Source organism: Kogia breviceps, chromosome 15 (assembly GCF_026419965.1).
Source record: "Kogia breviceps isolate mKogBre1 chromosome 15, mKogBre1 haplotype 1, whole genome shotgun sequence".
Lineage (NCBI taxonomy): Eukaryota > Metazoa > Chordata > Mammalia > Artiodactyla > Physeteridae > Kogia > Kogia breviceps.
In genome coordinates this window covers 25,896,953-25,957,900 of record NC_081324.1, presented here as the reverse complement: position 1 = coordinate 25,957,900, position 60,948 = coordinate 25,896,953, and the positions used below count along the sequence as shown (strand labels likewise).

The window sequence follows — 60,948 nt, the reverse complement described above, 5'->3', positions numbered from 1 at the left end:
AGACAGCCCCTGAAATGTAATGGCTCGAAAATAAAGTCCTTTACGTACTTTGGTTATTAAATCTCCTCCATGAAGCCCAAGGCAAACCAACCAGCTGAGCTGGGAATGTTTATAGTAACCTCGACCTAAACCATGAGTTCTATTTATCCTCATGAACTTCACACACCATGGACAGGTCAGTTAGAAAGTCCTATATAATGTTTATTAAGTAAATAAAATAGCCAACTAAGACTTTAATGGCCTAGAGGGCCAAGCGAGAATGGAGGAAAGTAGAGCAGCCGTTCCTCTTGGCTGGCTCGGTACACGCAGCGGGGTTACCCCCTCCTGCCACTCGGCCATCAGTGATGTCTACTGCTTGGCTTTCGCTCTAACCTGTCTCCAGAGCATCAAAGCCATTATTTAAGTGCCTAACGGGCCTCCCCTATGGGCAGCAAGCCTAAAATGAAACACTTTCTCCTCCCTACCCACAGCTATACCCTCTAGCATTCAATTCCTGTAATATTTACAGCTAATTTTGAGTTGTCTGGTGACGGCCTGAGTGCCCATCTGTGTTGCAGCACAGACGAGTCCTGTCTGGTGGGGAGAAGAGACGTTCGAAGACCTAAGTATAATCTAACAACTGCTCCATGGCACGAAGGAGGGAACACTTCACTGACCACGTCACAGAGGAGGGAGACACAGGGTCTGCACACTGCCTTGGGTATTCTCCTTAGCTCCTCACCTAGTAAGGGCCCTCCAGGCAAAATCCTTCTCTTAAATGTTTATTTCCTAGCAGGCACTTCGCACACAGCAGCTAGCAAACCCTTGATAATGCCTGGGCCAAGGAATCAGTGACCCAGGTACCGGGGAACAGGCCACTGGTGAACGTGCCCAGCAGCGCCCCTCTTGCCTGCACGCTGGGCTTTTCTGTGTGGCTCCGGCTTGAAGGAATTTAAATGTAGTAGAATGTCTCTCTCTTTTAAATTCTCAGGAAGACTTTCCCCACTGAACTGACTGTAGAGATGAATTCTACCAACCTTTTCCAGACTGTTAAATGCAGATACTCCTGCTACATCTGTGTCATCATCGCAAACAGGCAACACTTAACACTAGTCCGATTCTACTTAAAGTCCTTGATACACGGGTTGTGCATTTAACCCTCACAACAAGCCTACGAGGTGGGCACTGTGGGTATCTCCACTTTACAGAGGAGGGAAAGGAGGCAGGAGTGGCTAGGGGAGTCGCCCAAGGTCACCGAAGGGAACTGCTGGCCAGGCTCCCTGCTCTGTGCCCCCACTCACTGCGCTCCTCCTGATCTGGGGTGGTGCCCTAGCACATCTGTCTTTTGCACTCTAGGATCGTAAGGACTAAGTTGGGGCATCTGCAAAAACAAGAAAAAGCGTTCAGCAAATGGCCAGAAGGAGAGGGAGCGGCCATTTATTTAGCTTTGCTCCCTCCCATCCAAGACCAAGCTGATCTCTAAACAAGCATCAAAACCCAGAGCTCATTAACACTGCTGTGCGCTTCAGTAAGGTGAGCACCATGATAATGGACAATTACAAGCTAATGATCCAGTGCCCAAGAGCCCAGTAAAACAACTGCAAAGGCCCAGGATCACCACAGTATGCAAATGCGCTAGGAAAATCATTACCTATTTAGTCCCCTTCATTTTGGTGGGTTTAACATGATAAGAAGAATCCACGCTGCAAGACGAGATTTCATTTTACAGCAGTAGTAACCAAGTACATAAAAGCCTGAATCTGTCCCAATAGCTTCTGAAAGATTTTTCCCATAGTGTCAGAGGCAAAAATAATGAAATCTTGCAAACGTACAGTTAATAGGACCCAGGTGGACACTAACCTCAAAAATGCATGGTCTATAAGACATTAAAGGCTTGATTTTAGTTTCTGCACTGTTCCTGTTAATAACAATGTCTAATTAAAACATCTGTAAAATACTGATAGTTTTAATTTTACATAAAATTTCCAAAACAACTGTTACACAGTATAATAGGTATCTGCAATGAATAGGTTATTAATGGAAATATTATTTTAAATTAAAATCAGGTTCTAAATTTAAATTACTCATCTCTGGCTAACGAAGAGAAAAAGAAGTCACCCGTGCTGGGAATACTACAGTAGCTAATCTAGTTTTCAACATCTGTTAAAGCAAATTCCAAATTCACTCCTTCACTTGGGCTAAAGGACACTTTATTTTGCTTCTTCTGTCCTATACCCCACTTGGCACTTCTGATGGATTTCACAGTTGAACTCACTATTAAAACTACAGCCTAATGCACCCTTCAATGCAGTACTTTATAACTTAAAAGACACCATTCAACTTTTTTGTGTGTGTGTGGTATGCAGGCCTCTCACCGTTGTGGCCTCTCCCGTTGCGGAGCACAGGCTCCGGACGCGCAGGCTCAGCGGCCATGGCTCACGGGCCCAGCCGCTCCGCAGCATGTGGGATCTTCCGGGACCGGGGCACGAACCCGTGTCCCCTGCATCTGCAGGCGGACTCTCAACCATCGCGCCACCAGGGAAGCCCCACCATTCAACTTTATTCAGAGTCTGAACCCCTCCAATTTACCAGCGAGGAGACAGCAGAGAACAGGCTCCCTGCAGTAGACTCTTCCCCAGCGCTGCTAACCTGATGAATATTTTAAAAGGAATGGCACAAAATCTCAGCTTTCCCTTTCTTTGGATCTCATCTTCTTTTACGGGGGAAAAAAAAAAAAAAAAAAAAAAAGGGATTAGCCAGGCTTGGTGTCTGGCCGCAATTCAATACCTTTCTTTCTAATTACTGCCCAATAAAAGAGGGTTCAATGGTGACCAGGGCTGAGTGGTCTCTGTCTGTCCATGCTTGCATTAATTTGTTGAGGGATTCTTTCCAGACGATGAAAAGCTGCGTTTCAAGTTGCTTCTGATTCACATAATCGTTCACAGTAGATGCTGCAGAATGTGGTCCACGGCATGAGGGAAGCTGTCACAAGTTAAGTAAGGAGCTGGATTAATTTTTTCTTCATCTGCTGCTCGATATTTCCCTGAAATGAAAGTAAAGCCACTGAACAAAGGCTACTGGTAGGACACCAGACTAACCACACCCCATGAGCACCGGGGACACCCGAGGCCACCCTTATAATGAGGAGAGAATCAAGGTCTCCACAGCTCCCAAAGCACCTTTTATCCAGGCTTCAGGAATGCCATGAGGCAATTCAAAGCAAGGTCATATTCAGCATTTCCCAGGCCCTCTGGTCTTTCATGATGGACAGTCACAGGTACCAGGTCACCTGAGAGCTAAGGGTGCCTTCGAATCTCCTCAGCTGGTGAAATCGTTTTCTTCCCCCAGCAGCCCTACAGATAGGGATGGTGATTAAATCAATGCTTTTAAATGAAAGCCCAGACCCCACAGGGCAGAGGCCTTGTCAGCTCCAGAGGGTGACTGGAAACAGCATGAGCTGCTGCCAAACAGGAGCCCTGTGAGCGGGCAAATGAGGGCGCCCGGGGGGGTGGGAGGGAAGCAGAGATGGGCGCTCACAGGCTGGCCAGTAGGACAGGCTGCCCGGCAGGGCACCGACGGGTGGGCCTGCTGCCGAACTTTCCCTGGACTCTGCGATTCAAGACCCACAACTGCACAGCGCAGCACGGCCAGACTCTTACAAATGTAAATCAGACCATGCACGGCCCCTGTTTAAACATCCTTAATGTATTCCAGTGCCCTTCAGAAAGAACCCCGTATCTCTGTTGTTGCCTACCAGGCCCAGTACCCCTCAGCTTAGCATGTGCTGCTCTCACCAGCTGCAGTCCCGTGCTGGACACATCTGCCACTCCCTTTGCCTGGAACATTCTTCTCAACTGACCACCTCTTTCAGGCTTCGGGTCAGTCCCACCTTCCCATCCAAATGAGATCCCCTCCCCGTTATTCTCTCTCTCTCTCTCTGTACCCTGTTCTTTGTCTCTGCAATATTTATAACAACTGTAATTATATATTTATTTGTTTAATGTGTGTCTCACATCTAAGACTATGAGTTCTCTAAGAGCAGGGACTGTGTCTGTTATGTTCCCCAATGTATTCCCAGCACCTGACATAGTAACTAGCACATGGTGAGCATTCCACAGCGTTTTAGGAAGGAAGAAAGGAAAGAAGGAAGCAAGGAAGGGAGGAACAGTGTTTTAGACGGGGCCTTGGGGGAACGAGGCCGACTGCCCTGTAGTGTCAGTGCTGCCTCTGCACTTGCCCTTTCTCCTCGCTCCCTCATCCCCTTTTCTGTGATCTCTGCTATTTATTCTTCTGCATTTTTCAGTATTCTCTGTCTAAATCTGGGTTCCCCAACAATAGACCCACAACTTTCTACAATCCCTTCTGTTTTCTATAACTACTCTTTAAGAGGCTTTGTTCAGCAAACACCAAGCCTGAAAACCCCCCTTTCCCCAACTTGACAATGTGGTGGTGAAGATGCTTCCTGTCCTGTCTTGCTGACTGTGAATTCCTATAGGAAAGGAGTCAGCATCGAACGTACAAAGCTAACTTACCTTAGCGTCCTCAAGGCACCTGTCCACAGTATGGTCCACACAGCAAACTCTACTGATAGTTTTTTCTCAAGCTTAAATCCCATTGAGTGTAAACTCCTTTGCAAGGTTTCTGCTTGTTCTCACAGGTAAGTTAATGACTAACTTTTGCTATACCACCCACTTCTTGGAACCAGTGGTCTAAAGGCAAATGTGTGAAAGTCAGGTTTCTTAGCCGTAAGCTTCCAGAATGCTTTTGCTTAGACTGGCTCTGCAAGTGGGGTTTCTACAAAGTACAAATTGACACAGTGGCTCATGAATGTGTGATAGTTCTAGCAACCTGCATTGTGTCTGGCATATGGCAGATGCTCAAAAACGTTGGCTGAGTGAATGAAGCAGGCCACCATCACTCAGGCCTGACTCAGTGTGGCAGTCTATACTTTCCTGGACGAATAAATGGTGAATGGAGGGAGAATGCAGGAAGCCATGCTGACAACAGTGGACAAAGGGTGATCCCATCTTTTCTAGGTGATTGTTTTACATGCTAAACAGAAACAGATTCTAGTTATGGCTAGTCAAAGGTCTTTACTAACAAATCGTGGAGCAAATGTATATTGAGCATCTATCATGTGTTACTGAGAAACACAACTGCTCAAGACTATCACCGAATAATTTAAAATCTCTCTGGTAATTTTCAAACACTGGAAAACCCAGCAATTGTTCACTGCACTGAGTTCAAATTTATGAGTGGAGCCGGCTGCTCTGTATGCTTTCAGAACAGCGGGCTTACTTGGGACTTTTTTCTGACCGAAGATGAACAGTACAAATGGGCCTGTTTTCATGAGCTGGACTTAGCTACGTTTATAAGTTAGACATTTTAGATTTGATTGTGTGGAACTGCTGGCTTCTCTAAGACTAACTGGATGCCTCTGTGACAGGCTGACCACAACTGCCAGTCAGAAAAGAAGGCAGAGCCAATGGAGACCAGCTAGAGGAGCTGGGCCTACAAGACTGGCGTAGGACCAGTTTTCATACTTGGTTTAAATCCTTAGTTATGTGACCTAAAGAAAGGAAATGTTCATGGGAACAATACCTGAGAGGAAAATAGTTATCTGAGGGTTTCCTCAATGACCAGATCATAAAATGATGAGGAATGACAAGAGTCTGAAAATTCAGATACAGGGGAGGATGAGGAGTGTGGCTATTTTTCCTGACTCCCTGATATATATCCTCTTTTTTGCTTCCATCAAAGGGCATGTTTCTGGGAAGACGGTGATCATTTTGAATTAGAAATGTGAAAAAACAATACTATTAATTCTAGAGTGACTGGAGTCATTATCTGCAAGGCTCCAATGGTTCACTCCAGACGCCCAGCATGAGAAGACTGTTCCCATTCTTTGTTCACACAGGGCCTGGAAAATACTTCTTATTCAACTGTAGCAACATCTATGTTTTCTTGTTTCTGTTTTTAAATTCAAAATAGCTTTTATGCAACCACATTTTCTTGAACATCACAGTCATGAGTAAATACACTCTTTCTAAAAAATTTCCCAGTGGCAGCTCATCTGTGACTTAGTGTTTAAATCTTCCCTTTTCTGAACAGCCTGTATGAAGCCAGGCATATGAACTCACAGAGCTATCTATGGAACCACCTATCTGCTATTTAACTGATAAGAGCCCGATGACAATTCTCGGACCAGACTCCTCCTGGCTGTCATCCTCAAACACGTGCTATTAGTTTTAAGCTCAGCAGGTGCCAGCTGGGGGCAGGTGCGGGGGAGACCTTTTCATTTTACCTGGAAAGGCTCATCAAGTTCCTGTGCAACTGTACACAAGCCCACACAGCTCTCATGACTATTCTTTCCTTACCTTGAAAGGACTTTATTAATCACACTCCACATAGGAAAACTGCACAGTGAATACTCATGTACTGTGAGAGCTAGAAGGGACCAGTCCAGCCCCATCATCGTAAATGGCCCAAAGAGGTGAAGGGCCTTGCCCAGAGTCTCACAGTCAGTGTAGAGCTGAGACCAAGACCCAGGACACCTAACTGGTCCACTGTTGCCATGATACCGTATTAGCTGAGTCTCCCCCATTAGGTTCTTTCCCTTTCCTTAAATTTATTTGAGGGACCACACCCGGTTTACCTAACTTTGGTACAGGAAATTATTACTAAAACAGTAAGTGAAAAGACAAAAGTTTTTTGTGTTTTTTTAAAAAAATGTAAACATTAACACAAAGTATCAGATCACTTAGCTAGCCAGTTGCTAAAAAGATCAACTTCATCTTATAGCTGGTGCAAAAAGAAAACATATTTTTACAGAGCCCCACTATCGATGGTCTTTTGGTCAACTTTGGTGATTTGTATATCCAGAAAATCATACAAATGCTAATGGTCAATTGTGTATGATATCTCTGTGTAACTGTTAAAATACCTCTGAACTCTGATCTGACCTTCCTAGCTTTGCACAGCATGGGTCCTTTCACATTGTCTTTTTTCCCTGCAATCCTAAGCCCATTTTATTTCTGCTTTGTGGCAGAAAGAGAATTAAAGTGCCCAGTGGGCTTTGCCACTTCTTCAGAGACTGTTCTTTAAGCAGTTGTGTATTCTACCATTCTGTTTTAGAGAAAGAGAATGTTATACTGAAGATACATACCTGTTTTGACTAAGATGCCCAGCATGCCGACATTCTGAGCCCCACCAACATCATCCCTGCAGTCCTAGGAAAGCATAACGAAGCATTGAGTCCAGTGTCATCAGTGAGCTTGCCAACAAAACTGACCAACTGACTTGATTTATTAGGACAGGATGGCCAACTGTAATCCCATGTTTTTTTTCTTAAAATGAAAGAGAAGGAGGTGTAAAAAAGGATAAACCCACGTCTGAGGGAGCATACCACTGGAAAAGGAAAGCGTAATAGAGGTAGAGGTAAAAAAACAGAGTAGTAATCCTAGTAACCAAACATAAAAAGCACAGTTACAGTGCTTCATGTTTTGCCACATGTACATCTATTTCCTTTTAAGACAGATCATGGAAAAAAAGTATTCTATCATTTGGCAGCTTTTAAGGTAAATAATCCAACGGCAGGACAGTGAATGAACTAGGTTCAGAAGACAGCTCTTGTGCTGTCTATGTAACATATTATCCTTACTTTCCATCCAATTGTCCCTCACAGGGGGAATCAAATCAGATCAGTGTACTTAAACAGATTCTGAGACTGTCTGATATTCACTTCACACTTAGGAATAACAGATCGGTTCCAAAGGGAAGCTTTGGTTTTCCAATTCTTACTCAAGATAAGGGTGAATATACTTGGTTAATTGTGATGACAAATGCAAGGTAATAAAAATCCAAGAACTGAAGAAACATCATCAATAAAATCAATCCTACCATCTCATGTGTATAAGCAGGATTCATTCAGATCACACCCAAAGAAAAGTTTTTTCCTTAAAAATCATTCATATTATTCAACAATAGCCCTTGGAAATGAGTCTTAAAATGTCAAAATCTTCATTCAAGGTCTAACTTAAAACCTTTTCTGTGCATCTAAACTTGCCTTGTTGAAGCAGGGGAGATGGGGGAGAGGGACGGAAGGAAGGGAGGTGGGAAAAAGTGAACAAGGAAAGGGAGGGCCCACTGGGTAGGGCCCCCCACCCCCATTGTCCAGGTTCAGCCCTGCCACTCCTAGGCCTGAGGCAATCGATATCTTTAGCTATTTGTGGCACACTGACTGGGAAGTTCTTCCATAAAGCATATACTAGCAAAAAAATCAATAATGGGAGAATTCTTTGGGTATAGGTGTTCTTTGAAAAAGTCTAAATCTATGTAGAAATTTTCTTCAAAAAGATGTATAAAGCATTTAATTGCCTTGCAGTTGATGGTCTTTTGAATTGTATATATCTCATCACACTGTGAAGAATATCAGAAATAATAAATATTTCAGTTCTTTAGAATACCTGTAAACAACGACTGGAAAGCCTGTTTTATGGGTAGCCTCTTATTACCATCTGGTATCATCAATAAGAGCCTGCTTGTGTTTCAAAGCAGTGCTTTGAAGTTGGCTCCTCCCAGCATGACAGGTAAGCCCAGGGCATTTCCTGGGCTCTTCTACTTACATCTCCAATCATGAGGGCCTCCTCAGGTTCACAGCCAGTGCTCCGCAATGCCTCCAAAAAGAACATTTTCTCTGGTTTCCCCACGACTGTGGCTTTGGTATCTGTGGCATACTCTAAGGCAGCCACAAATGGTCCGGGCCCCAGGGCTAAGCCATCTTGCCTCTTGTAATACCTGGCTCTGTGGATTGCTATCAGAGGCGCCCCATCCAGGAGCAACCTAGAGAGACAGAGAAAATGGAAATTGGCTAAAAGCAAGGTTTTTACGACTGGAAAAGAATGTCAGAGTTACAAAGTGGTTTTATTCACACTCACAGAAACAAATAGTTTCTTATTAACTTTTAATGACCTGCTGTCTTCTAATGAATTCGCTAGAAACTGCTGAGAATTACACTCAGATACACTAAAGAAAGGTGATAGATTATTAAATTTGGGATTGTTTCAACCTTTTACCTTTAGTGGTTTCAGACATTTTACCCAAATCACCACGGAAAGAGAATTAAGGGAAGTAAAGCTAAATAAGACACTTGAGGGAAGAAGCTTAACTTAATGAGACAAGTTGTTTCAACCTCCCTAATGGTAAGCAGGAGGCTCCTGAGCCTTTTACAATATGACCCAACTGATGCTGCAGTGACATGTTCAGCTAACTCCTAAAATACCTAGCTTCCTCTTTCCTCTGCTCCAAAATATGACTCTTTCGAATTCAGAAATTTCATAGACCATTTTACAAACACTTTCTGCTTGTATCTTTCCCTCTTCGTTTTACCTTTTGACTGCTTCGGACGTTACTTTGCAAATCAGGCTGTCTTCCCTGAAGGACACAGCAGTAAGGCTTAAGTGTGAGCCTATACTGTCAAGTCCCTTCCTTCTTCCTGATGTAGGACAAATACTCTCATACCAACCGAAAGGGCATAAAGAGTTTTCTCGTTAGAGAACTAAACTCTACATATAGTCAAGGATCCTCATTACTGACTCAGACAAAACGTAACAAATCTAAAAAAACCCCCACCAACCCCTATCCAAAAAAATCTGCCAACCATCCCAACAGTGCAGCCTACAAGTCACACAGCAGCGAGTCCCACACATATTATCATCTAATCGAATGCAGGACATGATATTCTTCTTAAACTGCTTTTAACCAATGTAATAAATGATCTCACTTAGCTTAATTTAAGTCATCTACTTAGTTAAATATTTAGTATGTCCATCGAGGAAGAATTCATCACATCTTACCCTTCACAATTATGAGTAATTAAGCGCTCAACTATGAAACTGCTAAATTATTCTTGTCAGTGGGCATGGAAATGCCTTCCTGTGGGAGATGCAGGATTCAGACATTTATGATTAAATATTTTATTAAGTAAAAACCAATACTGGACTATTACAGGGCCTTACTGTTAGTTACTACGAATTGCTCACAGCACAGGACGGATCCTTCAAATTTATTCATTAATAGTAATACAAATTTATTTCTTAAAGCAGATCTTAAAATCCAACTGTTAGGAAACCTGATAAGGCCACTATGTTGGCCTTAAAGAACCACAGCTGATAGCAATGAGATAATAACAGGTGATTTATCTATCTCCCCTCTTGTCACCCTGCCCCCAATCCCATTTATTTGCTACTCTACCACGAACTGGAATTCTTTATGCAACAGACCTCAAAATTGCTTTCCACTTACAGAGCTAAACTAAAAACTCATTCGGTTTAGCTTTGTTAATATTTTATTATATTAACTGGGGATGAGACTTATCAGCTTGATTGATGTGTGTACTTAATTCCCGTGCCTTCTCTGGAAGGGCTGAAACTGTGGGTTCCTCTACATTTCTCTAAATGGGAAGTGGTTCTTCAGGAGCTTGGAAAAGACAGGCATCTCTCAGGGAAGTGGATCTTGCTTCGGTCATTCTTCTACATACAGCATAAGCTTTACTGACTCTTTGAAGAGCCAAGGCATGTTCAGGATAGACTGAAAGGTAAATATTTTCAAGGACACAGATTAAAAGATTTTTGTATAGTTAAACATTTTCAAAATGTAAGAAAATAGACACCCCAATATTTGGGACTGTTTTCACACTTCCTAGACAGGGCAAAAAAAAGTTGGTTGTTTTGTTACCAGAAGTAATGTATCGGGAAGAAATCTGAGAATCTTCCATCTCTATTTAACTATAAGCCCATTGAGGTGCAAGAAACAAGGAAAAAAAGGCATAAAGAAGGCCTGATGCAAAAATCCATGGCTATAACTTCCATGTAGGCAAAGGAAAAAAACTATAAAAAGTCCTAGCCAGGGAGGCTGGACCACATTATAAAAATGTTAGGCAGAGCAGTGAGAGAAAAGCTAAGGGGATGACTTAAATTCAGAGCCACAGTACGTTACTGAAAGGGACCAGAAAGAACACCAAGTCCAACACGCCCCATTTTACAGATGAGAAGATCACCTTGCGATCACCTGGCCAAGACCAAGGAGAGCGGGAACCCAGAACTCCAGAAAACCAATCCAGCACCCTTCCAAATAAACTCACTTTTTTAGAAAAATGATCAACTTTTCACCATTTCTGCTGAAAATGGAGAATGTGGCAATGAAATTACACGGCAGCTTAAGTAAGAAACCTAATATGCCTGACATCGAACGATTGAGTCCCTTTCTTCCCACCCCCCAAAACGACCCTCCCCCAATCTTTCCCAACTCAGTAAATTGGCCCCATTGCTCAAGTCAGAAACTAGCAGTCATCCTGGATTTCTCACTTTCCCTCACCCTTCCACATCCCTATTATTAGCAAATCCAGTCACTTCCAAGTCCAAAACAAAAACAAAAATTTTTCAAAATGGTCTTACTCCCTCTGGCGAACCTCTGCAATAGTCTTAACTCATCTTTCTGCTTTCTACTCTTCCCCTGGTATTCCAACCCATCGTACATGCAATAGGGGGAGTTTTAAAAGTACAGATGGGATCGTGTCCCTCCCCTGCTTAAAACCTTTCAATAACCTATCAATGCAAAGAGTATAAAACCCAAAGTCCTTACCGAAGCTTGTACGGCCTGCCCTTACCTGGCCACTGTCTGCATCTCCCATCTCAAGTCACCTTCCCCGTCACTGAGTATGTACCAAAAATGTACACAGTCTTTCCTGCTTCAGCCCCCACACCTGGTGTTCCCTCCTCCTGAAACAGAGCCCCATACTTTACACACAGCTGTCTTCTGCTCGCTTGTCAGGTCTCAGCTTGAATGTCAGCATATCAAAGAAGCCATTCCCGATCTCCCTGCAAAGTGGACTTCCTCCTCACATTTCATCTCTATCTCATCCCCTTTTTCCTTTGTATCACTTCCTATAGTTTATAATCCTTACTCAACTGTGTTTGGTTTGTCTTCCTCACTAGCTTACAATCTCCACTATGCCCATTAGTTTTACTCATCACTGTATTTACTTCCAAAAAAGAAAAATCCAAAACAAAAACAAACCCTGGTACCTTTCACTAAATATTTATCAAATAAGTTAATTAATGGATGAAGCACTGTATGCCTTAGTGTCCTGATCTATAAAATGGGGAATAACGCTTACCTTCTTGGGGAATAGAGACGATATATGCAAACTTTTTCATACTGGCTATCTTCAACTGTAACAACATTTTAATAAGCTCCTCCAGAAGCTGGAGGGCAGCTGCTCTTAATGTAGAAAATTTTTTTTCTCTGTGAACTATTCTTAAGTTAAGCAATTTCCATGCAGTTTTTTCCCCAAATTCCTTTGATCCAGCAACTGTACTTCTGAGGAAACATGTTATGGAAATATAAATATTGCTTAACAAACACATTCAGAAGTTTTTTTTAAAAACTAACTCATGAAACCTGGAAATAACTAATAATCAGAAATACATGGCTACACAATTTATTGCACTTTTTAAAGTGGAATATGCTCTGGGAATCAAATATGTTTTAAAAGAATATTTAAGAATATAGAAAAACACGCACAATATATTGTCGGCTTTTTAAAAGGCAATTACCGCATAGTATGTACACACTCTCATTTTTGTCTAAATATATATGTGCATGGAAACAAATAAACTAGCTATATGCTAAAATGTTAAGTGCAGTTCTCTTAGGTGGAGAATCACAGCTAATTTTGTTTATTCATGTTTCTTTTTTAAGCATTTGAAAATTTCCACAATGAGGACATATTTTAACATCTTTATTGGAGTATAATTGCTTTACAATGTTGTGTTAGTTTTTGCTGTATAACAAAATGAATCAGCTATACGTATACATATATCCCCATATCTCCTCCCTCTTGTGCCTCCCTCCCACCCTCCCTATCCCACTCCTCTACGTGGTCACAAAGCACCCAGCTGATCTTGTGCTATGCAGCTGCTTCCCATTAGCTATCTATTTTACATTTGGTCGTGTCAATGCTACTCTTTCACTTCATTCCAGCTTACCCTATCCCACGGTCCCGTCCTCAAGTCCATTCTCTACCTTTGCATCTTTATTCCGGGAGGACTTATTAATTTTGAGGTTAGATATTTTTTAGTCTTGTTAATACCAAGTTCATTTAGATTAAGTGATCTGCTTGCCCAGGTAGGCTTTCTCCTAATAGAATTTAATTAAAATTGGTCCCTTACTAAAATGCTCAAGCTTTTTTTTTCCTAACAGGTCAGAAGATGAAAAAAGACCTTGCTACAAGCTAGTACTACAACTGTGAAAATAATGAACTGGAGTTATACGTATTCATATTGATGAATCATACATTATTTCTAGGGAGAAAAGCAAACTAATGTGCACATAAAGTATAAAACATGCAAGATAATACTACATATTGTCCAGAAATACCTACGTATGTGTTACAAGTATAAAGAAATGCAAGACAATGATAAACAGAAATTCACAATCCTGATTACTTTTGGGTCTTGGCTGACAAAACTGAGGAGGGATACACAGGGGATATCAAACGTGTTGATAACTTGTATTTCTTAAACCAACTGACAGGCATATGGGTATTCATTATATTACACTTTGTACCCTTTAGTATTAGGTAAAAGGTAAAAAGCCATCCATGGCTCTCAGGATTTGAATGTTTCATAGAATCCAAGCCCAAATCACGTCTATCCCCTATAAGTGGTTCATATCCTTCCCCCAAATCAATTCTTTAAAATTTAGTGTTTTCAATTTCATTCAGACATTGAAGACGTTTTTGTAGACAGAGCATACTATGCATTTCAGGGGGGGCTACCCACTCAAAATACAGTAAATAAGAGGAATGTAATGTGGAAGGTTGATGTATCTGCCTGAGGGCAATATGCCCCTAAAGCTGGTATTCAAGGCAGCTATGCAATGGGGTTTAAAATCCAATGTTTACTCTCATTAAGAACCTGAATAGTAATTTAACTAATTGGCAGTGCATTTGAGATGTCACAATCCAAACAGCTGTAGTCATTGGTTGGAAGGCATAGTCTCTGTGGAGACATCAATATACAATACAAAGAAGGCAAGATCTAAAATCCTTTTGTTAACTTTCCACCCAGCTGTTAAGTGCGTTTGAAATCAGAGTTGACTTATAAGTGCACTGTAATGCTTTAAAATGTAGTGTTTAAAAAAATCAATATGGTTAGGGAAGTGTACTAATTAGACAGCATCCAAACAATTACAAAGTCAGTATTATATTAACATACATTTTTATTACCCTGAGTCTAGTATTTATCTAAGACAGAGACCTCCCAACTTCCTATTAAATAGGTCTTTCCCAAATTACCAGCTAAAATCAATCAATACCTTCTCCTTGAATTCTGTGGTTCAGAAATGAATACAATGTAGCAGGGGGTAAATTCGGAAGTAAGAAATAATAGCAGGTTCTCTATTTCAAATGAAAACTGGTTTTGGTTATAGTTATAAACCTTAAGGAGCAGGTGAGATAATCCCTTTGTCCCCCTGTCCCCCAAGAAGCTAGAGTAGAAAACTGAAGTAGGTGAAGCAAAGACATTTTAATACTCAAGCAATCTGGCACAATAGTGGATCTTTGGGAAATAATGTCTACTGAGCAATTATAAAAAGTGAATTTGTTTTTATTTAAACAAAGGCTTGACTATCACAGTAACTTAAGAGAGTCACAAATAAAAGCACATTCAGTAGCCATAGTTTTCATAACCGAGGATCTAAAATTAATGTGCAAATGGAAAAAAGGTGACTGTTCCCAAAGGGCTATTTCTGGCCACACAGATTGTACACAGGGTAGCCATCTTCAAGATCAAAGAATGTGCCCAGATGTGTGAACCTTGTAGTGAGTTTTAACATTTTGATTTTAGAACATATACATCAAGAAGTGAATTCTACATCAAGTGTAAGTTAGAATGATTCTTGAATATCTTCGTACTGGTAAGAAAATGATGTTAAATTCCAAAAATTTACCAAGCTATTAAAGAAATTTTTTTTAAAGTTAGTTCAATGTACATCTATGCAATATGTAGGACTACTTAACTTGTCATAAATCTAAAGGCAAATTACACTGTTTAATGTTCAACAAGAAGCAAAAGGCAAGATGAAAAATGAAAAATCTATAAAAAATGAAAAATCCAAGGGGAAAAAAAATCACAATCTCACTCTAGAGTAGACTTGCGAATAAATTCTGATCCAATTTAGTTTAGGAAGTATGAGAACCAGTATGCAGTCTGCCTTTTGGAAGTAGCAGTAAAAAGTTCATACAGGTAAAATGCACACACAAGTGAAGATTTATAACATTTTACATGTTAGTTGTGGTTCCCCAATTTCTACCAACAGCTATTGGAACCCCTCCACTTTATATAGCCCACAGCTCGAAGAGCCCCACCCTAAACTCATCACCTCCTGAACCCACACAGGGAGTGTTCTCTATCACAGGCACGTAGGTTAGATATCTAGATGTTGACTCACTGTTCTTCTTCACCCCCTTGACCCAACTGTCCATCAAGTCATGTTGACAATACCAGAACCTCGTTTTCTTCATTCCTCCTGCCACAATCACAGATCAGACTACCATTATTACTCGTCGAATACTTTCTTTGAAAGTGTGGTCAAACGTGCCAACTTTTTTCGATAGCCTGGATTCTCGCTGAGGAAGAATCACATTTACTGTTTTGGGTGAATTAGCCTGGATCTTATTTTCCTTCAGAGATCATAGTCAGTGAAGAATCACAGGAAGGATAATAAAAGATAAAACTCCTAGCTTTAGATTTACAATTTGATTATGAATTTCTGCTCCAGAATATTGATCCTACAAAGTAGGAAAACCCCAGTGATCATCATGTTTTAACATATTGATTATTTTTTAAAAACTAAGGATGACAGTAATAAATATTTAATGTTGATCTTGAAGTGATTGTTAAGATATCTGTCCACCTACAATCTAGGTGGCCAGAAAGTAAATTATGTATAACCTTACATGACAAAGACTTAAGAAGAGAAGAAGGGAGTACATGATCACATGAAAAATAAACAGCCAAAGACTTACCGGAATGCTTGATTCAGAATTTGATAATGAAAATGCTCTGGTGCCAATCCTATGACCACAGCATTAGGATCACTTGTTTGTATTCCTGGGAATGGAAAGAAAAAATTATTGAAAAATGCAACTAACAGTAATGTCACATTTTATGATAAAGTAGTTTTAGTCAATCAAGTAAAAATGTTTGCCATAGCAATAATCTGAAGTTTAAGAGATTATCCTGCCCAGTGTACTTTGGAAGTATCAGCTATAACTTTAAAAAAAAAAAAGTCTCCTAGTATTTCTGTATATTCCTTTGCATGGTCTTACAGCTGAGCAACTAGAAGATATGAGCTGAAACTTGTAACCTGATGTTCTCAAACAAGCAACAATTTCTAACTTCAAAAAGCTTTACTAATTAAAATCAACAAGAAGAGCCACAGTTCTCTATGAGCTATCAGATCAATAGCAACTGATGAGGGACTGAAAACCACAGGCAAGGAAATTAGACTCTCTAGGTGACACAGCTGAGGCGAACACCGTCAGGATAAATATGGAATGCACTGTAGGGTCTACAGTTTTCTACATAATACCTAATCCACTTCTAGTTTCACAAATGTTATTCTATAATTAAAGCATGTTTTAAGGCCTTGGTACCTGATGACAAGACTTTAGATACAAGAACCAAACAAGTACTTTCACCATCACAGTTATTAAAACTGATTGAAGTGTCAGTACATTATCCATATGCCGATTCCTATTTGCCTCTCTTATTGCCTGCCTTTAAGCATTCTCATTATCGATTCTACCAAAATATGAGGGGAAGAAGTAGAAAGAGCAGATACCCAAGATTTCCAATTTCCTCCTTACCAGCAGCCATGAGTATTGAGTAACTGGTTAAAGTTTGTTAAAGGAAGAAAATAAAATCAATGGCTACAGTTAAGAGTTGGAGCTTTATGTGTTCTTTTTATTATCTCCATCTACCACTGGCTAAGATATTCAATATTAGCCAAGATATTTCCATTTCCTTCAAAAACCTATCTACTTTGGGTATTTTCATGTATACAAAGATGTTTTAAGTTTAGTCTTACATCAAATAACAGAGATTTCTTCCAGACCAGAGATTGTGCTTATACATGTCAACTCCAGCTCACTACTGCACTAGAAACTTTCTTCAAATAAAGTAAAAAATCTGAATAAAAAATTGTTTTGCAGTACTTCAGCTAACTCGGAAATATAAACACACGGATTATAGAATGTATTTGTCATTGTTTTTGGCAGCCCAGTTTCTGAATACCATTTTCATAATTAGGGAATCCACTAGCTCATAAGGCTTAGTGAGGAGCAGGGCTCACCCTCTCCTGAGAGGATGGAAACACCAGATACTTATTTTCCAGCCTCTGCAGCTATGGGTACTGGCCTGAGACAGAGGTTCTGCCAATCAAAAGCACCCCCAACCTGGGCTTTAAACTGGGAGCAAGGAACATAAAGCAGCAGGGAGAACCTCACTGGAAATTCTGAGGCAGCAGCGCTAGCTGGAATCTCCAGTGCTACCGGGGCGAACAGGCCAGCTGCAGAGGCCAGAGTTCAGCAGGGACACTGAGGCCGCCGGGTCAGTTCTGCGTTAGATGTCGCACGGTGCTCCTCAGCACACAGCCCCTGAGGCTAACCCCCAGCTCCCCTGGGCAGTTAGTTCTGTGGGCTACAGTCTTTTTTCTTTTTGTCATGGACATTTAAAAAATATTAAAAAATAGAAAGACTAGCTCATAATGAGCCCTGATGTACCCATCACCCAGCTCCAGCAGTCATCGTTTTCCCAATCTTATTTACCATTCTCTACATTTTTAAAAGTCTTTTAAGTATATTCCAGTATCATCTCACCCTTTCATATTTCAGTACGTATCGTTAACTGATAAAGACCTAAAAAAAACCCACCTTAACGTTATTACACCAACGAAGTTAATAATAATTCTTTCATCACTCAATACCTAGTCCACATTTGAATCTCCCCAAATGTCTCAAAATGTCTTTTTACATCTGATATGTAATTGGCACCCAACAAGGTCCATATATTGTGTCTGATTGTCATGCTTTACATCTCATTCTACAGCAACATTCCTCTCCACTTACTGGAGGAACTAGATCATTAATCTTGGAAAAGGTCCCACATTCTGGATTTGACTGATTGCTTGTGATATTATTTAATTTATTCCTTTACTCTTATTATTTCCTATAAACCAGCAATTGAATCTAGAGGCTTCATAAGTTCACATTCAATTACTAGGCAAGAGTACTTATAGGCAATGCTATGAATTTCCAATTATATCACATCACGAAGCACAAGAGTTCTGCTTGTTCTACTTCCAGTGATGTTAAGACTGATCAATAGGTTCAAGTGGTGTCAGCCTGATTCCTCCATTTTGAAGTTCCCCATCAACTCTTCACCTAATGTGTTTAAAATCTATTGATATTGTTGCCTATTTCACTAGGGTTTTTTAACATCTTTATTGGAGTATAATAATTGCTTTACAATGGTGCGTGAGTTTCTGCTTTATAACAAAGTGAATCAGCTATACGTATGCAAATATCCCCATATCCTCTCCCCCTTGCGTCTCCCTCCCATCCTCCCTATCCCACCCCTCTAGGTGGACACAAATCACCGAGCTGATCTCCCTGTGCTATGTGGCTGCTTCCCACTAGCTATCTATTTTACGTTTGGTGGTGTATATATGTCCATGCCACTCTCTCACTTTGTCACTAGGGTTTGCCAAATGGTGATTTTCTAATTCTGCCATTCCTTTTGCATTCACTAGCTATAATTCTTCTATAAAGAATTTACCCTCATCAAATGTTTAGTTACTATATAGTTAAAATAGGAACGACAGGATAAACGCTTGTTTCATTTATCCATTTTCAGAATGAGTTACTGCCCTAACAACTTCCCACAGTGACCAGTGAGTTTTGTGGGGATGAATATCATTTTGAACTTTTTATACGTATGATGCGTTGCAATCTACTACAATCAGTATTCTTTTTGATGCTCAAACTATCCCTTCAAATTGACTTCAGTGTCCTTTAGGCATGAACTTATTAGTTTTCAATAGTTTCCTTGCTAACGATTAGTTATCCCAGATTCATCTTATACAACGCCTGCCCAGATCTGGAATCACCCATTTCTCCAAGAAACTAAAGTGGGAAACCATAGTAGACACCAGTCTGACCACTGGGCTTCACTGCTTCTATGCCTTTTTAGTAGAAGATCTAGATAATATGTACTTTTTGAGAGAACAAGGGAGTTGATAATATTTTTACTTCAAAATTAATACATACCTCATTTGATTTTTATATTTCTATCTCTTTTCACTTACACTTAAAATCTGGAGTACTAATAATACTAGCATAACTACTACTTTACCCTATAGTACATCTATAATTACAAAATAATATCAACACTACTAATAACACTAATACTACTGAATGCAGTTTTAGATTTCTTTGCAGTTCTTTTATCCTTAGAATTGATCCCCCCATGAATGAACTGTCAAAATACTGAATTTTAAAGTCATCTGAAGTAATTCTTTTCTCTGAGTGGTTATGTCACCAACTTTATATAGAGTTCATTTGTTTCAATCTCTTTTTGGTTTTCAGGGATTGGTTTGTTGCTAACTTTTCAATTGTCTTTTAAATATGTAAAATATTTACATGGTTCCAAAGTCAAAACTAGATAATAACGTACTTTTAGAGAAATCACCTCTCCTCTTCCCACCCTCCCCCTTTAGATAACCATTTCTACTAGTTTTTCATTTATCTTCCTCCTTCAGCTTCCTTTCACAAATATAAGACAAATACCTTTATATCCATTTTCCTCTCATTTTCTTACACAGAAAAAAGCGTGTAAGGTTTTCTATACCATAGTTTTTTCACTTAATATATCCTATGAAGATCACTCTTATCAGGATATAGAATTCGCCATTACTTATCTTTCAGCTACAAAGCATTCCATTTTGTGGACATTTCATAGTTTTTTTTTTTTTTTTTTTTGTGGTACGCGGGCCTCTCACTGTCGTGGCCTCTCCCATTGCGGAGCACAGGCTCCAGACGCGCAGGCTCAGCGGCCATGGCTCACGGGCCCAGCCGCTCCGCGGCATGTGGGATCTTCCCGGACCGGGGCACGAACCCGTATCCCCTGCATCGGCAGGCGGACTCTCAACCACTGCGCCACCAGGGAAGCCCAGACATTTCATAGTTTTAATCAGTCTCTTCCAATGAACATTTGGGTTGTTTCCAATCTTTTGTTATTACAAGTAAGGTCATAATGAACAACCTACCTTTTTCATATGTCCTTGCACATTTTTGTCACTGCATCTTGGAGACAGATTCCTACAAGAGGCAGTACTGCTTCACATGCAATTTTGAGAGCTACTGCCAAATTCCTCTCTGCAGGAGTTGTGCCATTTTATATCCTGTCAGCAGTCAGATCTTTTAATAAATTTACTTTGTTTAGTTCACCCAAAGTTGGTTTCTGTTTTTTGCAAATTCTGATTGATATACAGTTATATTTCCTGATAGTATAAGTTTTGAGGTTCTGCCTAACTATATATCCATGCTGAAGTTCTCTAATCATTATTTGTAAAGCTATCACATGGTTTTATAATGATGTATTTATACCCATTTTTTCTATATTGTGTATTTCACTCTGAGCATCATCTACAAAAAGCAGTGTGGCAAAGCTTCATAACACAAGGATATTATTCCAGTTTGTTAATTTTTCCAAAGAGAAAAGTTTTATTTTCTCTTGATTGAAAATATTTCATGGTCATTGCAAAAACTTCACACCATACAGAATGACATCTATTTTTAAACAAGTTGACCTTGGTTTATCTCATATAATCAAATTAATACAGTGGCTCCTGGAATGACGATTCTAATACTCAAAGAAATCTTAACCTGTGTTTTTTCAAACTGTGCGCCATGATCCATTAGTAGATTGTGAAACTAATCTAGAGGACTCTAAGCAGCATCAAAATCACAGTTAAGTAAACCAAATGGAAAATAGAGTACATCTCACAAGTAAGTACTGTTTAACATATACAAATACACATACATACATCCTGGATTTCTATGTAATAAGTTTCACTTATTTTGGAGTGCAGTCAAAACAGGTTTGAGAAACACCGATTTAGATTCAAACTACTGTTGACAGAGGAAATCTGACTAAATACTTCTAAACATTCAGTTTTAAGAATGATTTATAAGCAGATACGAAGAACCAATTTCTAAATCTTTCCAAATTTCTACCTTTAAAATCAGGTAGGGCCCGATCATCAACCAGCAGCATGGGTCGGACTTGTTTCTGCTCTACCAAGTTTCTGGCTGCAGTCAGAGAAGTGAATATTTCATCTTCAGAGATATCAAACTCCAATTTTTTCAATCTTTCCAAGAGGTCTTTCTTGCTCTCCTTGGTTGTATTGGTCACAAACCTAACCATTACAGAAGTAGCACGTAACCTGGAAAAGTAAAATTCAGGTGTCAATAGGCAACTTTTACATTCCACCTCCATAAAACCTAATTTGGTAGCACTTGCCAAAGGTCAGAAAATTAAGGGTAAGTCACTGAGTAAGTGTTTTTATGGCCAGTAGGTTTTATAATCTATTCAAAATTGCTTACAGATTATCCACACCCTGTGGACTGCTTCATCTCCAAAGGCTGTAAAGTCTACCTTTTCAAGGGCCTTCTATACTTTAACTGAATTTTACTACAGGGTTTTATTAAAGAAGTAAAAAACAAACAAAAAAACCCACCAAAATACTCAACACTTAGTAACCACCATACTCACAGAATATGAGAGGTGAAAGTTACCTTAGAGATTACCTACTAGTGTAACCTTCTGAAGATGAGAAAACTCAGGCCTAGAGGATTAATGACTGGGCTCAGCTGAACACAGCTGGGCAGCAGTAGGTCTGTGACAAGAACTCCAGCCTATGTCCTAGACAGGGTCTGACCCCCTATACTAAAAGAACAGAGGACACCTCAATAGTTCTTCCTTCCTCTTAGCCAATTAGACACTGGCTAAGCCCTAATGTGCTACTAAGTTTACAAACAGAAACTATTTGGAGAAAGAAACATTCCATTTTTACAGACTGGAATGTGTTTTCCCTTTGAACTACTTTTGATTCCATAATCTGCTTTTGGAACCTAAACTGGCAATCAGATATCAGAGAAAGAATTTATGATAGTCCAGCTTTCTTTCAAAACAAAAATTATTTTCTTGGTCCTACAGTGCTTTAACCTAAAAATAATTTACCTACAATTAAAATTTTTATATTAATACCCTGTTGCTTTTTATCTTATACCTGCCCCCAATAGACACAAGGCATAAAGCACTATCCACAATTTAAAATAAGCAAGCAAATAAAACAGAAAAGAGATTTTTAAGAATTCACTCAAAGAGCATTCATAAATTTATATACTTAAATAGTTCATTATAATCATGATTATCTCTATAATATCTGTATGGTAGCTTTTCTGAAAAACACATTAAATTTGGTAGTTTATCTCTCAAAAGAAATTGAATACTTCAATGTAACTATTATCTTAAAAATGAACAAGTCTAAGTACTGAAATGATCATATCTTATTTTTTTTTTTTTTTTGCGGTACGCGGGCCTCTCACTGTTGTGGCCTCTCCCGTTGTGGTGCACAGGCTCTGGACACGCAGGCTCAGCGGCCGTGGCTCACGGGCCCAGCCGCTCTGCGGCACGTGGGATCTTCCCGGACCGGGTCACGAACCCGTGTCCCCTGCATCGCCAGGCGGACTCTCAGCTACTGCGCCACCAGGGAAGCCCCCGATCATATCATTTTTAACAAGAATTTAAAAAACCTTTTCTTTTTGCTAGTCCCTCAACTTCCCTTAGTCTGTCTGTTTCTACAGAAACCAAAACTGGCAGTGACAGTATAGCAATCTCTCTGGGATGGAAACCCACCAGTGTCAGTGAGAGAACAATCTGTAGGCTCCTGCCCCTCCAGAATGGCAGGCTCATAGTTTACAGATGTACTTAGAGATGTCATTCATTGTTCACCAGAAATAAGATTTTTCTTTCCATCCAGAGCAGAAAGCTCCTCTTTGAAGCAGTAAAAGCTCTTGTCCAACAGGAGAGGAGACTGATCGACAGACATCCTTTTCCCTAGAAAGTCTGAGAGAGACCATGGCAAGGAGTCAAGAGAAAGTCCCCGTCTCCAACTGATTTACTTCAGGCTTTAAACATGTTGTTGTCCACCTGTAAAATTAATGTCATGACTGCTGGCTAAGTCAACAGCTTCCAAATGACACCTACCAGATCTAAAATCTCTTCACACCTATTGAAGCCCCCAATGGAGAGCAAGCTCCTTGAGAGGGTGCCAAGTCAGTGTTGATCTCTTGCCGTAATACCTGGCACTGTGATACGAGTCACTAGATTTCCTGAACAGCAGCATACAATGTGAATATTGTAAGGTTTGAAAATGATAAAGCACCACATGCTAAGTATTGTTGATTTTGAAAACTCCTAAATTATTTGAAGATGAGATGCTTAGTAACATTACTAGTTCTGCTGTACTGAGGAGTACTTTTCTGACGAACAAACATTCACATTCAGTTCACTTTACCAAGCTTTCATTATGTATTCTGTATCTAGACTTGCGGTGATGCATCAGAAATGTAAGACAATCTCTAACCTTCAAAAGCATTAAGTTTAGTTAATGGAAATAATTTTAAAATTTCAAGTTCCTTAATTAAATTTTATTTGAGCAGCTGCACACTCAGTGTTAGATCTTAGCTGAAGAAGAGTGTGTGGAACTATGGCTTTGTATATGTGTGTGTTTCATTTTGTGATTCCAGGATTCATTTGTGACTTTTCCAATGCTACTTACTCCACATTTCAGTCTCAAGTTTTCATTCCCAAATTTACACTACTGACTTAGAAAAAGATACACATAAAGAACAAAAAGGCTAAATCAAAAGGCCAAACCTAACAAAAGGCTTAGAGAACAATGTGTGGAATATATTACAATGCATACATCTTCTAGCTAAGCCAAAGGCTTAGCTGTATATATGGTAAACTGGTGAAATGCCACCTTAAGGCCATCCATTCAGCTAATGATCTGCCTTGGTAAAACAGCACCTACAAACATATTTGTCAGCTGAACGTGGAGGATAGCTTGCCTTTGAAGAGCTTCCTGTGCGCCTGGCACAGCTGTATCTTCAATGTGAAGTGTGCCACTGAGATCCACCAAAACAGCTTTTAATGCACGGCGTGCTGCCATCCTTCATTCCCTAAGAAAGAGCAAATGAAATTAAAAATACAGTTTAGGAAACAATGGACAATTAAAAACTGGTAAGTCTTGAAAATATCATTCCTATCTAGAAAGATACTTAGTGTTAAGCTGCCTTCCTTTTAGAAAAAAAGTTTTTTAAAAATCAAAAATCCAAATTTGATCCATAATACTTTTATAATGGTTAGGATTTTTTTTTTCAGTCTTAAATTAAAACCATAGGAAGGAAAATGTTAAAAAAGGAGGTTACTATTTACTTCAGGTTTCTTAAAATAACTCTTCGTGGAACAATTCATGCATTTATTTTTAAATATGAGAAAATGTACTCTGAAGAATGGGTGGATGGAAGGGAGCCCTAAATCACTGACAAAATCTTTTTCCTCTCTGGTTATATACAATGAAATGTTCTAATCGCCCATCTCCATTGCTATATCCTGAAGCAGCATATATGGCCAAAGAGCTACCAGTATTTATACTGTTCAGTGAGGAGGAAATTTCAAGTTACACAGCAACTTTAGTCAGGAGATGTTTTCCTTACCCTACAATGTCTGACTTTCCTTTTGCATATTTTCCCTTTAAAATATGTTTATTATGAGCTATATCATATATACAGTAGAGTACAAGGTATACCTGTGGTTTAAAGATAATAAGGGAGTGGGTAAGAATACTGTGGAAGCTAAAGAGAATAGGATGGGACTTCATTTTTAGTTTTTAAAAACTTATTCTTTTTTCCATTAAAAAATTTTTAGAATAAAATATTTCAGACATATAAAAGGTATCAAGGATAATACAACCCCTTTTACCTATCATTCAGCTTCAAAAATAAAACATCACTGAAGGAGTTGGAGTCCTCTGCATACCCTCTCTGATCTGATTCCTCTTCTCCCCCTCCCCAAGGTTACTACTTTCCTGATTTTGATGTGCTGAAAGCTTTGTAATACTGTTCTTCTACAGACACTTCATGACTTGCTTTACCACTCCACACTGTTTGTGAGATGTAGGCATGTTAACACATGTAGATATAGGTCATTCGTTTTTCACTGCTGTGTGGTATTCCATTGCGTGAAAACACAATTTATCTTTTCTGTTCTCCTGATCATGAAGACTTAGGTAGTTTTGCACATTTTATTATAGTGAAGAGCGCCTCTATGAACATCCTTCTGCATGTCTCTTGGTGGCCGTGTGTGAACATTTCTCTGGGGTCTTCCTTAGTCTGAGGGCATGTGCTAATCTTCACCACTACAAGGATGTTGCCAAGTTGCCCCATTCATTGTATCTTCTTAGGGCAAATGTGTACTGAGCACTTACTATGTCAAGCCCTGATATGACAGCAGAGCTGGAAGAGCCATCTTCTTTAAAGTGAGAAGCAGAGAGAAAAGGGGGAAAGAACCAGGGGAGATATAAGTAGTCAGTGAACAAGAATTTGTAGAGAATTCTACCAGGGAGTTCTCAGGTGGTTTATGACATCCATGGGACACATGGTGGATGGAGGGGAAGACCTCTCTCTCCTAGCTAGCTCCCTGAGATGTCACTGTGAGAGCTCAGGGCTGGCAGTCACCAGGCCCAGGTGTTGGTCCTGGTTCTGCCTCAAATTCACTGTGTGATCTTGGTCTAGTGCCTTCTCTGGTTTTAAGTTTCTCTTCAATATGTGGGGCAGGGAGGCAAGATGAGGCCTCAATCTTTTTTGTTTTTGTTTTTGTTTTTTGGCCGCGAGGCATCTTAGCTTCCCAACCAGGGACTGAACCTGCATCCCTGCGTTAGAAGGTGAAGTCTTAACCACTGGACCACCAGGGAAGTCCCAAATCCTCAAACTTTACTGCCTACAGTTGGGCAATCTGGGATGAAAGAATCAGTGTATCACATACCACTACCCGCCCGCCCCGATTTTCTCTTCTTCAACATCGGCCTGCTAGTCCCTGCTGGGTCCATCTCCCAAAGCTGCCAGTAGTACTCCAAATTGCCCAGTGTTACCCTTTTAAATGTTGCTCTCCCCTAGGTGTAGTCCTGTCAGGAGGCAGAGGGGTAGCAAAGATGACCCCTGAATTCCCTCCCAGCTTCTAGCTTTTAGCTCCTTTGCTCCTCTTATTTTCCAGACCCCGCTCCTACTCCAAGTCAGCTATCTCTGCACACAAGGTATAAATACAAAAAATAAACCCAGACTAAACCCAGAACTGTAGCCAATTGCTGGCAAGTGCTAGCTGCTGATTAGCATGCATAAAGGACTTGCCACTGGGCATACTGGAGAGAACTGCATTTTCCCACAGGGTCAGCTGTCAGCATGGTCCAGACTGGGGAGGGATACAGAGGGAGGAAGGCATAGAGACGGTGTTCGGGCTCGATCCAGGCCTGCTCTGTTCCTTATATGTGCTCCTCAAATCTGAGTGGGGTTTCCCTTCAGTGAGCTAGAACTTGGATCCTAAGTGAGAGAGATGCAGAAGGTGGGGGAAGCAGAGCCAGGTGGTGAGGGTGAGGTAGGTCCAGGGTCCAGGATTAGCTGAGTAACCTTGGGCAAGAGCATTCATCATCCTAAGCCTCCATTTCTTCGTCTGTATAAGAGGAAGAATACTTATAAAGACCCTGCAGGGATGTGAGGGTTCGCTGAGTTAAGGAGAATGCCTGGCAGTGATAAGCAAATAGTAGGAACATAAAGGATGTGCCCTCTTCCTTCCTACTCATCCCTGTGTAACAGGTACCTCCCTCCACCTGCCCACCTACCCCACCCCACGCACAGCCTGGGGTCACAGACCAGGAAAAGTAAAAAGCAAGAGAAGCGACTGGGAGGAATTCATAAAGAAAGAAGGGAAATAAGAACAGCTCATATTTATTGGATGCTGTAGGTGTTCTGCACTGTGCTAAACACTCTGTAGTCTTTACTACATCACTGAAACTTCTCAGCAATCCTACAGAGGAGGAAATTGAGACACTGAGAAGTTACTAACTTGCCTGAGCTTAGTTTTGACTTTGAACCATGTTAATCGTTTATATATTCAACTTAAACAAAACCAGCCCTAAAATGGAATACAAACACAAACTAAGCTAAGACAACTTCTGCAGAGTGCTGACTCTAGCCCTGCCATAGGATATATGCAAAGGACAAAAGAACTGCAAGGAAATCTTGAACTTTACTTAGTAGGTTTGTTGTTGGTAATGGTATGAGCTCCAAAATAATTCTGTGCATGTTATAGGACTGAGAAAATCAGTATAAATATTGTTGATGTTTAAAAAAATTAGGGTTCTTAAATGGAAGAAAAGAACTATAAACATGGAATGGGAGGACAGGAAGAACACTGTGTTGGTTTGGAATCAGAGGTGACGTTATGAATTTGCAATTTAAATACATATATATTTCTTAGCACCGCCCACTAAAAGGAACAAGAAGCAACAAGACTCCAACAGCTATGAGGGCAGCTAAAGTGCACTAAACAAAACCTGGACTGGGTCAGCCAAAATACAAGGTGAGCCAAAATATTGTTTTACCAGATCACAGGTGGACAAAAGGACACATGAACCAGGGGTTCCAACTAGCCAAATCTGGGGCACCAAAAAGAAAAAATAACAGAAATGAATAACACATGATAAAAACACTGGATGAAAAATTGTTGGGGAATAGTACAGTTGACCCTTGAACAATGCAGGGGTTAATTCACGCATAACTAGGAGTTCACCCTCCACATCCAGGGTTCGTCTGCATCCTTGGATTCAACCAACCAGTGACTGTGTAGCACCATAGTATCTACTACTGAAAAATATCCAAGTATAAGTGGAGCCATGCAGTTCAAACCCACACTATTCAAGGGTTAACTGTTTAATCACTCAGGCTCAAATAATCACCCACAAATTAAGATTCTCCACTAACTACAAAGGAGAAAAGATACTTTTACAGTGGAGAAAACAACCAGATACCCCCTTAACCAAATGATCAAAGTAACACCATTAATAATGAGAGAAACTGACATTATGTGCTTCCTGAGAAGACAATTGTAGTCATCCTGCCTTTGCAGAATTTGCCAAAACTGTTTAACACAAATCAATCATGAGGGAAACATGAGACAATTCCAAATTGTATAAACAACTAGCTTGAATTTTTAAAAAATATCAATGTCATAAAAAACAAAGAAGGGGCTGGGGAACTGTTTTAAATTAGACATGACAAATAAGTGCAATGCATCAGAGAAACATAAAACAAATATAGCAAAATATTAACAATCAGTGAATTTTGATGAAAGGTATATGGTTTTCATTGCAATATTTTTACAAATTTTCAACTTTTGGAGGAAAATAAATTTTATAAAGATCTCTCTTAAAAATGGGCTGAAGGCAAAAGAAAGATGTTTTCATACCTAATAATAATAGTAATATAAAAAATGAAACTTGTGTGTTTAGCCAGTCCCTAGTTTAAGATTAGAACACTGCCAATACTGCTGAGGGTCCTATATGAGGCCCTTCAATTACATTCCTGTCCTACCTCCCAGAAGTAATTAACATAATGAACTCTGTGATAATCATTTTCTTGCTTTTCTTTATATTTTTACCTGTCACACAGCTTTAATGTCTTTTAACTTTATAAAAATGAAGTCATAATCTTGCAACTTTCATGTTCTGCTCAACATTTATATTTCTGAGATTCATCCATGCTGATGCCTGTTATTTTCCATCAAAACAAACACCAAAACCCCCCTTTTGGGATTCTGACTAGAATTGCACTGAATCTATAGAGCAATATTGGGAGACTGAGATCATTACTATATTGAGCCATGGAACTTCTTTAAGTTGATAAAAGAGTATCTACAAAAAGCCTATATATAGCCAACATTAGATTTATCAGTAATATACTGATATTTAACAGTGTGTAACTTATACTTTATACTATGGTATCACTTCTCAGTAATATACTGAAAGTACTGAGATAGGGAATAACACAAGGATGTTACTTTCACCACTTCTATTTAACACTGCAAACGATACCTTAGCTAGTGCAGTAAGGCAAGAAAAAGAAGGTATAAGGATTGGAAAGAATACACAAAACTATCATTATTCATAGATGATTTGACTGTATATACAAAAAATTCAAGAATCTAAAACAGATTAACAAAGTAAAAAAGTATAGCAATTAATATAAAAAAAATCACTGTCACAAATAATTAGAAAACTAATTTTAAAAAAGATACCACTTACAGTAGTATACAGTTACCAGGAAAGTCTAACAAAAGAAGTCAACACTTCTATGGCAAAATTATAAAACTATAATGAAAGACACACAGAAGACAAATATATAGATAGATCTATTAAAGGATCCAATACTACAAAGATACAAGTTTTCCCCTTTAATGATCAACAGATTCAAAGCAATTCCAATCAATATCCCAAAAAGGGTTTTGTGGAACTTGATAAGCTGATTCTTAAACTTACATACCAGTGCAAATAGCCAAGACACTTCAGCCAAGATTGAAGAGAAAGAAAATGGGAGCCTTGCTTTCCCTAATATCCAAACAATTAATCAGGTATTGTAATTAACTAAGATGTTATGGTATTAGCACATAAAAATACAAAGTCAATGGAACAGAACAGGGAACCCAAAAAAGGACCCCAACCCCACCCCCTACCCCAACCAGTGTGTGGAAACTTGATATATGATAGAGATAGTGTTTGAGATCAGTGAAGAAAGAAAAATGGTGTTAGAACAATTGACTATCATAGAAGAAAAAAGTGGAATTGGACTCCTATATCATACCTCATACACATTTTTTCCCCAGGAAGATTAAACAACTATATGTTTAAGGCAAAACTGTAAAACTTTTAGATAGGAGAGTATCTTTATGATTTGAGGGTAGGAATGGCTTTCTTATGATATAAAAAGCATAAAGGAACAAAGGAAAAGACAGATATTTCAAAAGTACTGTAAAGAGAGAAAGAGTAGAAATATACAGAATGAAAAACAAAATTTGCAGCACATGTGAGAAAGGATCAGAATCCAGGAAACATAAAATGTAAATATTAAGAAAAAGACAAACAACCCAATAGAAAAATGGCACAGGATCTCAATATAGCCTTTAACAAGGAACAAATCTGAAACAAATGAATAACCATCAACATATCCTTTACAAACGAGCATATAAACAAATGAAGATGTTCAAAACTCACTGGTAATCAAAGATATGCAAATTTAAAGCAGAATGAGATCACTACAACAAAAAAGACTGGCAAAATTTAAAAGTCAGAAAATATCAAAGGTTTTCAACAGCAACTCCCTAGCCTCTTGAATAAGTGGTGCTGGGAAAACTGGACAGCTACATGTAAAAGAATGAAATTAGAACACTGCCTAACACCATAGACAAAAATAAACTCAAAATGGATTAAAGACCTAAATGTAAGGCCCAGACACTATAAAACTCTTAGAGGAAAACATAGGTAGAACACTCTATGACGTAAATCACAGCAAGATCCTTTGTGATCCACCTCCTAGAGAAATGGAAATAAAAACAAAAATAAACATATTGGACCTAATGAAACTTAAAAGCTTTTGCACAGCAAAGGAAGCCATAAACAAGACGAAAAGACAACCCTCAGAATGGGAGAATATTTTTGCAAATGAAGCAACTGACAAAGGTTTAATCTCCAAAATATATAAGCAGCTCCTGCAGCTCAATATCAAAAAAACAAACAACTCAATCCAAAAATGGGCAGAAGACCTAAATAGACATTTCTCCAAAGAAGATATACAGATTGCCAACAAACACAGGAAAGGATGCTCAACATCACTAATCATTAGAGAAATGCAAATCAAAACTACAGTGAGGTATCACCTCACACCAGTCAGAATGGCCATCATCAAAACATCTACAAACAATAAATGCTGGAGAGGGTGTGGAGAAAAGGGAATCCTCTTGCACTGCTGGTGGGAATGTAAATTGATACAGCCACTATGGAGAACAGTATGGAGGTTCCTTAAAAAACTAAAAATAGAACTACCATATGACCCAGCAATCCCACTACTGGGCATATACCCTGAGAAAACCATAATTCAAAGAGTCATGTACCAAAATGTTCATTGCAGCTCTATTTACAATAGCCAGGAAGCAGCCTAAGTGTCCATTGACAGATGAACAGATAAAGAGGATGTAGCACATATACACAATGGAATATTACTCAGCCATAAAAAGAAACGAAATTGAGTTATTTGTAGTGAGGTTGATGGACCTAGAGTCTGTCATACACAGTGAAGTAAGTCAGAAAGAGAAAAACAAATACCGTATGCTAACACATATATATGGAATCTAAAAAAAAAAAAAAAAAATGGTTCTGGGGCTTTCCTGGTGGCACGGTGGTTAAGAATCCACCTGCCAATGCAGGGGACATGGGTTCCAGCCCTGGTCCGGGAAGGTCCCACATGCCGCTGAGCAACTAAGCCCGTGCGCTGCAACTACTGAGCTGGTGCTTTGGAGCCCGCGAGCCACAACTACTGAGCCTGTGCACCTAGAGCCTGTGCTCTACAACGAGAAGCCACTGCAATAAGAAGCCCGAGCACCGCAATGAAGAGTAGCCTCTGCTCGCCACAACTAGAGAAAGCCCCCATGCAGCAACGAAGACCCAATGCAGCCAAAAATAAATAAATAAAAATTAAAAAAAAAAAAAAAAGGTTCTGAAGAACCTAGGGGCATGACAGGAATAAAGACACAGACATAGAGAATGGACTTGAGGATACGGGGAAGAGGAAGGGTAAGCTGTGACGAAGTGAGAGAGTGGCACGGACATATATACACTACCAAATGTAAAATAAATAGCTAGTGAGAAGCAGCCGCACAGCACAGGGAGATCAGCTCTCTGCTTTGTGACCACCTAAAGTGGTGCGATAGGGAAGGTGAGAAGGAGATGCAAGAGGGAGGGGATATGGGGATATATATATATATACGTATAGCTGATTCACTTTGTTATACAGCAGAAAGTAATACAACATTGTAAAGCAATTATACTCCAATAAAGATGTTAAAAAAAAAAAGGCAACTCCCTTACACTGCTAGTGAGACAATAAAACAGTACAATCATTTTGGAAACTGGTTTGGAGTCACTATGCTCTATAACCCAGCAGTTCCACTCCCAGGTACTATATTCTTGAGAGAGTCTTTCATACTCTACCATTAAATACAAACAAAAATGTCCAAAGCAGCACTGTTTGTAAAAGCCAGAACTGGAAACAATACAAATGTCTATCAACAGAAAAATGGACAAATAAATTGTGGTATATTCATACACAGAATGCGAAAGGCAGTGGAAATGAATGAACTACAGTTACATCATCCTAGGTAACCCTCCAAAATCTTTTACATTGTGAAAGAATCAAGTCACAAAAGACTACATACCACATGGTTCCATATTATAGCACACATAGGTGATAAAACTGGAAAGAGAAGCAAGGGAATGATTAACACAAGAGTGAGGATAGTGATTCCTCCAGGCGATGGGGAGGAGATACAAACCAGGAGGATGATACAAACCAGCACAAGGATACCTCTAAGGTCTTCTTGACCTAGACAGTGAGTGCACAGGTGTTTTTTATTATAATTATTTAAAATTTACATATGTTTTGCATACTCTTGTGTAGATGACATACTTCACAATAAAAATTAGTCTTGTTATGTTTTAGTCAGTCATTTCTCATATATTTAATTTTATAAAAAACTAAATTAGTCCAATCATTATACATCAGTATAACCCTCATCAAGTATTTTGATTTTAAAATAAATCCCTGGTTCTGTTTGCCTTTTATAATGAATCTGCCGGGGGATGGGGGGAGAGTGCAGAGGCAAAAAAAAAAAAAAAAAAAAAAAAAGATATTAAGAGCTCTAGTTAATCAAGATGCCACTGCAAAATCCTTTCTTTTATAACAATCCTCATATGTTATTCGATTTCTGATCTTTACTATGACCTTGAAATGGAGGATTACATCAACAATAGCATCAACTATTACCTGCCTGAGAGGGGAAACAGTTTGTTACTCAAAAGACTAGACTGTTGCTAGCGACTCTATTTGGATGTGTGACAAAGGATTCTTTAATTTAAAATACACTGCACCACAAAAGGTAAGGCTATGCAAAATGTAGACAAAGCATTATTTTTACATACAGAAGAACCTAAAATCTCTTTTCTCAAAACCCAACTTTTATGAGAGGCACCTAATATTCAATTAAAAAAATGTTAACACCGTTCAGAATTCCCTAGCGGTCCAGTTGTTGGGACTTGGTGCTTTCACTGCTGGGGCCTGGGTTCAATCCCTGGTCCAGGAACTAAGATCCCAAAAGCCATGCGGCCCGGCCAGAAAAAAAAAAAGTTAACTCCAAAGGTGATTAAAGAATAAAATATAAACAAGACTAGAAAAACAACAAAAGAATTGTACTGTTCAAAAAAAGAAAAAAACTGTCCAACTAGAACCACTAAACAGTCATAAAAATATTGATAATCCTAATCTTTATTGAAGGGTCCACAGAGACTTAATGTTACCAAAGCGCTTTCATCAGTTCCAAAGAACATACCTTTTAAACTCTAAAATATTCTTATAGAGCTTATCTGAGAGTGATTGAGGCCTATAAGAACATAACTGAGGTGTACCACTCAAACCTCAAAATATACTTCTTCAGTTAGCCCCACTACAGGCCTTTACCACTTCTGCCATGATCTCTTTTCTTGTCTAAATCTTTACAATACTTGTTACCAGAACTACAACTTAGTACTTGATAAACTGTAATTGTAAACTATTAGTATCACCCCAGAAAATTGAAAAGGCTTCAAAGCTGGTCCATGTTTGTTTATAGAGTCCACGTCCCACCATCTCGCATGGCTTGAACAAGTTATGTGGGATATACTTTAGAAAGTCATAAACAATTGATATTGGTACATATTCAATGCAAAGAAGAAAAGTAAATTCTCTCTCATTCCAAAAGGAACTCTTCAAGATACTTCAGAGAACATCTCCCCTTCAATATTCCAGGGGCATCTCAATCCAAGTCCTTGTTACCCTCTAAGCTGCTCTTCATCCTGCAATCCTTATGAGCGAATGGCAGCACCATCAATGTAGATGTACCCACCACTCTCCCAAGTCTTCTTCCCAACCAGTCAAGGGCCAAATCAAATCATGTCAGTGCTACCTCCTGTACAGTCCTGAATCCACTCACTTCTCTTCACTGTTACTAAAACTATCTTAGTTTTGAAATCATCATCTCTCATCTAGCCTATTTGAACAACTTCCTAAATGTCCTCTCTGCTTCGACTCTTCTATTTCTAGTTCCAAATCCATTTTTTGAAATGCAACAGTGCAGTGGTTAAGTACAAGAACTAAAGAGTTGTGCATGCCTGGATTTGTACTCACTAGCTGTGTGCACGCGGGCAATTTTCTTAACCTCTCAGCCTGAGTTTCTTCATTTCTAAAGTAGAAAGAATAACACCTCTAATGGTTGACTGGAAGATTAAAGGAAGTAATACATATATTGTGAACAGTGTTCCACACATAGAAAGGCTGGGTTATAGGTCATATATGCGTATTGGGTGTGTGTGTGTGCTGGCAGGGGGGACATGATGGATGTGCCAAGGGCTACAAAAATCACAGGATAAATAGGATACAGTCCTAAAGCATTAGTATAATTTGAGGATATGAAAAAACATTTTATACCAAAATAAGGATATACTGTGGCCTATCATTAAGAACGTGCATAAATATTTAAAACAGACTTCAATATAAATTTTCTCCTGGGAGGCTGGGGCTCTTCTGAATATGTCTCTGGACATATTTATACTCACCCCCTGGAGAGTACAAATTCTCTTTTCTTCCAGTGAAAAAGTCTGGTACCACACTGCATGCACTCAACAAATGTTATTATGCAGTCACTCCCCACTGCGCCCAGGATAAAATATGAACAATGTACACTGGTGTCCAGAGCCCTGGTTTACCTCTCCAACTCGTTTGTGTCTACTCCTGCACCAAAGTTCAAAGGCACTGCAGTCGCCCACCAGTCCTATACGTTACCTCCCTCATCACTGGACTTTTGTCTGAAACCATTTTTGCTCCCTGAATTCTACCACCCCTGTCGCCTACATCCTCCCTTTCCCTGACCAATTCCTTCAGTCCCTGGGTCTCAGACAAACATCACTTCCTGTCCTTCCTGAGCCCAACTCCTTTTCTCCCAAGGCTGGGCCAGGACTCCCCAGCGTGCTCCATTGCTACACTCCTCACTCTGTTCCATCCTTGGAGCCCTGTTAGTCAAAGGGCTGTTGGCTTTCCCCCTGTACTACTGATCGTTCAATAGAGTTTTTAATTAGTTTAACTCATGTATCCCGGCCTCCATAACTGGAAGGATTCCACGAACAAGGCTCTTTCAACACTAACTCAACTGCAATCCCCTCCTTCTCCCGGGTGGGAAGGGGCCTCAAGACTGGTCACGCACCCTCCCCCATCGCAACTTCCAGCACCTGGCAAACAGCAGACTGACCCGAAGGGACGCCGGCTTCGAAATACAGTTCAGGGGCACGTTCGGGTGAAGGACTAACACCCCAGAGTCACCATCCGCGCCGCGCACGCAAAACCTGGCGGAAGTGCGGCTCGCCCCGCGCCGCGCACGCGTTGTGGCGCCGCGCCGAGGGCCGCGAGGGGTGGGCAATCCTCACAGAGCGAGCGCTCGGTTGGTCCGGGCCCCAGGAGGGTGGTGGCCTAGAAACCCAACCGGTATGTCCCCAGCCAGCTCAAAGAAATGCAGCCTCCCGAAAGGCGGGCGCTCGCCTGTCCCGGTGCGGCTCCTCACCGGGTTCCGCACGGCGTCCTCGGCAAAGGCAAACGCCCCGCTAGCAGAGAAGTCAGCACAGAAGCTCCGCTCCGCAGTGTCCTTGCCGGGGGGGAAAAAACACGCCGGGGCGGAAAAACGCGCCGGAGCAGCTGCTTGAAGACGCCGGAAACTGGGCCAAGGGCCGTGCCGGAAGTCCCGCCTCTCCGCACATGTCTCCGCCCCATCCGCCCAGGGCTACTTTCCGGTTTCGAAGACCAGCTACGGGCTCTAGTACTACTCTTTCCTCACCGTGTAACAGAACGGTAAGTTATTATCGAGACCTGCTCCTTCAAGGGCGAGGCCTACTGGCCCTGGATGCAGCAGGAAAAACAAAAACTTCTGCCTTTGCTCAGTAGCATCCCACTGCAGTGTTGTCAGACCAAGTATTATTACCTTTCTTTGCCGCCACCCTTGCTCACTCTACCACTTCTGTTTTCCAGTCCTCATAACAGGGCAAAAAGAGGTGTTGGGGCAAGGAACGGTGACTTTATTTGGAAAGCCAGCAGACTGAGAAGGTGGCGGGCTGGTGTCCCAAAGACCCGTCTGAGTTGGAATTCAAGGCTTATTTTACACTGAAGGGAGAGGGGTGTGGCTCGTTGTTGCAGACTTCTTGGTGCCAGCCAGACCCCAGAGGGGATATGACATCCTTTGTTCTTTTAGCTGTCCATTTAAGTCAGGTCACCATGTTCTTGTCAACCTCCAAGAAGACAGATGTTATCCTCTTTTCTACAACTCTTTATCTCTACAGGAATGAAAAGTATGACACCTTTAAAGCAGTGGTCCCCAACCTTTTTGGCACCAGGGACCTGGTTTCGTGAAATACAGTTTTTCCACCGACAGGGTGGCGGGGGACTGGTTCAGGCGGTAGTGCACGCGATGGGGAGAGGCACATGAAGCTTCGCTCGCTCGCCCGCCGCTCACCTCCTGCTGTGCAGCTCGCTCCCTGAGAGGCCGAGGACCAGGACCCCTGCTTTAAAGGGCAAGCCTGGGAGGCAGCCTTGAGAATGGGCTGTATTTCAGGCTATGGGCAACATTCCCTTACAAAGGTACAGAGTCACCATAACTAAGAACAGACAACAGAGCACACAGATTAAAGATTAATGGAACAGATCCAATATGGAGTCAGGTTTGGTCTCCCTTACACTTCTCACCCATTAAGGGCTATCTCAGAAGTCATCTCCTTGATACTTCCCTTGAAACACCCAATCTCTGAAGTCATTTCATGCTTTCCTACTTGAATAGCATTTGGCACTTATTGCTGTCTTTTATTAACAACTACCACTGGCAGCAGTGTCCCTCTTTTCTTGCATCAGCTATTCCAAAACTTTACGCTGCCAAGTTTCCTACCCTGCCTCTCTGAGGGACAGCTACCACAGGTCTTGCCTGTTATCCCTAGGGGAGCAATATCTTGTGATACATATAACCACCTCCCTCACTGCTCCCTTCCCACACATATGTTGGGAGTCTCCACTTGTCTCCCTTTGATCCAAAAAAATTATACCCCTTGAGTGCAGAGACAGTCATCCTATGTACTCTATATGAAAATGACTAAATGAAAAGCTTTCAGGAGCAGTCTGACATAATAGAATACAGGCTCTAGTTTACACCTATGGAAGCTCTTGACAAAACTGCTGATCTGCCCTTGACTGGGGACTCATTTACTGCTAGAACACCAATATCCCCTCTGCCCACTGCTGCAGTCAGCCATGTTGTAAGCTATAACACTTTCTGTTCCCTGGACTAGGGACCCTTTGCTTTTCCTCCTCACTGGGTCTGGAGGTTGTTTTCATCTTATATTTACTAAGTCTGAGTTTTTTGTTTGAGGGCCTATTTGGTTGAAGGAAACGGAAACATCCTAGTTTCCCCTTCAGAATTAGGAGCTGTCCTTGACCAGATTAAAATACCACCGAAGGTGGGTAATATTAAGACATGCAGTTTTCTAAATGCTTACTCTGGCTGCAATATGGAGAACAGATGGGAGAGGTGCCAAAATGTGTGTGAGACCAGATAAGAATCTATTGCAGGGCCACAGAGAGATGCTTAAACGAAAAAGTGTGGAAACAAAGCAAACAAAACAAATTTAAGAAATCTTTAGGAGGTAAGAGAAATTGGTGGTAAATTAGATTAAGGGTAAGGGAGAGGAAGGCATCAAGATAATTATTAGGTTCCAGGTTTGGGCAGTTGGGTAGTATGGTGTCATTCACTGTGATGTGGAATAATGGAACATGACTAACGGCTTCCTCCTTACCGAAAGACTCAAATGGCTTTACCTGCCAGAGGGCAAGATGAGTAAAGATGGGATGGGACCTCAGAAGGAGAACTTGAGAAATAAAAAGATGCTCCTCCCAGAGGAGGAGCGGAGGTATAAAGTAAACAGTATCAGAACTAAAACAAAAAGAGTAGAATTCCATAACTTACCTTGATCATTAGTATCGGTGGACACTGCCCACTATGTGTCCCAGGTCCTTGCACAGATGTTTTCACTATATCTGACATCTAATGACCAATCAGGGGCCAAGGAAAATTTTAGCAAAAAAGATTTCCATTTTGGTTGGTATCAAAATTTTATTATTGGTAATAACTTTGAAGCTGTAAGTCAGTAAGAAAGTAATTTATTTCACCAAAAACGTTTTACTTCAGAAGAACATCTCTTTGATCTAGGATCAAAGGTCAGTGAACTGGAAATTATATATATATATATATATATATATATATATATATATATATATATATATATATATATATATATATATAAAATCTGGAGCAGACTTCTGTTCTAAAACAGTTATTGACCAATTTTACAGAGGAAGGAACCAAAAACAACTGAGGTCTTAAGAAGTTTATTTAAGTCATATGATAAAAGGTTCTGGCTAGCATACTAGCAACGTCCTGCCTCCTATTTTACTCAGATGTATTGCTTTGTCTCAGGTCATTTCATGAGTACACACACATATACACACAAGTGATTGCAAATATCTATAGAGCACAGATCACCGTGCCTACTCTACCTAAAGCAAGGATTTTTTAAAAAAAGATACTGCATAACCATGTTTTTGAAAGCTTAGGGTTGCGTGGAAGTGCCTTAGGAAGCTTGTTAAGAGTGAGGTGGAGGCTGAACAGTGGGCCTGTGGGTTCCCGCTTCAACTGATACATGGACCTGCTCCCATCTGTTTTAGCTATTGGATGATTACACTTCTATGTTATTATTCTTTTGAAAATCCAGTTCTGCTGTTAACAGTCAAAGTTTGAAAACCACTGTACTTGATTAAGGACTAGGGTATGAATTTGAGTATGTACACACTACAGCCAAGAGCCTTCACCACAGGTCATAGGCATATAGACACAGAGTCAGAATACACAGGACCATTAACACCACAGATATTTGGAGTCCAGAATAATCACAAATTGTTAATCCTGATAATGGCTAAGGGGGAAGATGTTGGCAGGCAGGCAGGCACTTAGGTTACTGTCTACTAAAACAAGATGCTACCGTTACTGAATTGCAACTTCTCTGGATAAACTAGGGTTAACCTGTGAAAGCTTACAGACCGGTCTTCAGGCACAGTAAAGCTAGAACTGTGTAAGAATCCTTTAGAGATGAAATATTTTGATGTCTATGCTGCACTTTCCTCAGAACCACTTTGCTACAGAAAACTCTGATCCTGCCCTGCTATGACTGCTCTCCATTGGAGTGTGAACTTGGACAGTATTCCAAGAATGAATATAAAGGTGTGTTGTAATGTCTTAATGAAAATGATATCAGGCCAAGGTCTCTCTTTTCTTTCTTTTTAAAATTCTATATGGCTCACTGCCTGTGGAGAAACAGGAGTGCCCTCAATTAACTGCTACTTTTGAATCTGTTTCAGCAGCTTAAACTTGAACTTGTGCATGAGATCCTTCTAAGGCCAAAAGAACATTGCCTTTAAGTGCCAAATACATTAGTTACTCCCATGAGCCAAGTAATCAACTTAGGATCCCTGGTACATTTCTTTGGTTCAGCTGCAAGGCTCCCCCTGCTCAGAGATCTTCTGCTCTTCCATCTCCAGCTCAGGCATGGCCAATAGGCATCCAATACCTGCTCCGAAGTTTTAGAAGTAACTTAAGTCATAGAATCAAAATTGTTCACGAGTCTTCCTGATGTATGTCAGCAATTCTGTTAATTCATTGAAGGAAAAAGAAAAAGGAATGTGAATGTTTACTTTCATTAAATCTGTGCTCAGTGATTTTACAGCAAAGAACATATATAAGTGTTGCACACAAAATGAGATTAATTAACAGACAGGTTATATACTGAAGTACAAAAACAAGTGTTTGACTTGGAAACTGAACTTTATTTACAGATGTTCTCCTATAGACAAAGATTCTATTCCACCCCCTTTAAAATATTATAACTAATACTTCCCAGAAAAACCATTTATATTGTTTTAATCTTTCTGCATAAAACAGTATTATGGGATAAGCAAATATGGGATGGTCTAAGACATAAAAAAACAAAAGACAATTTATCCACCATGAATGCTCTACTGACTGACAGAATGAAGAATTACAAATCACACCCCTTAATGTGCTACTCCAAGAAACGGAAACGTGATAACTTGGGGAGGTAAATGCGTCACAATAAAGTCTTCTTACATAGTATGGTTTAATGGTGATTGTTTAGGATTGCTCCTGCAGGCTGCTATTTATAAAAATAAGTCATCATTGTTAAAAGGGGCATAGACTTTTCTCTACAGGTTTTATTTTACTTATGGAAATGTGTAGATACTGACCTGGTCTCATCATTCAGGCCAAGTAATAAAATAACAAACGCATGAAAAGAACTTAAAAACACAATCATCATGTGACTAACCGACTTACAAAATTAGAATTCTCCCAGAAATCAGAGTATTGCTCTTCAGTAGTTACTATGAATTTGAATTTTTCATAGCTGGGACAGTATACAGACAAAATATTTAATCAAAGAGTTCAAAATAAAATAAGCCAAATTTCCTATCTAACATTTTATATTTAAAAAATCCTTTAAATTTTATGTAGGAGGATAATCATTCTCACATCATAGCTAAGTCACAAGGAACTTTGAAAAAAAAATTCATCCCTGAGAAGTCAAAGAAAGAAACCTCTAAAAACACAGAAGTGACAGTCCTGCACCCTTTTAACAATCTTTACCATAGCATGAACTTTTATCAGCAGTCAGCAATCAAATGTATTCCAATCTGGCCTCTGATGATCTGATCTTTTTGCAATAAAACTATAAGTGCAACATTTAAAAAAATCAGATAAATAGGGACTCTGGTTTTATTGGCAGGTTTACATTTTTGTCAAGTCCAAGGTCAGCCAGCTAAGATACGTGTGTTCCAATAAAGACTGAAGTAATAACTTCTGCTGGCAGCTCTTCTCCTGAGTCTCCATTTCCCCCATTGATCTTCACCCAAATAGTAAAAGTAATACAATTGCAATTGAGTTTACTATTATCAATGGCACTGCAAAGAAAAAAAAAATAAAAGTTTTTTATTATTTAAAAAATCAGAAAAAAAATGAAGACATAGTTACTAGCATCCAGGAAGGATGGAAATACAGTATGTCATCAGAATCACATTGCAAATCCTTATAACAAAGTAACATTCAAACATGCATTGGACCATAAAATCCAAAACTTATTGTAAAGTGGGCTTGTGTGACTGGGGATAAGGGTTACACTGGTACAAGATCAATGCAAAGTCATCTGTGGATAGTGCTGGTGCAGCTCTGGGAACACAGAAGCATACTGGACCCAGGCGGAAGTGGAGCCACATGGCTGCCAGTGACAACTGACATTAGAAATACAGTGCAAAGAAGATTCTGTTGCTTCATCACTAAATTAAGAATGAAACTTATCATTCTACCCAAAGCTGTGATGAAATCAGCTAACAGAGAGGGACAGAGACCCTAATTTTAATGGTTTTTAAATAAAAGGTTTTGAATTCTTGAGTTGCTCTAAAATATTTTCTAATAAAAATAGCAGATATGGGACCTGTATTTTTCTCTTGAAAGTCTTACAGGACTCTAGATGACTTTTCTACTTAGAAGCAAAAGAATTTCTAAAAGGTAAGAACACCATTGTCTTTCAACTCTGAGAGGTGACATACAGGTAGCATACAAATATTACATCACTGAGCATTCCATCTGCATCAAGTGGCTTAGATAGAAATAAGAGGCAAGCTAGGAAGGAAACTAGTAACTTTTAAGCAGCAAAGCCAAGTTAAATATTATAGAAAAAAAGTTCCCACTACAAAAATGGCATTCACACTTGGAAGTTTTGCTACTTAAATCAAACCACAAAATTAAGAGCGTTCCACTAGTTTTTCTTCTTACCTCTCATCACAGTTCTCACAGATCGAATAAGGTTCATTAGCTGAGATTTAATTCCTGGCTCTTCTCCAAATCCACCAATTCCCTGGTCTGTTCCCCAGCCAACTGCATAATATAAAGATGATTAGCTGTGATAAAATTTATTATGCACTCACCTTGCTCATTAGTCACCTTCTAAAGATGATTTTGAGCCTGTTAGACATAAATTACAGTTATATGACTTAAAAACGAGTATATTTTTTACTTTTGATAAGCAGCACAAACTCATTTAATTTCAATTTGGATTTTATAAAATAAACTACACTCTTAATAAATTCTTCCATGGCACTGTATTCAGTAAAGGTGATTGTTGTGACACCTTGATTGTTTTCTTTCTCTTTTTCTAAACAATATTTTTCAGGTCAGAACTGAAAACCGAAGCATATTGTCCAGTGAATAATTAGCTCAATTCAGAATTCATAAAACCCAAAGTAATGATCAGTATAAATGTGTTGCAGCTGAGCTTCACTATCTGTTCACCTGGGGAAATGTTAATGTAAACCTGGTCGCAGCTTGGTTAGGCCTTCATAACATGCTCTAACCTGACAACAGAGGCACATCTTTTTAACTTGATCATTCATCTTCATTTCTCAATTTTGAGGTAAGGAATTTAGCCTATTATCTAACCCTAACCCCACTTATTTTCAGTAAATGAGTCTTTTACCTTCTTCTTTCATTTTCCTGATAATATAAATCATTATTTCTTTACCTTTATCTGCTAATTCTTTTTTATTGCCTTACTCATTCTTCTAGAGGCTTACCTGTCCTCATTTCTGCAACGTCCTTCTCTTGTCCTCATTTCAGGTCCACTTTTCATATCTCACATGACTATGTACTTTTTTACTCTCATATAACTACAGGGCTTAATTAATTCCTGACATGTTAACCCTTAAACTTGAAGACAGAGAACAAGTTTTTATTTTATACATGAAATAACCATGTATCAGGTAACAAGATTTCATTTTGTTTAATCACCTTTTCCTTGGTTGAAATAAAGGTTAAATAAACGGTTGCTTTTTTTTTTTTTTTAATTTTTTGGTCACATCAACACTGAGATATGTCATGGTATAAAACTAATGTAAAATTCAAGTTCACATCAGAGCTGATGTGTTTTTACTCCCGCTCACCCTTCAAGGCCTAGCTCACTTGTGCTTACAGCCTTCCCTGTCCACAGGGCTGTCACTCTTTTTTGAGCTCCCGCAGCACAACTTCTATCACAGTGGTTAATATCACAGCCTCTACTATCTCTTGCCAGACTCTCAACAGATGCCTCTGCAGTTTCCTCTCGACTTCTTTCTCCCTTAAAGTGTCAGATCTTTTAGCTCACAATGTGTGATGATTCCCATTGCCTACTGAGTAAAGTTAGAAACTCCTTAAATTGACATGCTAGCCTTGTATCATACTACAACCCTCCAAGTAACTAGTGGTTACTCAATTACCCACTAATTGCTATACATGTTAAAGGCAGCTTCTGAATCTAGGTTTGTCTGACTTCAATGTCAGGGCCTTTCCTAATTCCCTCCCATGTCATAATAAACCTTTCTCTTTGCTCCCCAAATAGTAACTACTGACTGTAAGTTACATTATAAATTCCTGGAAGACAGGAACTGAATTTAGTCTGTTTTTACCTTTTCCCTCTCCCCCACCCAGAGCAAGTAGTTAGTAAATGTTTGTGGAATTAAACTGAATTTATAGCAGACCAAGATAATTTTGGATAAAGAAAGACAAGGTAAATCCTAGAATCGTGGATAAAACTTCCAAAGAAACATGTTTCTTTATTTTTAAGACACACGAAGTGTAACCAATCATTCAATTGTAGCTTTGCGGGAGGGAGGAAGAAATCCTCCAATACTAAATGTACACATCTCTCCAAGATAAAAACAATCTCAGAAGATACACCTGCATCTTCCTTCCTACTTCTGGATCTACTTCTGTCTCCGACAAGCAAATAGACTTAACGCTATTTCTCCAATGCTGACTTTAACCATATAACAAGTTCTACTGTAAGTTCTTTCTCCCACATACCTGTCTCACTCTTCCAGGGAGCTCAATCAGCATTCTCCACTACATGGCAGTCCTCTTTTTGTAATCTAAGTTCAAAGGTGTAGTACCAGGCTTTAACTGCTTATAATGTGGTAAAAACTATTTCATAATAGTGTCTCTAGAAAGACATAAAATACAAAATGACCACCACCACCAGTTGTATCATTTTCCAAACCAGTTTAGTCTTACTAATATAAACCTACTTAACAACTCTGCACAATAAGAAAGCAGCCTGGTTTTGGTTAAACATAATGGTTACTGTAATGAAGGAGAAAGTTTTCCTTGACCCTCTTAGGGTCCTTGGCTATGTCTGAAAATGAAACTGACAGAGACAGATTAACAGGAGAAAAGCACACAAACTTTATTAAGTTTTTACAGGTACCTGGGAGTCTTCACAAGAAAATGAAGATCTGAAAAACTGACCAAAGCAGGAAGTTTTCCTACCTTTTAGACAAAAGAACAAATTTGTGAAGAATTAACAAAACAAAGGGGTTTGGGCTACGGGTAGGAAATGCAATAATGTCTGTTTATACAGTCTTCCTGGCCCTAAATTCCCTGTCTCTGGTGGTAAGAATGTCTCCTTTCCTCCTGGTACAGGAAGGATACCTTTCACACAGGAGATTTATCTCCTGCTTTCAAGAAAGAAGGGCCAGGGAGGGAGGAAGGCGGAGTGACCTCTGATTCTGGTGTTTTCTCTAATTCCTCAGCTTAAGATATTCAGCATGCCACGGTGCCTTATTTGGGGGTAGCACATCCTGAACCCCATCAATGGATACACACTTTTATCTTAGCTTTCTCCTGAAACCTTACTAAAAATGACATTAAAACAGTAACAAGAGAGAAGTCTGCAGGCAAGAGAAGTCAATCTGGACGATGAAAAATAAAGGGAAGAATAACTGACTTAGCAGAGAAAGCTGAAACCTAAACATCCAGGGAGCACACAATAAAAAACTGAGGTGAATCGTGCTGAGAACCTTGGAAACTTGAAAGAAACTTCAAAATGCCAGTGAGGGCAACAAAGCTGAAATACAGGAGGACTAATTGAAAAGTCTTCACAAGAGCAGTTAGCACGGCTCCTCCTTCCCCTCCCATCCCATCCCCTTCCCTAAACTGAACTGATAGGAAGAATCTCCCTCTCTTACACCCTCAGAAGACATGAGGTTTACTCTCAGCAGAGACTGAAGCATGGAAGCTCTGGACCTGGGGACATCTAGGGAGGGTGGATTGAATTAAAGTCTGCAAAGTGTCAGACTCCTGCCCACTTTCCTTGCTTGTGTCTCACATAAGCCTGGAAATAAGAACACTTATATTCTGCAGATAGGAAGTTGTAAAATTACTCTGGAAATTGACCAGCTGCCCAAGAAGACTTCAGATACTGACATACTGGAGGCTTTAATGAAACAGCAAACTTACAGAGAGGGCCACTGGTGAGCAAATCCCAACCACATACACAGAGCTTCCTAAAAGCCTCTCAGTGCTTTACTCTTCAGAATGAACTGACAGTCAAGAGGGAACAATTCTTAACGTGGAAAGACAGAACAAAACCAGAAAAGAAGACTTTGAGGAAGAGACAATGTAAGAAGTAGAAGTTCATTTTTAAAAAAAAAAAAATCCTTAGAGAACAACTACTGTAGCTATAAACCCCAGGGAACAAGATGCCATAAAAAAAAAAAGGGACATAAAAAAGAAGGAATGGGACTTCCCTGGTGGCACAGTGGTTAAGAATCTGCCTGCCAATGCAGGGGACACGGGTTCGAGCCCTGGTCCGGGAAGATCCCACATGCTGCGGAGCAACTAAGCCTGTGCACCACAACTACTTAGCCTGCACTCTAGAGCCCGTGAGCCACAGCTGCTGAGCCTGCGAGCCATAAGTACTGAGCCCGCATGCCACAACTACTGAAGCCCACCCACCTAGAGCCCATGCTCCGCAACGAGAAGCCAGCACACCACAATGAAGAGTAGCCCCCGCTCGCCACAACTAAAGAAAGCCTGTGTGCAGCAACAAAGACCCAACACAGCCAAAAACAAATAAATAAATTTATTTTTTTTAAAAAAGGAGTGCTTGTTCTTGCTATATTAGCATAAAAAGTTCAAAAAAAGATGCCGACACACTAAGTTGAAGACATCTACCAGACAAGGCAAAATTAAAGAAAAAGTATCAATATGTCAAAATAACAGGAGTTCCAGAAAGAGAGAAAAAAAAGTAGGAAAAAGTGATCAAACAAGATGGTCAAAAAGCACATGAAAAGATGTTCACCATCACTAATTATTAGAGAAATGCAAATCAAAACTACAATGAGGTGTCACCTCACACCAGTCAGAATGGCCATCATCAAAAAAATCTACAAACAATAAATGCTGGAGAGGGTGTGGAGAAAAGGGAACCTTCTTACACCATTGGTAGGAATGTAAATTGGTGCAGCCACTATGGAGAACATTATGGAGGTTCCTTAAAAAACTAAAAGTAGAACTACCCTATGACCCAGCACTCCCACTCCTAGGCATATACCCAGAGAAAACCATAATTCAAAAAGATACATACTCCCCAATTTTCACTACAGCAGTATTTACAATAGCCAGGTCATGGAATCAACCTAAATGTCCTTCAACAGAGGAATGGATAAAGATGTGGCACATATATACAATGGAATATTACTCAGCCATAAAAAAGGAAAAAATGCCATTTGCAGCAACATAAATGGACCCAGAGATTGTCATACCGAGTGAAGTAAGTCAGACACAGAAAGACAAATATCATATGATATCACTTATATGTGGAATCTTAAAAAAAAGGTATAAATGAACTTATTTATAAAACAGAAGTAGAGTCACACATGTAGAAAACAAACATGGTTATCAGGGGATGGCAGTGGGGGTGGGGGTGGGGGCAGAATGGGATAAATTGGGAAGTTGGTACTGACATATACACACTACTATATATAAAATAGATAAGTGATAAGAACCTGCTGTATAGCACAGGGAACTCTACTCAGTACTCTGTAATGGCCTATATGGGAAAAGCATCTAAAAAGGAAAAAAAATAGAGGATATATGTATAACTGATTCACTTTGCTGTACACCTGAAACTAACACAACATTGTAATCAACTATACTCCAATAAAAAATTTTAAAAATTATCAAACAAATATTAAGGGATGATATCCCAGAACTGAGGGATATGAGACTTTAGGCCAAATGGGCCCAATCAGAGAACAGCCCAACGAATGAAAAGGAGACCCACATGTTGCCACATTATTGTAAAATTTCAGACCTATAAAGATAAAGAGAATACCCTAAAGGCTTTTAGAGAGGCAACTTAGGTTACCTACAAAGAATCAGGAAACAGAATGGCATTAGACTTCTTAACATCAACAAAGGAAACGAGAAAATTAAATGGAATAATGTCTTCAAAACTCTGAAGAAAAATTGGTTCCAATCTAGAATTCTACAGCCAAAGCATAATTCAACTAGAAGGATAAAATTATGTTTTACTGTTCAGCTGTAATATTCATAGTCATAGTAATGTAAATATGGAATATTGGTATTACCAATAATTGGTTGGAGATGGGAGAGATGGAGAAGGGAAGTATGTGTGTACTTGTGCTAACACAAGGATGAGTGTGCTGCTGATGGCATAATTGTGCTAAACCCTTCCACAGTAGCAGGTTAGTGACTTAAAACTTGGAAGAGTTGAAAATAATTGCTTTTGAAGAACAGGGGAGGTTGAGGAGAGATGGAGAAGAAGGCTTCTATCTTTCTTTACAAACTGAAACGGCTTTTTGGACCTTTTTTCCACACACATATATTGCTTTGATAAAAATAAAAATAACATTTAAAAAGAAAGCCTGTAAAGCTGCTCCTCTGTTGGAGAAACCCCTCTGGAATGAGGCCTTCCCCTCCAGAGCATGAACATCCTGATGGCAGGGACGGGTTCCAAAAAGTAGAGGGGTTTCAACCACTAATCACTCTGAATATTTAAACTTGCTTTATAACCACCTTTAGATGGTATTGTTGGTTTCATTTCCTTTACTTGCTTTTTGGAAATTTATCATTGTTAAAATTATCAACCCTTTCCATTCATAGCCACAAGCTCTTACATGGTAAAAAAAGAACTTGTTTTAACCACTTTGTGGATCATGCACTCAGTTTTTATGAGAAACCATGGTTTTCAACAATCTTTTTATCTGTTAGACCTGTTCCAAAAAGATATTTAAATATATGCTTTTACATAATGGGAGGAGTGACTCTCAGAAAAAATTTACCTTCCAACTGCTCTTCAACAAAACAGGATAAAATTCTACAATATAGGGAGGGAATAGCATTGGAGTAATTTTTCAAAAATAGTAAGTTATCAGAGGGGGTGCCTTCAAGATGGCAGAGGAGTAAGATGTGGAGATGTTCCTCCCCACAAATACATAAAAGCTGCATCTACGTGTGGAACAACTCCTACAGAACACCTACTGAACATTGGAGACTTCCCCAAAGGCAAGAAATTCCCCACGTACCTGAGTAGGGCAAAAGAAAAAAGGAAAAACAGAATAGGGATGGGACCTGCACCACTGGGAGGGAGCTGTGAAGGAGGAAAAGTTTCCACACGTTAGGACGCCCCTTCACTGGCAGAGATGGGGGGTAGCAGGGGGGAAGCTTTGGAGCCACGGAGGAGAGCGCAGCAACTGGGGTGCAGAGGGCAAAGCGGAGAGATTCCCACACAGAGGATGGGTGCCGACCAGCACTCACCAGCCCAAGAGGCTTGTCTGCTCACCCACCGGGATGGGTGGGGGCTGGGAGCTGAGGCTCAGGCTTCGGAGGTCAGATCCCAGGGAGAGGACTGGGGTTGGCTGCGTGAACACAGCCTGAAGGGGGCTAGTATGCCACACTAGCCGGGAGGGAGTCCGGGAAAAAGTGTGTAACTGCCTAAGAGGCAAGAGACCATTGTTTCGGGGCACACGAGGAGAGGGGATTCAGAACACCGCTGAAACGAGCTCCAGAGACAGGCACGAGGCGCAGCTATCAGCACGGACACCAGAGACAGGCATGAAACAGTAAGGCTGCTGCTGCAGCCACCAAGAAGCCTGTGTGCAAGCACAGGTCACTATCCACACACACACACACACACACACACACACACACACACACATGAGCCTGTGCAGCCCGCCACTGCCAGGGTCCTGTGATACAGGGTCCCATGATACAGGCACAACTTCCCCAGGGGGACACACGGCACATCTCAGGCTGTTGCAATGTCATGCTGCTGGCCTCTGTCACCACAGGCTCACCCCACACTCCGTACCCCTCCCTCCCCCCGGCCTGAGTGAGCCAGAGGCCCCAAATCAGCTGCTTCTTTAACCCTGTGTGGGAGCAGACACCCTCAGACAACCTACACGCAGAGGCAGGGCAAAATCCAAATCTGAACCCCAGGAGCTGTGCAAACAAAGAAGAGAAAGGGAAATCTCTCCCAGCAGCCTCAGGAGCAGTGGATTAAAGCTCCACAATCAACTTCATGTACCCTGCATCTCTGGAATACCTGAACAGACAAAGAATCAACCCAAAATTGTGGCAGTGGACTTTGGGAGCAACTGTAGACTTAGGGTTTGCTTTCTGCATCTAATTTGTTTCTGGTATTATGTTTATCTTAGTTTAGTATTTAAAGCTTATAATCACTGGTAGATTTGTTTACTGATTTGGTTGCTCTCTACCTTTTAAAATTTTATATATATATATACTTTTCCTTTTTCTCTTTTTATGAATGGGTATGTGTATGCCTCTGTGTGATTTTGTCTGTACAGCTTTGCTTTTGCCATTTGTCCTAGGGTTCTGACTGTCCGTTTTTTTGCTTTTGCTTTTTTTTAGTATAGTCGTTAGTGCTTGTTATCATTGGTGGATTTGTTTTTTGTTTTGGTTGCTCTCTTCTTTCTTTCTCTCTTTTTTTAAATTACTTTTCTATTTTTAATTTGTTTTCTATTTTAATAATGTTATTTTATTATTTTTTTCTTTCTTTCTTTCTTTTCTTTTCTCCTTTTTCTTCTGAGCCGTGTGGCTGACAGGATCTTGGTGCTCTGGTGGGGTGTCAGGCCTGAGCCTCTGAGGTGGGAGAGCCAAGTTCAGGACACTGGTCCACCAGAGACCACTTGGCCCCACATAATACCAAACAGCGAACACTCTTCCACAGATCTCCATCTCAATGCTAAGACCCAGCTCCACTCAGCAACCAGCAAGCTACAGTGCTGGACACCCCATGCCAAACAACTAGCAAGACAGGAACACAAACCCATCCATTAGCAGAAAGGCTGACTAAAATCATATAAAGTTCACAGACATCCAAAAAGCACACGACGGGATGTGGTCCTGCCCACCAGAAAGACAAGATCCGGCCTCATCCGCCAGACCACAGGCACCAGTCCCCTCCATCAGGAAGCTTACACAACCCACTAAGCCAACCTTAGCCACTGGGAGCAGACACCAAAAACAACGGGAACTATGAACCTGCAGCCTGCAAAATGGAGGCCCCAAACACAGTAAGTTAAGCAAAATGAGAAGACAGAAGAATACACAGCAGATGAAGGAGCAAGGTAAAAACCCACAAGACCAAACAAACGAAAAGGAAATAGGCAGTCGACCTGAAAAAGAATTCAGAGTAATGGTAGAAAAGATGATCCAAAATCTTGGAAACAGAATGGAGAAAATGCAAGAAACATTTAAAAAGGACCTAGAAGAACTAAAGAGCAAACAAACAATGATGAACAACACAATAAATGAAACGTAATATTCTCTAGAAGGAATCAATAGCAGAATAACTGAGGCAGAAGAATGGATAAGTGACCTGGAAAATAAAATAGTGGAAATAACTACCACAGAGCAAATATAGAAAAAAAAATGAAAAGAATTGAGGACAATCTGAGAGACCTCTGTGACAACATTAAATGCAGCAACATTCGAATTATAGGTGTTCCAGAAGAAGAAGAGAAAAAGAAAGGGACTGAGAAAATATTTGAAGAGATTATAGTTGAAAACTTCCCTAATATGGGAAAAGAAATAGTCAAAAAAAGTCCAGTAGGCACAGTGAGTCACATACAGGATAGATCCAAGGAGAAACACGCAAAGAAACATATGAATCAAACTATCAAAAATTAAATACAAATAAAAAATATTAAAAGCAGCAAGGGAAAAGCAACAATTAACATACAAGGGACTCCCCATAAGGTTAACAGCTGATCTTTCAGCAGAAACTCTGCAAGCCAGAAGGGAGTGACAGGACATATGTAAAGTGATGAAAGGGAAAAACCTACAACCAAAATTACCCAGTAAGGATCTCACTCAGATTTGATGGAGAAATTAAAACCTTTACAGATAAGCAAAAGCTAAGAGAATTCAGCACCACCAAACCAGCTTTAAAACAAATGCTAAAGGAACTTCTCTAGGCAGGAAACGCAAGACAAGGAAAAGACTTAAAATAACACACCCAAAACAATTAAGAAAATGGCAATAGGAACATACACATAGATAATTACCTTAAATGTAAATGGATTAAATGCTCCAACCAAAAAAAAATAGACTGGCTGAATGGATAAAAAACAAGACCCATACATATGCTATCCACAGGAGACCCACTTGAGACCTAGGAACACATACAGTCTGAAAGTGACGGGGTGGAAAAAGATATTCCATGCAAATGGAAATCAAAAGAAAGCTGGAGTACCAATTCTCACATCAGACAATATAGACTATAAAATAAAGACTATTACAAGAGACAAAGAAGGATACTACATAATGATCAAGGGATCAATCCAAGAAGAAGATATAACAATTGTAAATATTTATGCACCCAACACAGGAGCATCTCAATACTTAAGGCAAATGCTAACAGCCATAAAAGGGGAAATCGACAGTAACACAATAATAGTAGGGGACTTTAATACCCCACTTTCACCAATGGACAGATCATCCAAAATGAAAATAAGGAAACACAAGCTTTAAATGATACATTAAACAAGATGGACTTAATTGATTTTTATAGGACATTCCATCTGAAAACAGCAGATTACACTTTCTTCTCAAGTGCTCATGGAACATTCTCCAGGATAGATCATATCTTGGGACACAAATCAAGTCTTGGTAAATTTAACAACATTGAAATTGTATCAAGTATCGTTTCCGACCACAACACCATGAGACTAGATGATGGTTAGTTATAGGAAAAAATCTGTAAAAATTACAAACATATGGTCTCTAAACAGTACACTACTAAATAACCAAGAGGTCACTGAAGAAATCAAAGAGGAAATCAAAAAATACCTAGAAACAAACGACAATGAAAACACAACAACCCAAAACATATGGGATGCAGCAAAAGCATTTCTAAGAGGGAAGTTTATAACAATACAATCCTACTTCAAGAAACAAGAAACATCTCAAATAAACAACCTAACCTTACACCTAAAGCAATTAGAGAAAGAAGAACAAAAAAACCCCCAAGGTTAGCAGAAGGAAAGAAAGAATAAAGAATAGATCAGAACTAAATGAAAAAGAAATGAAAGAAATGATAGCAAAGATCAATAAAACTAAAAGCTGGTTCTCTGAGAAGATAAACAAAATTGATAAACCATTAGCCAGACTCATCAAGATAAAAAGGGAGAAGACTCAAATCAATAAAATTAGAAATGAAAAAGAAGAAGTAACAACTGACATTGCAGAAATACAAAGGATGATGAAAGATTACTACAAGCAGCTATATGCCAATACAATGGACAACCTGGAATAAATGAACAAATTGTTAGAAAAGCACAACCTTCCGAGACTGAACCAGGAAGAAATAGAAAATATAAACAGACCAATCACAAGCACTGAAATTGAAACTGTGATTAAAAATATTCAAACAGGGCTTCCCTGGTGGCGCAGTGGTTGAGAGTCCGCCTGCCGATACAGGGGACACGGGTTCGTGCCCTGGTCCGGGAGGATCCCAAATGCCGCGGAGCGGCTAGGCCCGTGAGCCATGGACGCTGAGAGAGGCCCGTGTACTAAAAAAAAAACAAAAAACAAAACAAAAAACAAAAAAAACTTCCAACAAACAAAAGCCCAGAACCAGATGGCTTCACAGGCGAATTCTATCAAACATTTAGAGAAGAGCTAATACCCACCCTTCTCAAACTCTTCCAAAATATAGCAGAGGGAGAAACACTCCCAAACTCATTCTAAGGGCCACCATCACCCTGATATGAAAACCAGACAAAGACATCACAAAAAAAGAAAACTACAGGCCAATATCACTGAGGAACATAGATGCAAAAATCCTCAACAAAATAGTAGGAAACAGAATCCAACAGCACATTAAAAGGATCATGTGGGGTTTATCAAGTGGGGTTTATCATGTGGGGTTTATCAAGTGGGGTTTATCCCAGGAACATAAGGATTCTTCAATATATGCAAATCAATCAATGTGATACACTATATTAACAAATTGAAGGAGAAAAACCATATGATCATCTCAACAGATGCAGAAAAAGCTTTTGACAAAATTCAACACCCATTTATGATAAAAAGTCTCCAAAAAGTAGGCACAGAGGGAACTTACCTCAACATATAAAGGCCATATATGACAAACCAACAGCCAACATCGTTCTCAATGGTGAAAAACTGAAATAATTTCCTCTAAGATCAGAAACAAGACAAGGTTGCCCACTCTCACCACTATTATTCAACATAGTTTTGGAAGTTTTAGCCATGGTAATCAGAGAAGAAAACGAAATAAAAGGAATCCAAATTGGAAAAGAAGAAGTAAAGCCATCACTGTTTGCAGATGACATGATACTATACGTAAAGAATCCTGAAGATGCTACTAGAAAACTACTAGAGCTAATCAATGAATTTGGTGAAGTAGCAGAATACAAAATTAATGCACAGATAGCTCCTGCATTCCTATACACTACTGATGAAAAATCTGAAAGAGAAATTAAGGAAACACTCCCATTTAGCACTGCAACAAAAAAAATTAAATATGTAGGAATAAACCTACCTAAGGAGACAAAAGACCTGTATGCAGAAAATTATAAGACACTGATGAAGGAAATTAAAGATGATACAAACAGATGGAGAGATATACCATGTTCTTGGATTGGAAGAATCAACATTGTGAAAATGACTATACTACCCAAAGCAATCTGCAGATTCAGTGCAATCTCTATCAAACTGCCAATGGCATTTTTCACAAAACTAGAACAAAAAATTTCACAATTTGTATGGAAACACAAAAGATCCCGAATAGCCAAAGCAATCTTGAGAAAGAAAAACGGAACTGGAGGAATCAGGCTCCCGGACTTCAGACTATACTAGAAAGCTACAGTAATGAAGACAGTATGGGGCTTCCCTGGTGGCGCAGTGGTTAATAATCCGCCTGCCAATGCAGGGGACATGGGTTCCAGCCCTGGTCCGAGAAGCCCTGACATGCTGTGGAGCAACTGAGCCCGTGCACCACAACTACTGAGCCTGTGTCCTAGAGCCCATGAGCCACAACTACAGAGCCTGCGTGCCACAACTACTGAAGCTCACGCGCCTAGAGCCTGTGCTTTGCAACAAGAAGCCACTGCAATGAGAAGCCTGCACACCACAACAGAGTAGCCCTGCTCGCTAAAACTAGAGAAAGCCCATGTGCAGCAATGAAGACTCAATGCAGCCAAAAATAAATACATAAACCTATTAAAAAAAAAAAAAAAGACAGTATGGTACTGCCACAAAAAAACAGAAATATAGATCCATGGAACAGGATAGAAAGCCCAGAGATAAACCCATGCACATATGGTCACCTTATCTTTGATAAAGGAGGCAAGAATACACAGTGGAGAAAAGACAGCCTCTTCAATAAGTGGTGCTGGGAAAACTGGACAGCTACATGTAAAAGAATGAAATTAGAGCACTCCCTCACACCATACACAAAAATAAACTCAAAATGGATTAAAGACCTAAATGTAAGGCCAGACACTATCAAACTCGTAGAGGAAAATATAGGCAGAACACTCCATGACATAAATCACAGCAAGATTCTTTTTGATCCACCTCCTAGAGAAATGGAAATAAAAACAAAAATAAACAAATGGGACCTAATAAAACTTAAAAGCTTTTGCACAGCAAAGGAAACCATAAACAAGATGAAAAGACAACCCTCAGAATGGGAAAAATATTTGCAAATGAAACAACTGACAAAGGATTAATCTCCAAAATACACAAGCAGCTCATGCAGCTCAATATCAAAAAAACAAACAATCCAATCCAAAAATGGGTGGAAGACCTAAATAGACATTTCTCCAAAGAAGATATACAGATTGCCAACAGACACATGAAAGGATGCTCAATATCACTAATCATTAGTGTAATGCAAATCAAAACCACGATGAGTTATCACCTCACACCAGTCAGAATGGCCATCATCAAAAAATCTCCAAACAATAAATGCTGGAGAGGGTGTGGAGAAAAGGGAACCCTCTTGCACTGTTGGTGGGAATGTAAATTGATATAGCCACTATGGAGAACAGTATGGAGGTTCCTTAAAAAACTACAAATAGAACTACCATACAACCCAGCAATCCCACCACTGGGCATATATCCTGAGAAAACCATAATTCAAAGAGAGTCATGTACCAAAATGTTCATTGCAGCCCTATTTACAATAGCCAAGACATGGAAGCAACCTAAGTGTCCAACAACAGGTGAATGGATAAAGAAGATGTGGCACATATATACAATGGAATATTACTCAGCCATAAAAAGAAATGAAACTGAGTTATTTGTAATGAGGTGGATGGACCTGGAGTCTGTCATACAGAGTGAAGTAAGTCAGAAGGAGAAAAACAAATACTGTATGCTAACACATATATATGGAATCTAAGAAGAAAAAATGTCATGAAGAGACTAAGGGTAGGACGGGAATAAAACACAGACCTACTAGAGCCTGGACTTGAGGATATGGGGAGGGGGAAGGGTAAGCTGTGATGAAGTGAGAGAGTGGCATGGACATATACACACTACCAAACGTCGGGTGGGTAGCTAGTGGGAAGCAGCTGCATGGCACAGGGAGATCAGCTAGGTGGGGGGTGGGAGGGAGGGAGACGCAAGAGGGAAGAGATATGGGCACATATGTATATGTATAACTGATTCACTTTGTTGTAAAGCAGAAACTAACACACCATTGTAAAGCAATTATACTCCAATAAAGATGTTAAAAAAAAAGAAAATGTGTACATATATAATGAAATATTATTCAGCTATATACCAGGAAAACCTGCCATATGTGACAACACAGATGGACCTTGAGGACATTATGCTAAGTGAAACAACTCAGAGGAAGACAAGTACTGTATTTTCTCACTTATACGTGGGATCTAAAACCATCAAACTCACAGAAAGAGTCGTATGATGGTTGCCAGGAGTGGAGTGGTAGGGGAAATGGGGAGATGTTGCTCAAAAGGCACTAATTTTCAGTTATTAGATGAATAAGCTCTGGGGATCTACTGTACACCATGGTGATCCAACACTGTTTACTTGAAAGTTGCTCTGAGAGTAAATCTTAAATGTTCTCACCACAACATTAACAACAAAATGATAATTATGTGAGGTGAAGGATATGCTAACCAACCTTACTGTGGTAAGCATTTTGCAATATATGTGTGTATCAAATCATCACATGTACATCTTAAACTTAGACAATGTTATTTGTCAATTAGATCTCAAAGCTGGGGGAAAAAAGAATGATGTCTCACATTTATAAACGGTTCTATAGATACTAGCTTAATAGCCTCAGTTCTGCCTCCTGGCCTGCAAAAGCCTACTATTTTTAATATGGCCCTTTCAGAAAAAGTTTGTTTTCTTCTAGCTTTGTTTTACCTTTCTCATTTAGATCTACAATGCTCTTGCCATTGGCTTATGTGTTTAGCCTGAGGCAGAGGGTCAAGATTCACTTATTTCTTTTTGAATATCCAGTTAACCTAGAATCATTTATTGAAGGACCATCCTTTCTATCACACTCTACTGTTAACTTTATCATAAATTAAGTGTCCATATAAATATGTGTCTGTATTTGGATTCTCCACTCTGCTCCATTGTTCTATTGTACAGCAACCTTTTAGTAAATTTCTTTCTGTTTAATCAGGCAGAGTCAGCTTCTATTGCTTGCAACCAAGAACCCTGACAGGAATGAGTAATCTCAGGACTCAATCCTTGAACCTCTTCTCCCTCGGAGAAATAGCCTTCATTCCAATCATTTCAAATTACCAGCCAACATCAAAATCCCCATGTGTAAATCCTTCCCAGACCTCCTCCCTTCTGGGCACCAGACCTGTATATGCATATGCCTACATGATATCTCTACTTTGAAGTCTTAAAGGTACCTAAAAATAGGCTAATTCCTATTCCTATTCCAGGAATTAGCTTTAAATGCTATTTCCTTAGGAACTGATGCTGTTCTGATTCAACCAGGAGGTTATATTCCCATGGTTCTCACCCAGTTCTCTTCCTTCAAAGCATTTATCCTAGACTCAAGTATTTGTATAATTATTTATCTGTTCTACCATTAGACTCTAAGGTATGAGAACAAAGATACTGTGTTATGCTCACTGCTACATCTTTTCCACCTAGCTCACAGTGACTGGCCTATTTGTTATAAGAAACGAAGAAAAACTTCCTGCCGCCAAATCTGGGAACCTCCTCCTTCTCCAGCTAATCCTTCCTCCTTTTTCAATGAAGAAGGTATCCTACCTCCCATTTAATGCCATCTCCTCCATCTGTGCCTTAGGACCCATCCCTATCCACCTTCTCAGAATCCTTGAGTTATCAATTACCTCATTTCTCTCCTGTCCCTTTTATTTTTCTCTCATTACTAGATCTTTTCCCCTAGCAATTCCTTTTCTAACCTTTAATTATGAAAGTTTTAAAACACACCTATCACTCAGATTTAATAATTACTGATTTTTTGCCTACGTGCTTCATCTTTTTTTCTGCTTGATTACTTTAAAAATAAATTACTGGTACTGAAATATTTCAGTATGCATTTTTATCACACTAACAAGATGTACAGGGATTCCTTAATATCCTCTAGTATCTACTCCATACTCACATTTCTTCAAATGTTCAAAAAAATGTTTTTTACAGTTGGTATGTTTGAACTAGAATTCAGTCAAGGTCCACATGCTGCATATGAATATCTCCCTACATCTCTCTCTCTCTCTTTTTGTCTTTTTTATATTTTGTATATTTGCCTTAGTGGTCACTACCTCCCCACTTATTTCATGGCATTGACTTAATGAAGAGACCTGACTAGTTCTCATTGTCACTGCTGAGACCTAAAAAACAAAACAATCATAAAACATATCTCTGCATCCCCTTCCAGCTACCATTTCATTTCCTCCAACTCAGTGACACATTTGGATAATTGTGCTGTCTCCATTCTATGACTTTCCACTCGCTCCTCCCCATTCCAATGTGGATTTTACCCACTGTTGTAACTGCTCTTACAGAATCACCATTGACCTCTACTATCCTGAATCCTCAGGACACTTTTCAGTCCTTATCTTGCTTGGCTTCTCAGAACATTCCACTGTTGTATTCTCTTTCCTGCTTCAAACACTCCTTGACCTCTGTGAAACCCCACTGTCTAGATTTCCCCTTCTCTCTGTTTTGCTCACTCATCAATTTCTCCTGTCAGCTCTTCTATCATTACCTGAACATTAAATACTGGAAGAGATTTTAGGACTGTCCTGGTCAACAATTCTCCTTTGTACTCTATTCCTTCCCTGAACAATTTCATCTCTTCACATGGCTTAATTTATCATCTGTGGTTGACAAACTCAAATCTCAGTCTCCACTCTGGCTCTTGCTTCTGGTCTATGGACTTAAGTCCAACTGACTATTCCATATCTCCACTTGCGTATCTCACAGAAATCTCACTCTCAGCATGTGCGAAACTTCTTTATCTCTTCACCTTGTTACCTGCACCACCCCCCACAATTTTCCACCAGTGCCAACTCAGTAAAGCTACTACCCTTCACTCTGTTGCATAAACCAGAAAACCAAGAGACATCTTTGACTTTTTCCTCTCTCCTCATTCCCAATGTCCAAACAGTAAATTCTATCTTTTCTACGTTTAAAATATCTCCTGATTTTGTACTAGTTTCCTAGGGCTATTATATCAAAGCACCACAAACTATGTGGCTTAACACAATGAAAGTTTATTTTTTCACAGTTCTGGAGGTCGGAAGTCCAAAACCAAGGTGTTGGCAGAGTTGGTTCCTTTTCAGGGCTCTTGGGATAATGTCGTCTATGCCTCTCTCCTAGCTTCCGGCAGTTACTGGCAATCTTTGGCATTCTCTGGATTGCAGCTGCACCACTCGTCTCTGTCTCTGTTGTCACATGGCCTTCTTCCCCCTGTGTCTGTGTGTCTCTGTATCTCTTTCTCCCCAGAGGGACACCTCATTGGACTTAGGGTCCATCCTTTTCTAGTGTGACCTCATCTTAACTTAATTTCACCGCAAAGACGTTATTTCCAAAAAAGGAAACAAGGGTTAGGACTTTAATATATCTTTTAGGGGTATACAATTCAACCCACAATGTGATTCCTTCTACTTTTCTGGATAGCATAGTGGTGAAGAGATGAACTTGAGTCAGACTGCCTGAACTGAACCCTAACTCTGCTGCTCTCTAGCTGTGTGATCTTAGGAAAGCTACCAACTCTTTTGTGTTTCTGGTCCCCATCTGTAAAGCAGGAATTAAAACAGTATTTGTCTCATAGGGTTGTTGTGAGGGTTACACAAGTTAATAAGTAGAAAGCACTTGATACAGATCCTGGCACATAGTAAGTATTAAGTGTTAGGTATCATTATTGTTATTATACCCATTCAACTTATATTATACCCACCATCTCTACTTGCCCTATTTGGAATGGTGCTTTCCACATCCACTCTTCTACACTTCTAATCTGTTCTCCACACAGTAACCAGCAAATAACACAAATCAAGTCATGTCACTGCCCTGCTTACGACCTTTCCACACCAATTTTCACACCAGCTCTTACTCATCACCTCCCGACCCTTCACGTAGTTAATGTTTACTGACTTATCTGATTTCGGGTTAGACACACTTCCTTCAAACTTTCAAAGATTCACAAGTTAGTATATCCCAGCACTTCTCTTTCGTAACATTCTGCATACTTGTTATTGGTACTTGTTCCGTTTTTATTTAGATTAACTTTCATTAGCAGGTCAGGGCAACTGTTTTAACCTCAGTTTCGCCTGGCACATAATTTGTGCTCAATAAATCTCTCCTGAAGGAATAAATGAAACCAATAAATCTTGCTCATGGGTTTGAGTTTCAGTGATCTACACAG

General features: G+C 39.7%; 2 protein-coding genes across 4 annotated transcripts in view; both read right to left on the bottom strand.

Annotated features, from left to right (window-relative positions):
- Positions 1 to 2,167: 2,167 nt before the first annotated feature.
- On the bottom strand, positions 2,168 to 36,326 carry HDHD2 (haloacid dehalogenase like hydrolase domain containing 2). 3 transcript variants are annotated; one of them, XM_059041011.2, is made up of 7 exons: positions 36,135 to 36,326; positions 24,239 to 24,349; positions 21,338 to 21,546; positions 16,067 to 16,151; positions 8,604 to 8,820; positions 7,145 to 7,208; positions 2,168 to 3,022 (listed from the first exon to the last, which is right to left on the bottom strand). In XM_059041011.2, the coding sequence occupies exons 2-7, from the start codon at positions 24,337 to 24,339 to the stop codon at positions 2,919 to 2,921; spliced, it is 780 nt and encodes a 259-aa protein (XP_058896994.1). In that variant the 5' UTR covers positions 24,340 to 24,349; positions 36,135 to 36,326; the 3' UTR covers positions 2,168 to 2,918. The 3 variants fall into 3 exon arrangements, with proteins under 3 accessions (XP_058896994.1, XP_066872086.1, XP_066872085.1); XM_067015985.1 differs by having other exon boundaries at positions 35,806 to 36,315; XM_067015984.1 differs by having other exon boundaries at positions 35,826 to 36,287.
- Positions 36,327 to 41,432: 5,106 nt separating this feature from the next.
- The window catches only part of IER3IP1 (immediate early response 3 interacting protein 1), a 20,455-nt gene continuing 939 nt past the window's right edge, over positions 41,433 to 60,948 (bottom strand). Inside the window, exons 2-3 of the mRNA XM_059041009.2 lie at positions 42,507 to 42,608; positions 41,433 to 41,635 (exon numbers count right to left, since the gene is read on the bottom strand). Of these exons, the coding sequence (XP_058896992.1) occupies positions 41,580 to 41,635; positions 42,507 to 42,608 (158 nt within the window). The 3' untranslated portion in view covers positions 41,433 to 41,579. The remainder of the gene's footprint in view (positions 41,636 to 42,506; positions 42,609 to 60,948) is intronic.

Bases quoted from the DNA above. Each gene is read 5' to 3' on its own strand.
- HDHD2 (XM_059041011.2), bottom strand. From the start codon at position 24,339: ATGGCAGCACGCCGTGCATTAAAAGCTGTTTTGGTGGATCTCAGTGGC. The intron at 8,821-16,066 runs GTAAGTCTTTGG...CTGTCTCTCTAG, and splicing joins ATTCTGAATCAAGCATTCCG to GTTGCTCCTGGATGGGGCGC. The intron at 7,209-8,603 runs GTAAGTAGAAGA...ATGCTTTCCTAG, and splicing joins AGGCCCTCATGATTGGAGAT to GACTGCAGGGATGATGTTGG.